The sequence below is a fragment of the Pollachius pollachius genome, assembly GCF_949987615.1.
Source record: "Pollachius pollachius genome assembly, chromosome: 20".
Lineage (NCBI taxonomy): Eukaryota > Metazoa > Chordata > Actinopteri > Gadiformes > Gadidae > Pollachius > Pollachius pollachius.
This window is the reverse complement of record NC_136953.1, coordinates 13095510-13166978: the sequence shown is the minus strand read 5'-3', so window position 1 is coordinate 13166978 and position 71469 is coordinate 13095510. Positions and strand designations below refer to the sequence as shown.

The 71469-nt window shown below is 45.3% G+C and overlaps 4 protein-coding genes and 2 long non-coding RNA genes across 9 annotated transcripts in view; 5 read left to right on the top strand and 1 right to left on the bottom strand.

Moving 5' to 3' along the window:
* hdlbpb (high density lipoprotein binding protein b) overlaps positions 1-3051 on the top strand; it is a 22630-nt gene extending 19579 nt beyond the window's left edge. The window contains exons 20-25 of the mRNA XM_079758296.1: positions 173-307; positions 729-872; positions 1463-1642; positions 2157-2273; positions 2460-2624; positions 2918-3051. Coding sequence (XP_079614422.1) covers positions 173-307; positions 729-872; positions 1463-1642; positions 2157-2273; positions 2460-2624; positions 2918-3010 — 834 coding nt within the window. The 3' untranslated portion in view covers positions 3011-3051. The remainder of the gene's footprint in view (positions 1-172; positions 308-728; positions 873-1462; positions 1643-2156; positions 2274-2459; positions 2625-2917) is intronic.
* A 9706-nt stretch (positions 3052-12757) lies between these two features.
* On the top strand, positions 12758-26794 carry LOC307091166 (protein O-GlcNAcase; the record flags this gene model as incomplete). Its single annotated transcript, XM_079758081.1, is given in 18 exon segments — positions 12758-12797; positions 14031-14082; positions 16491-16588; positions 17572-17636; positions 17638-17703; positions 18075-18246; positions 18607-18705; positions 19897-20172; positions 20653-20736; positions 21287-21657; positions 22299-22473; positions 23139-23195; positions 23566-23651; positions 23934-24038; positions 24258-24349; positions 25168-25366; positions 26037-26196; positions 26658-26794. Coding segments are annotated over 18 exon segments (2334 nt in total).
* Positions 26795-29232: 2438 nt separating this feature from the next.
* LOC307091351 (urea transporter 1) lies at positions 29233-41310 on the bottom strand (the record flags this gene model as incomplete). Its single annotated transcript, XM_079758295.1, has 8 exons — positions 29233-29615; positions 29811-29860; positions 30104-30238; positions 34440-34587; positions 35764-35953; positions 39005-39133; positions 40639-40828; positions 41130-41310. 8 exons carry the CDS (start codon positions 41308-41310, stop codon positions 29430-29432), a joined length of 1209 nt encoding a protein of 402 aa, XP_079614421.1. The 3' UTR covers positions 29233-29429.
* A 675-nt stretch (positions 41311-41985) lies between these two features.
* Positions 41986-44435, top strand: LOC307090901. Its single transcript, XR_013812692.1, has 4 exons — positions 41986-42251; positions 42429-42501; positions 43101-43154; positions 43867-44435. It is a non-coding gene; the product is annotated as an uncharacterized lncRNA (long non-coding RNA).
* A 4347-nt stretch (positions 44436-48782) lies between these two features.
* Positions 48783-56272, top strand: LOC307090900. 4 transcript variants are annotated; one of them, XR_013812690.1, is made up of 6 exons: positions 52825-53016; positions 53199-53277; positions 54340-54506; positions 54681-54753; positions 55363-55416; positions 55692-56272. It is a non-coding gene; the product is annotated as an uncharacterized lncRNA (long non-coding RNA). The 4 variants fall into 4 exon arrangements; XR_013812691.1 differs by having other exon boundaries at positions 52831-53016; positions 54378-54506; XR_013812688.1 differs by lacking the exons at positions 52825-53016; positions 53199-53277 and adding an exon at positions 48783-48828 and having other exon boundaries at positions 54378-54506.
* A 10692-nt stretch (positions 56273-66964) lies between these two features.
* LOC307091205 (uncharacterized protein) lies at positions 66965-71255 on the top strand. The gene is made up of 5 exons (XM_079758129.1): positions 66965-67065; positions 67365-67440; positions 69677-69730; positions 70206-70463; positions 70654-71255. The coding sequence occupies exons 2-5, from the start codon at positions 67366-67368 to the stop codon at positions 70930-70932; spliced, it is 666 nt and encodes a 221-aa protein (XP_079614255.1). The 5' UTR covers positions 66965-67065; position 67365; the 3' UTR covers positions 70933-71255.
* Positions 71256-71469: the final 214 nt, after the last annotated feature.

The following is a 71469-nucleotide window of genomic DNA, read 5'->3' as shown; positions in this document are numbered from 1 at the left end:
TGTGTATGAGAGAGATTTTACACTTCAACGTACTTTCCCCCCCAATTTCTTTGTGTGTATGTGTGTCTGTCTATGTGCGTGTGTGTGTGTGTGTGTGTGTGTGTGTGTGTGTGTGTGTGTGTGTGTGTGTGTGTGTGTGTGTGTGTGTGTGTGTGTGTGTGTGTGTGTGCAGGTGAACATCTGGGTTCCCCAGCCGGAGCAGCAGTGGGACGTGGTCCGGGTGACGGGTCAGCTGACCAACGTGGGGCGGGCCAGAGAGGGGCTGCTGCAGAGAGTCAGACAGCTGCAGGCGGAGCAGGAGGACCGGGTGAGACAGGCAGACAGACAGGCAGTCAGACAGACAGACAGTCAGGGAGCTGGATGCGGAGCCTGAGGACCGGGTGAGACAGACAGTCAGTCAGTCAGTCAGTCAGACAGACAGACAGACAGACAGACAGACAGACAGACAGACCCTCACATCCTTATTCCCTCCCGCCCTCACTCAGTCAGTCACTCATTCACACCCACACTCACACCCTCAGTCAGTCAGTCAGACCCTCACATGCTCACTCACTCACTCATTCAATTCCTCACTCACTCACCCACTGACACATTCACTCAATTACTCACTCACTCACTCACTCACTCACTCACTCACTCACTCACTCACTCACTCACTCACTCACTCACCCAGATCCAGCCCCACACACACGCCTAGCCGCTGGTTCAGTGAGCTTCTCCCCCCCCAGGCGCTGCGCAGCTTCAAGGTCACCATGTCGGTGGATCCCCGCTTCCACCCCAAGATCATCGGGAGGAAGGGCGCCGTCATCTCCCAGATCAGGAAGGACCACGACGTCAGCATCCAGTTCCCCGATAAGGGCGAAGAGAGGCAGGTGGGCCGCGCCTCCTTCAGCACACGGCCGCAGTATGGCGGAAATAGAACGCTGTTCGATTGTAAACAGGAGTGCGGCTCACAGTTAGACAAGGCGCCTTTATTGATACAGCTTGCTTTCATACACGAGGCAGACTCAAAACATCATCATCATAAAATAAAATAAAATGATAAAAAATAAAGTAGATGAGTAGGGGTGCATGTGGCTTGGTTGTCGCCATTTTTTAACTTTTTATCCAAGAGTTAATTTCCCCTTTATTTTCAATGACGTTCACAAAACTGGGCTCCGGTCCCGCAGACCCTAAAGGCTTAGTTATTGTTCCACGTCAACCCAGCGCTTACGGACCCCTTGCGTCCTCGCGGACCCTCCTTGCGTCCACCGCAAGGGCCCGGCGGGCGCCTCCCGAAAATGTTAACCTTGCGTCGAGGCGACGCGGCAGCGAGGGCTGTGATTGGTCCGCTCCCTCAAACCCCGGGCGCAGGACCAAAAGGGGTTCAGGGCCGCGCCGAAGCGTCCGCGGGGTCATTGCGTCGACGTGGAACCGTAAGCGGAGCCGTGGCTCATGAGTGAAGGCCCCGTTACGGTTCCAGGACGTGCTGGTGATCTCGGGCTACGAGGCCAACGTGGGGGGAGCCCAGGGGGCCCTGGAGCGGCTGGTGGCGGAGTTGCAGGAGATGGTGAGCCGGGACGTCCGGCTGGACCCCCGCACGCACGCCCGCATCATCGGGGCCCGCGGCAAGGCCATCCGCAAGCTGATGGAGGAGTTCAAGGTGGGGAGGGGTGGAGGTGTGTGTCTGTCTGTCTGTCTGTCTGTCTGTCTGTCTGTCTGTCTGTCTGTCTGTCTGGGTGCCTGTGTCTGTCTGTCTCTCGGTCTGTCTGTCTGTCTGTCTGTCTGTCTGTCTGTCTGTCTGTCTGTGTGTCTGGGTGCCTGTGTCTGTCTGTCTGTCTGTCTGTCTGTCTGTCTGTCTGTGTGTGTGTGTGTGTGTGTATGTCTGTGTGTGTGTGTATGTCTGTGTGTCTGTGTGTCTGTCTGTCTGTCTGTCTGTGTGTCTGGGTGCCTGTGTGTGTCTGTGTGTCTGTCTGTCTGTCTATGTGTGTGTGTGTGTGTGTGTGTGTGTGCGTGCTAAACTAAGGACGGCATTGAAAGTATCAGGAAGTTGCGTGGGTCTTAAAATGTCCCCCTCCTTCCATTGTTATTAAAAATGATGCCATCTCAGTGAAGTCAGATGACTTTGTGTGCGTTTGTGTGTGTGTGTGTGTCTGTGTGTGTGTGTATGATTGTAGGTGGACATTAAGTTCCCCCCTCCCGGGTCTGAGGAGCCGGACCGGGTCGCTGTAACGGGACTGCCCGAGACCGTGGACAACGCCATAGACCACCTCCTCAACCTGGAGGAGGAGTATGTGAGTAGACCACCTCCTCAACCTGGAGGAGGAGTATGTGAGTAGAGCACCTCCTCAACTAGAGGAGGAGTATGTGAGTAGAGCACCTCCTCAACTAGAGGAGGAGTATGTGAGTAGAGCACCTCCACCTCCCCCCCCCCTCCCATGACTGACCTGGGGTCTCCTGCCCTCTCCTCCACGGGCCAGATGCTGAGCGTGACGGAGACGGAGACCCTGGCGGCCTACATGAAGCCCCCCTCCCGCTACGGGGGAGGGGGCGTGGGCGGGGGAGGGGGGGAGGACAGCAACGGGGCCCCGGCCAAGGGCTACGTGGTGCGGGACGCCCCGTGGAACGCCCCAGGAGGGGACAGGGTGAGCTCTCTCTCTCTGTCTCTCTGTCTCTCTCTCTCTTTCTCTCTCGCTCTCGCTCTCGCTCTCGCTCTCTCTCTCTCTCTCTCTCTCTCTCTCTCTCTCTCTCTCTCTCTCTCTCTCGCTGTCCTCTCTCTCTCTCTCTCTCTCTGATGCTATGCTATTATATGTTATAACAGTACTGCTTCAGATGAAAACAATGAGCATCCGTCTCCCTTTCTAGTGAATGAGAGACGCATTGTGAAGGCAGCGTTAGCGCTGATCATTGTTGATACTATTGGGTATTGTGTGTCCAGGCTCCAGACATGAGCAGTGCAGAGGACTTCCCAACGTTCGGGGCCAGCGTGGCCCCCAAGCAGAGCTCCGCCTGGGGCCCCAAGAAGTTCTGAGGAGCCACTGGGACTGCTTCAACCACGGGCCTCTCCCCCTCCCCTTTCTTCCTGAGCCGCAACCACCAGCCATTTTGGAGGGTGTGAGAAAGAGAGCAGCCTTCTTCGCTGCTCTCCTCTCCACCTCCTTTTTAATCTGTCTCCCCCCCCCCCACACACACACACACACACACAGTATCCAAGAACCCAAAACAAACATGGACCACAATGTTAATATTTTTCTCTCAAACTTTCGAGCGCTCTCCTCTCTCTGCCGCTCTGTTATGTCGCCGCCGTACTCCAAAAACGCTTTTGAGATTCCGATAAACCTCCCCCCCCCTCCCCGCCCCCCTAAACCGACATTCAGCCTGACTGCAGCACTTCGTAGACGAAGGTTCGGGAACAGTCTTCGGAAGTGCCTGAGCGAGCGCAGAGCAGGGCGGCATCGGACAAGTCCGAATTTTAATCCGAAATTCGTAGATATTAGCGTTTTAGCTTTTTGATTATTTATTTTGTACGTGTAAAAGAATAGTGTCTGTGTCGCAGGGCCCAGGTTTTAATGCATTTCGTTTTTTTTCCCTGTCATTTGAACTGAAAAGATGTGAATGTCCATCTACTGTATTGTCTCTACTGTGAAGGCTGTTTATTTATCGGTTCGGAGCGGCTCCACCCTGAACCTCAGTGATCCTGCTCATTTATCTTTTTTGTAAAGCACTGACTGTAGCCTGATGCTTTTTAAGACCTTTTATTATTTTTTACGAAGTGTGTTCAAAGGCTTGGGTTGCGGAAAAATCTCACATTTGAAGTGAAACAAGTACTTGAACGCTGTTTTAATTTCTATGTTTTACGTTTAATTTGAAGGTGCGTGTGTGCGTGCGTGCCTGAGAGATTTGTATGTGTGCAAGGAAGGATTATTCTTGAATGAAGCTTGACCAAACTCAAAATGTGTCGTCAGTTTTATCTTCACACTTGCTGTCATTTTGTTTGTAACTTTATCATTATGTTTTCTCCCTATCTGTCATCGAGTCACTTTTAAGTTTCACGATCTTTGTCAAGATGTCGGACTACATGGGCAGCTCCCTCTAGGATTCATACAACTATTGTGTAACAATGTTTGACTTCAAGTCATTTTGGGTAGCACAAAACAGTACATTTTCCATCCATTATTAATCTTATTTATGTTCTTCGCTCAGATGATCAATCGTGTCGTGAGACAGAGATCAATCCTCCATCCAGAACCCAACCACTGCAACGTATGCTTCCACCCGTGGCTGCGTTCATAACGGTGACGAGTGGGGTCCCGGTCCTACTTTTTCCGGCATGTTCTATGACGGACTATGCAAACCAACCAGGATATTCCAATTAAAATTTGGCGCAATTCTTCGTTTTTTTATTTGTATTTCCGTGACTTTATGACTTTCTTCTTGTGTTTCTCTCAGCCCTAATTTCAGCCTTTTGACACAAGGGCGGCCATTTCGGACGAGGTGAGGCTTGCATGGCCTCTTGCTGTGGTCTCTGTGAATACGTTCATGAAATGGCTGCCCAAAAGCTGCTGTCTTTTATGTTTCCTGTCAAATCTTAAAGAAAACACACTATTGGCCTTAATGAGTAAAAAGTGTTCAACATTTTGATGAATAAAAAGGTGTGATTGAAGCGTGTGAGATTGCAATACCAGGGTCAGTGACTGGTTTTCCTACTCTTAATAAAATGTAATGACATGAACTTCAGCTGTGTTATTTTTTTCTTGATATACACACTACATGACTTGTTACTCTCAAACGCACATAGCCAAATGATGGAGATCTGGGTTTATATTTGTGTAGTGCAAGGATGCAAGATGCAGGTTAAAAAAGGAAGCTAAAGGAAAATATTAATGAAGAAAACCCTCACCAAATAAAATCACAACAGTCACAAAGACAATATTACCACCATACTCCAATAAGTAGATTTGCTGATTTTTTAAATTTATTATTTTGTTGATTTGGGAAAAAAGCGCATTGAATAAGGTTGTCCAATGTAAAATTACTTTTAATTGTAAGTTATGAACTATAGTCATACATTTAAAGAATACTTAAAGAAATACAAATTGTACCTTATCATTTGACACTTGGCAACTCGATTCTGTCGTAGACAAGAATCGACTAAGTAAGTAATCATTACCTTTATTCTATAAAGCACAGTTACGACACAGCATAACTGATCAAAGTGCTGTACAGTGGATGCTCAAATGTATATCGACCGGTTGATGTAATTTCTCGATTGTCCCGCAGAGGGCGGTGATACGCCTCAATGTATTTAAAACGACAACAAAACCCATAAGAGGAAGAAAAATGTTTCCGTCTCGTCCAATCAATGGCCTCGGTTCATCTCATGAACAATTATGCAGTGGTGGTTGCTATTGGTTACCATCAACATTTTGCTGCTGTGGAGGAATAATTGTTATGGTAAGGGTTTAACTGTAAAGGAGTAGGGTTGTATGGTAAACTAAAAAAAAAAATGCATATAGAGCTGATGACTGGCTGAATATTAACCTCATTAATTTTTTTCGGCATATTCACATTAAAATACACTCGCATGTGCGACGATGTAATTCCTTGATTATCCCACAGAGGGCAGTGACGAGTCTCAATGTGTTACGAACTATCACCACCTCAAAAGAAGAATGAACGCGCATTTTTAAAAGCACATTAAAATAATTTAGGTTTACTCATTATTTATGAAAATAAGCTCCATAGAAGTGGACAATGTAGCCTATGTTCTGAACAGTGGATGATGACATCAAAGAGAAAGACAAATAAACACGCATAGGAAAAGACAGCATTTCTTTATTCAGGTTAAATTATCAACACAACGATGATTACCTCTGTTGAAGCCAAAAGCGCCTCGGTTCAAAAACATCCTAGGTATCATGTAAATAGCGACACCATCTAGCGACTACATGCATGTGTTTGGAGTCGCTATCCGCGGTGCTTAAATGTAGGAATTGATCGAAGACATCTCAGTTAGTGTTGCCACCCGTCCCGTCTTTCCCAGAATTGTTCTCTTTTTTCACCAGCTGTCCCGGGAAAAAAGAAATCTCTCCCGGGACACAATTTGTCCCGATTTATTTGGGGAAAATTCCAAAACCTAATTTGATTACTTTCGTTCTGTAGTCGAATACGGTTCCTGTGCTTCTATGGCTCTTTAAATTGTCCCCGTGTTCTTCCCGTTTATCCGTAGTGACCGTGACATCCCAGGCACGCGTCCCCGTTCTTGCGCTCCTCCGACGGAATGGGAACACAAACATAAACATTTTAAAGTGGAGGAAAGTCACTCAGTGGGAGTGGAGCCGAGCGGTGCGTCTTCATTTGCAAAGGGAGGAGAGACTGACGAGGAAGGAGATGGAGCAAATCATACATGCAAGCCACCAGTACGAAAAAAACGGTGCGTTTTGTGTCCGGCGAAAATCTCCGTAAAATATGAAGGGAAAAACGCATTGGAAATTCACGCAAAAACAAAAAAAACATCAAGTTGTGCTATCAAACAAACAAAAACAGGCAGCCATTGCAACTTTTATGACCAAAAAAGGTTCACCAGAGGAAGACAAGACTGCAGCAATGTTTACCATGGAGTGGAACACGGCCACAGCTACTTATCAACGGATTGCAGGACGACAAATGGGTAAGCAAAGAAATAGGGAGCCTTCCAACTGTCAACCTGGTATATTTGCATGTCCAATCATGTTTTAATATGTATTTTTTTCCATGTATATTGAATGTAGAAGATGGCAGCAGCAGGCCAAGGAGTACATCCAGAATCAGTGACAACCTGTGTCACAACAAAGAGGTAAGAGGAGCTGTGGGAAGTCCTAACAGTTCATTTAGTATATCTGACCTGAACATCTTATCACTTATGATGTTTGAGTGCAACAGAGTCAAAAGCATCTTTGTCAGGGTCAAGAGCATCTCCATCAGGGAGAGAATCAGTGTCAGGACGACAAATGGGTAAGCAAAGAAACAGGGAGTCTTACAACTGTCAACCTAGTATATCTGCATGCCCAATCATGTTTTCATCTGTATTTTTTAATCTATTAATACAGAACAGAGTAGCAGCAGCCCATGGAGTCCATCCAGAATCAGTGCAACAGAGTCAAGAGACAACGTGTGTCAAGAATCAAACAAAGGTACAACAAGAGAGGCAACGGGGACTCCTATAACTTAGTATAGCCTAGACAACTTGGTAGTCAACGTATCTCGTATCTCGAGTCTCGTATAAACATAAACACATGCTAATCTAATCACATACGTATAATCAAACCCACACACTCACAACACCAAAACAAACAAGAAATACAAAAATATAAATGTTGAAATGATAACAATGTTGAAAGTTTGTGATCAAGTCTCATGTGACGTCTCTCTGCGTTCTTGTGTGTTTACATGGCTGCTGGACTGAAACTATCTGCTGGTGTACATCCACCCTGGTGACCCCGGAGTGAATACATTTATTTACATGGCTTTCTTTCTGTCTCCTTTGTCCGAATTGTATGTTCATCGGTCAGTCTGAACTGGTAATAGTGGCCGAGCCCTCCGCCCCAAACATTTGATCGAGTGTCCCTTTTTTTCCCAAATCCAAGGTGGCAACCCTAATCTCAGTCCATCAGCGTTTTATTCCATTTTTTCTCTACTTCCCCGTCCTCTGATACATTTTTCTGCTTCCTTATAAAAATTTGTAAACGTGATGAGTTAAGAGAATGAACTGGAATGTTTGAATGTGTTTTTTCATCGAAGAGTAGAAATGAGCGATAAGGCATCTACATCTAGTATACAATGAACATGAAAAACTCTCTCTATCCATTCTACTTCCTAATAGAAAAAACGTGAGGAATAACACCACTGTTCCGTCCCGGCGGTCTGCAGGTCAAAGGTCGCGTCGCCTCATCAGCGCGCAGCTGTACTCTCTCTCAAGGAGGAGGGGGTCTCTGGTGGTCCGGAGGTGACCCTGGATGGGGGGGGGGGGGTAGAGGTCAGAGGTCAGTAAGGGACTGGGTAGAGACCACTCCATTAAAGATGTTGAGGACATAGACGTCCAGTGTGGTGCAGGGAGGCACAGTAGAGAACAACGGGGTACGGTACGGTGAGGAGGAGTAGGCTAGGGTAGGGTAAGTAGGTAGGTTAGGGTAGACTAGAGAAGGTTAGGGTAGGGTACACTGCAGTAGGTTAGGTTAGGGTAGACTAGAGAAGGCTAGGGTAGGGTAAGTAGGTAGGTTAGGGTAGACTAGAGAAGGTTAGGGTAGGGTACACTGCAGTAGGTTAGGTTAGGGTAGACTAGAGAAGGCTAGGGTAGGGTAAGTAGGTAGGTTAGGGTAGACTAGAGAAGGTTAGGCTAGGGTAGGGTAAGTAAGTAGGTTAGGGTAGACTAGAGAAGGTTAGGGTAGGGTACACTGCAGTAGGTTAGGTTAAGGTAGGCTAGAGAAGGTTAGGCTACTCTAGGGTAGGGTAGGGTAGACCAGAATAAGTTAGGTTAGGGAACACTTGGTTAGGGTAGGGTAGAGTAGGTTAGGGTACACTAGGGTAGGTTTTGGTTAGGGTAGGGCAGGTCTGATTAGGGGAGACTAGAGTAGGTTAGACTAGGGCAGGGTATACTAAAGCAAGAGAGGATAGGCTAGGAGGGCTAGGGACCTGTCTGTCTCTCAGGAGTCGGGCCTTCTCAATGAGCTGTTGCAGCTCCGCTGTCAGCCTCTCGTTCTCCTCCAGAACCTGTTTGTTATGAGACTGCTGGGAGAGCAGCACCTCCTGGAGGGAGGGAGGGAGGGAGAGGGAGAGAGAGAGAGAGAGAGAGAGAGAATACAGGTGTGCATTAGCTTTATATTCGCCTCGTCCATCTCAATGATCTGTGTTGTTTGCAATGATTTTGCATTTACACAAAGATTTTTCGTTTGACTGTACTCCCATCAGGTACCCCAAATGACGGACAAAATCGTCTGAAAACCATCTTATGAATGCGGTCATGCCATTTACACTTCGGCATATTAGGTAGGACTCAAGCAACTAATTAGAAAAAAATGCTACAGTAAGAGAAGATGTAAATCGTCACAGATCTGCTTTGGGGGAATGACCATGAATGTGGTGGAGTTTGCTTGTAAATATTTGGTTCGTTTTTTCTAGGGAATTTGTTTAATCCGCCAATGAAGAACTGAATGCGATACTATGATTCAGGCATCTTATTTTGAATAAACGCTACAGTAAAATTATTTAAAAGTGCACTGAGAATAACATGTTGAACCAGAATATGGCTGAATAATTATTATCACAGATATCTTTGTTGTCTACGGGGAATGTAGGGTTAACCTTACATTTGTTGGTGCGTGGCACTTGGTTCTATGAACATCCTTACTGTACCGACGATGTGATATATTGTTGTTTCTCTTCTTCTGACAAATGTACTGATTGTAAGTTGCTTTGGATAAAAGCGTCTAAATGCCCTTCATGTAAATGTAATTTCTCTGAAAATAATATAATTTTGTTTATGGAATTTTAAAATGTGGCTACATAGCCGCGCCTCTCCAGAGTGGGGCGGGGCCTGGCCGCGGTCGTCGTGGTACCTCACCCTGCTGGCTGACAGCACGGCGGTGTGGAAGGCCTGCCTGGCCCGGCCCTCGGACCGCTCCCTCTCCGACAGCAGGTGGGCCTGCAGCCCGCGCAGGACGTCCCGGTGCTGGCGCTGCAGGCCCGGCCGCTCCGCCCTCAGCTCCCCCAGGCGGGACACAAGCTGCTGCTCCACCCCCTGGTGAGACACGCACGCACACAGCACGCACGCACGCACGCACGCACGCACGCACGCACGCACACACACAAAGTGTGCACACACACACACACAAGGGAAGGAGTATAAAAAAAAATGAAAAATACACACACAGCCACACACACCGGAAAAAGAAAATAAAACACAATGAGAAAATAATAACAGGAGTATATATAAAAACCAACATATACACAAACACACAGACGTCCAGATTACATCAGCATTAATGTGGGGCTCATCAAAAGCCTATCTGGCTTTGACCAAATGAACAAAAGTTGATAACTGTATGGGTTAAAAGTGCAGGACACATATGTATCATACTAATTGACCCATTAAAACCCACCAAGCACAGACTGCACAAGACTCAAACTGTTCTTGAGACGTAGGAGGGGTAGTTGCTGTACCTTGTACTGGCTGAGATCACTGAGCTCTGCATCGAGACGAGCCAGCTCTGTCTCCTTCTCCGTTAACTGCTTCATTAGCTCTACAACAGCAGAAGGCGAAAAACGAGGTACATGTACGTGATAATACATCGGGTTTTCCATTTTAATAGCATTATGTCATCAAATGAATGTACCCATCAATTATTCACAATTGATCATTGCTCATCTCATTAATGCGGTTTTGTTGTATGCATTCACATTACCTCTCCGATTGGCCCATTTGATTAGTTTTCCCTTACCATTGGTCCGTCCCTGGAGCTCCTCCCCCTGTCGCTTCAGGTCCATGTGACCCGGGTGGTCAGTGGAGCTGCCCATCAAACTCTGAAGCCTCTGGTGTCTCTTGGATTGGTAGGCAATGTACTCTTGCTGGTTGGGGAAGAGTGAGAGAGGTGAACGGATAGATGGGGAGAGAGAGGTTTAAGTCTTCAGTGTGTAACTTATTATTCAGTGTGTAACTTAGTCTTCAGTGTGTTAGTTAGTCTTCAGTGTGTAACTTATTCTTCATAATTTAAATTAGCCTCAGTGTGTAACTTAGACCTAAGTAAGTTACTTAGTCTTCAGTGTGTAACTAAGTCTTCAGTGTGTTACTAAGTCTTCAGTGTGTAATTAAGTCTTCAGTGTGTAACTAAGTCTTCAGTGTGTAAATAAGTCTTCAGTATTTAACTTAGTCTTCAGTAAGTTACTCAGTCTTCAGAGTGTAACTAAGTCTTCAGTGTGTAAATAAGTCTTCAGTATTTAACTTAGTCTTCAGTAAGTTACTCAGTCTTCAGAGTGTAACTAAGTCTTCAGTGTGTAACTAAGTCTTCAGTGTGTAACTAAGTCTTCAGTGTGTAATTGTTACTGACACTCTCCAGACGAGTCTGATCCACTTCTCTTTGTAAAGACTGATTTTCACAAATCCTGGAATTTAAGGTTAAGTTATCACTTATGAACGCATGTTGAATCAAATAATATCCCAGAATTCAAAAGCAATATATGATGTAAATAGTTATTAATATACACTGTGGTACACTATGGATCAGTCATCCATCAATGGCCTTGTATTTGTTATATTGTTATTTAGGTTGAATAATGAAGGATACAACCATTCTTTTCTGTTCTTCAAGTTGTTCCACATATCCCTCAGTTTTTCATACCTGTAGGTGATACACAAAAACTGAAAAGTGTTGCTTCAGCAAAGGAAAACACAATGGACACACAACGGATAATATAACACTATATTCATCATAGACAGATGGCTTACTCGATGTGCAGCAGAGCTTCTCTGGCACGGTCTTGTTCAGCGTTCTTTCCCTCTCCAAACTTTTTAGGGGGCGACTTTTTTCCAGACTTCTTTTTCTTAGGGGCCATCTGATACATATTTATACATACGCATGCGCACACACTGTTAAACTAAACTATGGGCTATGCAGTTTTGCTGACTGCTGCTGCGCTTTCAAATCAGTGCGTGTTACATGAAAATACACAACCACACCACACGTGAATGTACGCTGGACAAAAACACCTAGCCGTTGTAATGGTAATAATAATAGTAAAGATTTAATACAAAACAAGACCCATATCTCACCGTCGTTGGTGACCTCAGACTGAACAGAGGTGTTGCCAAGAGAACGCTAAACAACTAAACTCCCTCCGCGGAAGTACTGTGTTGTTTACGATAGATTATGTTAAGGTAAATCACTAGATATTCTTCGTCTATATCATCAATACGTGCAATAAATTGCATATATTGACGTGATGAGATGTGTTATTTCCACTGCAACTTAATACCTCCTATCAGTTCACGATCGGTTGAATCTAATCGGTCTTTTCAGCCGTCTTTCATTTGCTCTGCGCGTCTATGGGCGTAATTACGGCGCACTATTTGTAGAATCACAATGAACTCCCTGACCCCTGGATGCAGTCCTCAACTTCTCAATACATGGTCTTCAATCTAATCTTTACTGCAGTCTATTTAGGAACACTATAGATAAATAATGAACTATTTAAAAAATACTCAATCTAATAACATTGTCACTGGTATATATATCGTAGTCTCTTGTTGACAACTATCCGAAGGAATGTAAATGTATTCAATAGTTATATAATGGCAAAGTATATAAAGTAATAATATATATAGTCAGGTATAATTTGGATGTCGAGATGCCATGCTACCACGTAATAATGTACATTGCATTCATTTTGCTGCATTCCTACATCACTGTAGCCCTACTAGTGACACAAGTCTAACTTCAGGGTTTAATAACCGATTAAACCCGAGATAACCCTTCGTTTCTCCAGTGCGTCTTCCACACGCACCTTTGCATGTGGACATCGGAGCAAGCGTGGGACGCGGGTGCGCCTGCGCAGCCTCGACCACAGGGGAGAGAAGGACCACGTACGGCGGTGGAGGAGGAGGAGGAGGAGGAGAAGGAAAGAGGAGAGGATAGACCGACGAGGACCATGAACGCCGTGCCCGGCGTCATCTAGCGTGTTGTTATCTTGCCCTGCTCGTAAGGCGAAGCGTAAACGGAGCAAGTGGAGTCAGCTGTAATTAGCAGAGATGGAGGAGAGAAGCCAGTTTCTTTGTGGTGTGGTGGAAGGTAAGAGTGCCCGGGTACCTTCCCCCTGCCTCCGAGATCATGTGCTTTTTTCCTCCTCTTGGGGGAAGATGTTTTTTTTTATTAAGCCCGTAGACCGAACGTTTGACCCACATATTTGGCGAAAATTATTGCACTGGTTTCTGCAATGCAGGCGTCCGAGGAGACGTGTGTGTGTGTATGAGTGCGTATTTGAGATCGGATTTAATATTGAACATCTTTGAGACGATGTTGACGCGGGATCGGTCCGGTTTGTAACGTACAGTAGACCTGACGGAACGCACCCAGAACCATCTGATTCAGAAAAGGGGGCTTATTAAAACACTGCTTTGGTGACTGGTGTGTGGGTGTGTTGGTGATGGGGTTGATGAAGAATTTTTTTATTATAATGTATTGTTATCATATATGATGGGAACTATGGCCTAAGCATTGGTTGATTATTACAATTTATTTTTTTACAAAAATGTTGCAAGCTTTCTGCTTACAACATCATCTATTCTCTTTAATTAGCCATTCACTCTGTAAAGTGTTGCTAGTGGTTATCTACTAGTGGTACTGTTAGTTATCTGAGGATCTGGTTGGTGATGAAGGTAAACAACATGTTTTGATGTCTCATGAGGATGAATAAAATATGAATCACTACCAATAACAATTTGCTGTCACACACACACACACAAACAAACACGTTTGTATTTCTTTGTACCTGCATTGCTTTCAAGTTAAATCGTATTTGGGCAAACTGCAGGAAACACACACACACAAACACACACTATAACACAATACTGTCCAAATTAGCAGGCATGCCAACACACACTGCTGCAGGGCTCACGAGGGGATTACTCAATCGCTACTTGAAGCATATAAAGTATAAAACCCACTTTGCTTTGACCTAGTTACATATATATATATATCTATGCAGCAACAAACAGACACTCACACCCAGCTGCAGCCTTTATTTAAACCATATGCACACACATACACACACACACACACACATTCGGATGCATACTCTCACACCCTCTCACAAACACACACAAACAAACACACACACTATACTGCCGCTCTATTAAGAAAACAGTAAGAAGAAGGAGGGGCCCTGGAGATGTAGCTGAGTCTATAAATAGAAGATGCGATGGAAGTGAATAAAGTAGAGCTGCTTTCGTTCCAGCGCAGGACAGCTGAGTGTCTGTGTGGTGGACTGAGGGTGCTGACCATGTGTGTGTCTCTGTCCCACAGGGTTCTATGGGAGGCCGTGGTCTATGGACCAGAGGAGAGTTCTCTTCCAATGGTAAGCTTGGTCTCTAAAATCGATAAACCACCCGTCTAGGCAAGGGAGTCTTCTCTGCTGTGTGTTTGTGTGTGACCCACATGGTGTCTGACGCGACCTCCCTATGTCAGCGTTGTTGTCTCCCACCGGGAGTAATATGTCCAGCAGTATAGACTGTAGTCTCCCGATACGTCTGGGTCAGAGCCACTCCTTCACTGAGCTCCAGCCCCCAGCTGAATTCAAACCACCGCTCCTCTTCCTTGCTTCATGTTGCAGTGGTTTGAAAAGGATTCATCCTGCAAGGCATAGCCACACAGTCCCATGGGTGACAGCCAATCAATGGGCTGCCTCAGAAATTTCGAATTCTAATTATTACAAGTTTGGAATGAGATTAGACTGTATTCTCCAGAATATAGACTATTGGAGATGATTGTGATGATATGAATATGAATTATTGATACAGTATGGTATAATAAAGAGGTTCAGTTCTGCACTAGAGTTGACTGAGGCTGCACACGCATGCAATTTCGCTGCACCTGTCGTGTCTTATTATAGCTCTGCGTAACACACTTTACCGTTTCAAATCTTTGTGAACAAATTTATGTAATCCAGAAACTTTTATGGCGTGATCGGTCAATGGGGGCCGGCCTGTGGTTCTGGTTGGTTCCTGGTTGAGGTGTGATGTAACACCGGTCACAATCACCTCAGCTTAGTCACGGATGATGAGATGACTCTCACTAATTAGCAGCAGACGGATCCCCCCTGCTGGGACCCATGTCATTGATCATCACTTGTTTACCCAGAATGCACCCTGACTAATGTCTACCCAGGATGCCAGGGCTGTTTACCCTGGCTACATCCAACATTTAACATGGCTCGGCCAATGCTTGTTATAAATCAGCCGCGTTAACTTTACTTTGCCTTCACATCTGTGGAGGTAAGATGAAGTAAAAACAGCTTGAAGTGAGTGTGTAGGCTGAAGCTTGAATTAAATACGAGTTTAAGACCACTTTGGATCACAATGTGGAGGCAGCAGTTGGCATTTGTACAGTCATCGCATGACATGCTTTTGGGAACAGCATGCTGGTTGAAGTGTGTGTGTGTTTGTGTATTTGTATGATTTGTAATAGTTTGTGTGTGTGTGTGTGTGCGTGTTAGTACATGTTCATGATTGTGTGTGACTCTGGGTGCGTGTGATACTTTTTGTGTGTATGATAATTTTGTGTGTGATGGACGGTGTGTCTGTGTGACAGTGCGTGAGTGTTTGTGTGTATGATCGTGTGTTTGTATGATGTAAGTGCGATTGTGTGTGTGTGTGTGTGTGTGTATGATCGTGTGTGTGTGTGTGCGATCATGTGTGTGTGGGTGTATGATCGTGTGTGCATGTGTATATGATCATGTGTGCGTGTATGATCGTGTGTGTGTATGACTGTGTGTGATCGTGAGTCTGTGTGTGTTGGTGTGTGTGTGTGTGTGTGTGTGTGTGTGTGTGTGCAATTGTTGTTGTGTTGGCGAGAGGTAGGTGGCAAGCAGCTTTGTGGGGGCGACCTCAAACCATCTGTCCAGGATATGTAGGAGGAGGCACACGGGAGACCACGACGTCAAGCACTCATCCATTTCACAACACAGAGGAACCTGTGTGTGTGTGTGTGTTTAGGTTTACATATGCTTACATGTTGTTCATATTGTGTATTTATAATGTGCATGAGTGCGCCTGAATCATGTTTCACTGTTAGTGCTGTGTTGTGTTTCTATTATGGATGAGGTCATTTCCTGTAACAGAGGCGGCCGTTGAAGTTCAGGGATCAATACAGTGGGATTCATTTTTTACTTCTTCCGTCCATCTGTCGTTCACTTCCCTTCCTCTGGCCATCTCCTCTACTGTTTGTTTTCTTTACTTGTCTATATTAGGACTGGCTATTTGTAGATGAGAAAACGCTCAAACTGCATGCAAAGTGTGTGCAGTGTTGAAACAGCGCCCCCTAGTGCCAACTAAGAACAGAGCAGCGGAAAATGTAAAAGGAAAGGAAAAATGGAACAAAAAATGCTTGATCAAACTACGATGGAATACAAAAAATAAAACAATTTATTTTAAACTACAAACCACACATATAGTACTGAAATGAACGATAAATAAATCGAACTCAAAAATGTCCTTTGGTTAATCAACCTTACAAGACAAACATAAATACATAGTACACTGAAGCTCCACAGTGAAGTCGTTAAGGCTGTCTGGATAACTGACACATCCAGTCAGTTGCACTGCAAAGCTGGCTCTGCATAGAAACACTACAGTAGACTCACATGCAGGCAGAATATCCCATCCTCAAGAGTGTCCCTTGAGGATGGGGATTTCAAATGAAAATTCCTCCCTTCCTCTCTCCACTTCTCTCTCCCTCTCTCTATCCGTCTCCCCCTCTCTCTGGTAGGATGCAGCACTGGGGTTTGAACACCTACTTGTACGGCCCTAAAGACGACCTCAAACACAGACTGTTATGGAGGGAGGTGTACTCCCCAGAGGAAGAGGGTAAAGTTGTATCTATCTGTCCGTCCACCTCTCTGCCCGTCTATCTGCCCAGCTCCTCTCCTCACCCTGCCCTCGATCTCTCTCCCTCCCTCTCCATGTCCTCCCCACCCCACCTCCTCGCTCCTCTCTCCCCTCCTCTTCCCTCTCTCTCTTCCTCGACTCACCCCCTCCTCCACCCCTCCCCTCCTATCTCCTCCCCTCTCCACTCCCACCTCCTCCTCCTCCCCTCACCCTCGCCCCACCTACACTCCCGTCTTCTGTCCTTTCCACTCCTCACCTCCTCTCTCCCCTCTCCCATCCCCCCATCCCCTCCTCCCCCCACCTCCTCCTCACCTCTCTCCTCTCCCCTCCCTCCTCCTCCTCACCTCCTCTCTCCTCTCCCCTCCCTCCTCCTCCTCACCTCCTCTCTCCTCTCCCCTCCCTCCTCCTCCTCACCTCCTCTCTCCTCCTCACCTCCTCTCTCCCTCCCTCCCACCCCTCCCTCCTCCTCCTCACCTCCTCTCTCCTCTCTCACCTCCTCTCTCCTCCTCTCTCCCTCCCTCCCACCCCTCCCTCCTCCTCCTCACCTCCTCTCTCCTCTCTCACCTTCTCTCTCCTCCTCACCTCCTCTCTCCTCTCCCCTCCCTCCTCCTCACCTCCTCCTCTCCTCTCTCCTCTCCCCTCCCTCCTCCTCCTCACCTCCTCCTCTCCTCTCCCCTCCCTCCTCCTCCTCACCTCCTCTCTCCTCTCTCACCTCCTCTCTCCTCTCTCACCTCCTCTCTCCCTCCCTCCCACCCCCTCCTCCCCCCACCTCCTCCTCTCCTCTCTCCTCTCCCCTCCCTCCTCCTCCTCACCTCCTCTCTCTTCTCCCCTCCCTCCTCCTCCTCACCTCTTCTCTCCTCTCTCCTCTCCCCTCCCTCCTCCTCCTCACCTCTTCTCTCCTCTCTCCTCTCCCCTCCCTCCTCCTCCTCACCTCCTCTCTTCCCCCCCCCCCCCCCCTCCAGGCCAGCTGAGGACTCTGGTGAGTGAGGCGCGGTCGCGGGGTGTGACCTTCGTCTACGCCCTGTCCCCCCGGCCAGGACATCGTCTTCTCCTCCGCCTGCGACCTCACCCTGCTGAAGCGCAAGCTCAAGCAGGTGGAGCACACACACACACACACACACACACACACACACACACACACACACACACACACACACACACACACACACGCGCATGCACACGCACACACTTAAGCATACAAAGAAACAAACACAAAGGGCACGAACATTTACACATTGACTGACACCCACACATGCACACAAAAACACACACATACAAGCATGCACAGAAACACACACAAATGCACAACATGTACACATTCACTGACACACACTCCATAGTGCCCTTTTACTCTCTTTCCCTTTCCCTTTCCCGTCTCTCTCTCTCTCTCTCTCTCTCTCTCTCTCTCTCACTCACGCCCTCTCCCTCTGTGTCTCTCCCTCTCCTTCCCCCCCCCTCCCTCCAGGTGTCAGACCTGGGGTGCGAGGCGTTTGCCATCCTGTTCGACGACATCGACCACTCCATGTGTCAGGCCGACAGCGAGGCCTTCTCCTCGTTCGCCCACGCTCAGGTGTCCGTAGCCAACGAGATCTACCGCTTCCTGGGGGAGCCGTCCGTCTTCCTGTTCTGCCCCACAGGTAGGAATCTCAAACAGAAACAAAGTACGAGGCAACAAATAATAAAAGTAGTTATATCATTTTCGGATATTCATGCACGTGAATGCATGATAGCCTTCTACATTTAATGTAGATTCAAAGTCTGGATAACAACGAACGCTTAACAAATCATGCTCCATAAATGTTGCTGTAATGTAAGTGTAGTATTATGTAATAATATAATATATTATTACGTAATATTACACTATATCATATATCATAAATACGCTCCATAAATATGAGTTAAACCAGGGGCTGTGTATTTAATTTCTAATTTCTACATAATCTTGTCAGCTAGCCTCTTTTAACTCCTCTCTCCTCCTCCTCGCCTCCCACCCCCAGAGTACTGCGGGTCCCTCTGCTCCCCCTGTGTGTCCAAGTCCTCCTACCTGCAGACCCTGGGGGCCGACCTGCAGCCCAACGTCTCAGTCATATGGACCGGTGAGAGACACAGCCACCGACGCGCACACACACACACACACGTGATCACACAATCACACTCATACGCATAGTGTGCACACAACAATCATAAATCACCATCACACATACGCACACACACACGCGATCACTGACACACACACACACACACACACACACACATACACACGAACATACACACACACACATACACACACACACACACACACATACACACACACACACGTACACACACATACGCACAAACCAATTATGCTGACTGATTGTATACCGTTAATATTGCTCCATAACAGGATGCAATCGTAAATAGTCCTATGACACGCAAGCACGGACACACACACACACACACACACACATACAACCCGTTACGATGACTAATTGCGTACCACGGTTTTGTGTTACATAACGAGACACAATGAAATATGTAGAAGCACACATCATGAATTATTTAACAAGTCACGAAGAGATCGTAGAATCTTCCAGATCGTGGAACGTAGCTCTGCCAGATAGTGTTAGATAGATAGATAGATATATTAACGTATATAATACATAGAGTAAGGGGAAATCTAGGTGCCTGCTATATGTAGTAATAGTATTGTTTATGAATGTATGTTAACATCATAAATACAGGCAGTGAGATTATGCCCAGGTGTTTACTATATATAGTAATATTAATGTCTATATGAATGTATATTAACATGATCCATCCAGGCATTAAGGTGATCTCCAGGTGTATGTGTAGTAATATTTATGTATATATTAATGTATATGAACATCCAGGCAGTAAGGTGATCTCCAGGTGTATGTGTAGTAATATTAATGTATATATTAATGCATATGAACATCCAGGCAGTAAGGTGATCTCCAGGTGTATGTGTAGTAATATTTATGTATATATTAATGCATATGAACATCCAGGCAGTAAGGTGATCTCCAGGTGTATGTGTACTAATATTAATGTATATATTAATGCATATGAACATCCAGGCAGTAAGGTGATCTCCAGGTGTATGTGTAGTAATATTAATGTATATATTAATGTATATGAACATCCAGGCAGTAAGGTGATCTCCAGGTGTATGTGTAGTAATATTAATGTATATATTAATGCATATGAACATCCAGGCAGTAAGGTGATCTCCAGGTGTATGTGTAGTAATATTAATGTATATATTAATGCATATGAACATCCAGGCAGTAAGGTGATCTCCAGGACCCTGTCTGTGGACTGTCTGGAGGAGGTGGGCTCGGTTCTGCAGCGGCCCCCCCTCATCTGGGACAACCTGCACGCCAACGACTACGACTCGCGGCGCCTGTTCCTGGGGCCCTTCAAGGGCCGGGAGCCGCAGCTCCGCAACCACCTCAGGGGCCTCCTGCTGAACCCCAACTGCGAGTTCGAGGCCAACTACATCCCCCTGCACACCCTGGGGACCTGGCACCGGACCTCCCCCGGGGGAGAGGGGGGAGACGGTACGGGGGGGGGGGGGGGGGGGAGAGGGGAGGGGGGAGACGGTAGGGGGGGGGGGGGGGGGGGGGAGAAAGATGTAGAAAAAAAAGGGTGAGAGAGAGATTGAGAAGCTAAGGGTTAGGGAGAAACAGGGGGAGGGAGAGAGGAAACAGGTCGAGGATGTGGATGAGAGGATGTGTGAAAGGCTGAACAGGTGAGGTTTTAATTTGGAAAGGAAACGGCACGATTCTCTCAGCCCGCAGGGACCACTTCTCGGTCGATTATTTAACAGACAGCGTTGCTTAGCAACAGCTCTGCCACTTTCGTGTGTGGGAGGTCATTTAAAGCTCTCACATGCCAAATATATCTTTCACAAAAAAAATTAAATTAATATTTATGTGTGTGTGTATGGGTGCGTGTGTGTGTGCATGTGTGTATGCGCGTGCACGTATGTGTGTGTGTGTGTGTGTGTGTGTGTGTGTGTGTGTGGGTGTGCCCTCCAGACGAGCCTGACTACTGTCCTGACAGAGCTCTGTCCGAGGCGCTCCGTGATTGGATGGAAGAGCTCAACCAGCCCCTGCAGCCAGGTGAGGTCACCGCCGACGTCACCGCCGACGTCAAACGCTTAACGACGGCTTCAGTACAAATTCAATTAGAACCAAATGGTTGTACTTTTAATTCACGGAGTAGCAGCTTTGAGCATTACTGACCCGACGTTCGCCCTGAGTATAACCGAGGGGGCACGTTCACGGGCAAAACGCTTGGCCGTAGATTCAAGGTTCAAGACTCCGCACTCTATTGCCGTACAACTCTGTACAAGTTGCGAGGGATTTGCTTCGGTGTGCTCACGACAGTGCATAGGCAACAAAGACCCACAAAACAAGACGCAGAACACAGAACACGATGATGATTCACCCATGCACTCATAGGAACACGTTGTTTTACACGCGCTGATTTTACCAACCCGTCGATTCAAGTGGGATCCCTGGCGCCAGGGATCCCACTTGAATCGACGGGTTGGTAAAATCAGCGCGTGTAAAACAATGTGTTCCTATAAATCGGCGAAGCGGAGACACCACAGCTCCCGGTGAAAGGTGTAGCCCCTCCCCCAACCCCCGTTCGTCTCCCCCCTCACAGGCCGTCAGAGCACCACCCCCACCTCCCGCGCCAAGACCCCCGACCGGGCCAAGCCCCAGGCCAAGCCCCTCCCCATGTTCCCGCTGAGCTCCGGCTCCCCCCCCACCTCCCCCGCCAAGGGGGGAGAGAGCGGGAGCGAGGGCGAGGCGAAGAGGCCCCCGGGGGAAGGCCTCAAGCACAAGGCCCAGGGCCGGGTGCCCTGCGGCGGGAAGGGCCTGCTAAGCGAGGCCCAGGTCCGGCTCCTGGTGGGCCTCCACTACCTGCCCCACGAGCACGGGCCGGCCGCCCAGCGGCTGTTGCAGGACCTCACCTGGCTCAAGTCCAACTGCCACCTGGTCAGCCTCAACGGGAAGAAGACCGCCCAGCAGAAGGTAGGGGGGGGGGGGGGGGGCTAGAGGGGATTATAGTAGGTTACATAACATTAAATGTTAAACCCATTTTTTGGTGTTGTTTATGTTAAATGATGTTGTATAATATTAGGTTATTCGAATTGTTAATTAGAGGTGATTATGTTAGATTAGTTTATATATTAGATTAGATATGGTTAGTCTACAATCTCACAATATAATCTCACTAGCTCAGTGTAATCTACTGGATTGAATTATATTAGAATATAGTAGTTTAGATCTGATTAATATAATTTAGTATCGTCAAAAAGCCTCACCTACTCATTCATGACCTGCATCTGAATTCACTGCAAATTGCTTTGGAGTAGTATCTGTCAAATGACGTTGAAAATGTAGAGAGTACTTCAGAGAGATAAGCTCTGAAGTCTCTTTGAAGGTCGCTTCGGATAAAGCCGTCCTCTAGATGAATGAATCATCATCCGTTATAAAGATCAAAGCAAGTAGTACATTTAGCAGACATTTTTTATCCAAAGCTTAATACACACATTCACACACCAAGGGGAAACCCTGACGTCTGGCCCCCGGACCCCTCGACACTCAGCTAGGAGGAGCCGGGGATCGAACTAGCAACCTTCCGGTTACGAATCAACCTGCTCTACCTCCAGGTGGAGGAGTGGCGTGGCCGGGCGTCCCGGCTGATGGCGCTCTGCGAGGACATCGCCGAGCTCCACTGCAGCGTGGTGGGTGGGGTCAACCGCGCCGTGCTGTACGACCTCTACCCCTACGTCTGGGACCTGAGGAACACCGCGCTGGTGGCCAAGGCCTTCGTCTGCTGGCTGGGTGAGGGGCGGGACAGGATGTGATGCGTGAGGCGGGACAGGATGTGATGCGTGTTGTGTGTGGTGAGGGGCGGGACAGGATGTGATGCGTGTTGTGTGTGGTGAGACAGAATGTGATGCGTGTTGTGTGTGGTGAGACAGGATGTGATGCGTGTTGTGTGTGGTGAGACAGGATGTGATGCGTGTTGTGTGTGGTGAGACAGAATGTGATGCGTGTTGTGTGTGGTGAGACAGGATGTGATGCGTTTTGTGTGTGGTGAGACAGGATGTGATGCGTGTTGTGTATGGTTAGACAGAATGTGATGCGTGTTGTGTGTGGTTTGATCCAGCGAGGACCTCAGGCTGCATGGAAGGATGGATGGACAGGTAGATGGACGGACAGACGGATGGATAGATGGATGGATTGTTAGACAGGATGGAAAGATGAGAAGAGGGATGTACATATGTATAATAGGATTAAACACATCCCTGCCTGTATTTTAATAAACATCCATTTATACATATATTTATATTTGTATATTGTGGGGCTCTTTCATTGTACTTGCAATCTTACTTTTGAACTATTCTATATATTAAACATTGCTACAGACAGACAGATAGCCGTCTATCTTCAGACATTGAGAGGTTTGTTAAAGGCGATCTGACGATGACCTGGTCTCCCTCCAGACGGCCGGGTTCTGGGAGACAGCTCCACTCTGGGCTCCTGGAAGAACTGCTTCCACTGTGAGTAGACATGAGGCTCAGATTCAGGAAAGTCTGTCGTAACAGAAAATCATCTTTGACGTGGCTCGACATACAAACAGGACAATGCACTGATAAGCAGTCATACAACATTGATTTCAGAGAGCACACATAGTGTGTATAGATCTTAAAACATGTATAAATGTTAAAAACTGTAAAAATAAACAAGATGAAAGCTGTGGATATGTGTAAAGTGTAAAGTGACTGTTTTGTTCATCGTTTATTTAAGCTGTTTATGACAATGGGTATGAATGAGTTTTTGCGTATGTTTTTCTTAGATAGGGGTACTCTATAAGGCTCCGCCTCTCCCCTGTAGAGCCATGTCACCTGACCTGTCTCTCGTCTCTGATAGGGTGTGGGACGACGACAGGGGCGGAGCTACTTGGAGTAGATTCGGAACCGTGGGTGTTCAAGGGCGGGGTCTCGGGGGAAGTGCAGGTTTGTGTGTGTGTGTGTGTGTGTGTGTGTTTGTGTGTGGTTCCCCTTAATCTATTCTAATTTTCCCGCTCCAACTTCAAACAGAACTGTGACAACCGTTGACTGTGTGTGTGTGTGTGTGTGTGTGTGTGTGTGTGTGCGTGTGTGTGCCTGTATCTGTGTGTGTGTGTGTGTGTGCTTGCCTGTATCTGTGTGTGTGTGTGTGTGTGTGTGCGTGCCTGTATCTGTGTGTGTGTGTGTGTGTGTGTGTGTGTGCGTGCCTGTATCTGTGTGTGTGTGTAGATGCTCCTTCCAATAGGGAGCAGCACTGAGCTGTTCACTCACCCTCCTCCTCTCTTCCCCACCTCCCGCCTCTACAACGTCAGGCCCTACCACAGCAAGGACAAGGTCTCTCGCCCCCTCTCTCTCTCTCTCTCTCTCTCTGCACAAACTCATACACACACATTCACATTCACGCTTGTAATTATCGTTCTTACCCATAATGCACTATGACTTTGATTGTTTGGGTCGATCTGTTCCTCGACTGCAGTTTAACGTCATACTTCAATGTGTGTGTGTGTGTGTGTGTGTGTGTGTGTGTGTGTGTGTGTGCCGTGTGTGTGTTAGGTGGAGTTATACCGTATGGTGCGACAGCTGCACCTCAGAACCCAGGGGGGTAAGGACTCCAACTCGACCCATCCTGATGTCACCGGCGACAGGTGTGTGTGTGTGTGTGTGTGGTTGAAAGTAAATAAACCTTAATATACCGTAAACTAGTCACAAAAGATTGTGATTATACTGTCACGACGCGCATGTGAAACACTGTCAAAACAACAACGCCAAATTAATTACTAAACAATGACCAAAATACCACCGACTACCAAACCAATTACTGACATTCCAACGCTCCTATGCTTCCAAAATGGCGGCAGTCACGGCGAGGTGACCTCGCGATGTGACCTACAGCCCAACCCCTTACATAAAACAGTGTACCAGAAGTCGGCGAGAACTCATTTAAAAAAATGTGATAGTGGGCGGGGACCAGCTCAAGCAGGGGGGGGTGTGGCTTACCTTGAAATAGACTGTGGAGGGAATTTTGGATCACGTCAATCGTTTCTGTCTAAACTGTTTAAGAATAAAGAGTCATCCAAACTCATAACAATCAGGGTAATTCGCCCTGCGTCTCTTTATTTGCTTGGCAAGGAGACGTCCAAAGCATGGGCAAAAGCAAGGGCTTGTTATACAGTGTTGTGAGGATGCTGAGAACATCTCTGCTCCCCAATAGAACGATAGCGTTGGTTAACCATATGTTGGTCAATCATAGATGGAAACCCTCATGTCTGTATCAGAGGGAGGAGTAGCCATGCCTTCACAGTTGGAGCCTTTGACCCTTGACCATCCCCATGGGGGTCCAGGAAAAGGCATATGCCGACAATTGCCACGGAGGGGCAGTTAGGGAGACAGTGGGAAAATGGAATTTTTCCCTTTACAAGACTCAACTAGCCTACGGGGCACCTCCCTCTCCCCAACCCCCCAGGTGCCTGGGCGCCTGCCTGGCCCTGTGCCCGGAGTACAGCTTCGTGCTGGAGGACGAGCTGGGCGTGTGCGGCTGCGTGATGGGCGTGCAGGACGTCCGCGCCTTCATCAAGCGCTGCCACGCAACCTGGATGCCCGCCATGAGGGACAAGTACCCGGGCCCCCGGACCGGGCCCTCGGCGGTGCCCGCGCACACACAGGTGAGTGGAGGGGTGGGGGGGGGGTGGGGGGGAATGGAGGAATATACTGTAGATAATGACACACTGATTGATGATGGAAAACATAATGTTATAGATATAAATTATTGAGCATTGGAAATGGGGGTAGGATTAAATATGTTTTATACTTCTTCCTACTCCTTTTCAGGCATCAATTGAATTATGTAATAGGCTTTTTTTATTTTTCTTATTGATGTGTCTGAAATAAATTGTATTAGTTCAATTAAATTAAAAAATATGATGGATGAATCCTTATCAATCCTCATTCTGATCGATAATCTGTAACTGTAAAGATGTCCGGATGTCTCTGAACTCTGACCCACACTCACCTGACCTCTTAATCCCCCCCCCCTCCCCCTCTCCATCCCTCACCCCCCAATCTTATTTCCCCTCTTCCCCTTCCTCTCAATCCTTCCTTCTCCCCCCTTCTCTCCCATCCCTTCCTCCCTCCCTTCCTCTCTCCCCCCCCCCCTTCTCTCCCCCCCTCCTCCCTCCCTCCTTCTCCCCCAATCCTTCCCTCCCTCCCTCCCTCTCTCCTCCCCCCTTCTCTCCCTCCACTCCCCCTCCCTCCCTCCTCCCCCCTCCTCTCCCCTTCTCTCCCCCCTCCCCCTCCCTCCCTCCTTCTCTCCCCCCCCCCCCCCCCCTCCCCCAGGACCTGCTCCTGCTGATGGAGGAGGACCAGGGGGAGTACCCGGACTCCCTGCTCCACCACTTCCCCTCCCAGCTGCGTCTGGACGCCCTGCCCCAGCTGGTGGACGCCAGCGTGAGCCGCACCCTGCTCACCGCCCTGCTGGCCGCACTCAAGGCCAACGGTGAGACCCCCAACGTGTGTCAGGTGTGTCAGGTGTGTGTGCCAGGTGTGTGTGTCGGGTGAGTGTTAGGTGTGTGTGTCGGGTGTGTTTGTCAGGTGTGTGTGTGTCAGGTGTGTGTGCGCGTCAGGTGTGTGTGTGTCAGGTGTGTGTTAAGTGTGTGTGTGTCAGGTGTGTGTGTGTGTGTCAGGTGTGTGTGTGTCAGGTGTGTGTGTGTCAGTTGTGTGTGTCAGGTGTGTGTATTTTCTTAACAGTATGACTTGAGTAACCTCAGCCCTGAGATGAGGAGACACTAAACTTCCCTCAGACAATTTTATTAACTCTGTTTGTTTTGGTGTGTGTCTGTGTTTGTTTTGGTGTGAGTTTTGGTATGCATCTGTGTGTGTGTGTGTGTGTTTGTTTTGATGTGTGTGTTTTGATGTGTGTGTGTGTGTGTGTGTTTTGGTGTGTGTGTGTGCGTGTAGGTTCCCAGGGGGTGTTCTGTGAGGTCCAGCCCACCGACCGCCAGCGGATGGAGTTCCTCACCAAGCTGGGCTTCCTGGAGATCCTCCGCGGAGAGGCCCGCAGCCGAGAGGGCGTGGTCCTAGGAAGGCTCCTGTAACGCACGCACACACGCACAGTAACACGCACACACACTGCCACACACACACACACACACACACACACACACACACACACACAAATCGCACTGAAAACTGACATTGAAATAAGGACACACTCAAGTACAAGTATGCATGAATACAGAAATGTCTCACACACATTCCCACACACACACTCTAAGGGATACTCTTTGTGGGGACTGTGCTAATCATCATGCAGTATTTGAGTGAGCTAAACTTGAGTTGTTGAGACATCGATTACTGCATGAGTTGTGGTTGGCTCAGACGTTGTAGTGCTAGACAGTATTTCGGTGTTTACGTTCGGTTACCTTTGAACCACCAGTTTACATGCATGGCCGACAAGAAAAGGGGCGTGTCCCAAGTGGCTGGCCTGTCCTGCATTCGGGTTCAAAATTTCGGTTGACCGCGATATTTGATGCAGTGCCCCACGTTTGTGACATTCAAGTTTTGCATTCATTGCAGGGCCCTCAATATCCTGTGTACACGCTGTTGTCGTCAGGTAGGCAACCGGTGCGTTTCACCATCACGGTCAAATAGGCCATCATGCTTTGGCGAGAGATAGGACAAATGAAGGCCAATGCTAAACAAAGAAAGCAAAAGAAACGATATTAGAAATGTTATTTGTCATTCATATTAAACTATTCCCATTTATTATTTATATGCGCACCACCGCAAGAGCAATGAGGGCTTAGGTATGTGCATTACTTCAGACACACCAAAGGGACTAGTAAGTCACATCGTGGGGCCCTTTCTCCATGATGGATGCCAAGTATGCAATTTGATTCGTTGACACGTATTTTCAGTCCACCAAAAATGTTAAGCTTCATGACCAAGTGAGGACAGATCGACTCGCCGTGTCGACTATAAAATAAAGTGTAGGGGAGATGGCCATCAGAGGCTTACTGGTGTGATTCGATGGACTAAAGAAGAGCCAAAATATGTACTTAAGATTGTTATGACATGCGGGCAATCATGAGACATGAGCCATGTACACACATAACTTAAAAACAGCGTTTTATAAAGATGCCTTTGCAACACACGCAGTGTGTAGGCCAACAGCACTAAAGCCTTGTCTGTGTGTCTGTCACACACACACACACACACACAAAGACGCACATATACACACATACACAAACACACTTGATAAAAAATAAGCACAAGCTGTCATTGATCAGATGAGCTGAACTGAAAGTGAAACTAAACTAAAGAATGTTAATTTTTTGTAATTCACCAATGAAAAAAAACGATTAATTGTGTAATTGATTGTATTTGTACTGATTTCCTTTGAAGAATTGCCATTGCTAGATCAATCTTGGACAGAAAGCCACTTAATTAATAGTTAATAGTTAATCACAAATATGTCCCTTCTGGCCGCTGTCTGTCTTGTCTGTTGATGTTGTTGTTGTTAGGAAAAAACCAAACACAACCCTAGAGGCAAATGCATGTTCTAGTCTTTGTTACAAAACCAGGATGTTTGTCCACCCATTGATATGTAGACAGTGATTATGGCAGTAGATTTGTTTTATATATGACGTAGTTATTTTAGGAATAGGGGAAATGTGCTAAAAAATGAATTCAAACAAAAATGACGGTAACAAAATGGGAAACAGAAAGCACTGTGGAAGAAAAAAAGTCACAGCAATATACATTTTATGTGAATATTCATAAGAAGACATGAATATTCATAAGAATATCTGAATATTGTGAAATGAAACGAGAAACGGAACTGAAGATGTCTGTGTTGTGTATCCAAAACGTTTAGAAAAAACTACACACATTGTAATAAATATTAATGACAAGACATGTCATTACTATAAAATAATCTCACACACCCATGATCCATCCAAACAGACTCCATGACACCAGCTTAACCACTTTAAACGATTTATGTTATCAGAAAGATATCTTGTCAGTTCTCCCACATACACACACACAGACACGCACACACACAGACACACACTCTGCTTGACGTTATCGTGTGTTTTGAGTTGTGGTCGAGCTCTAGCTATAGAACGTTATGCAGGGTAGGTCAACTGAGGTGAGGCAATCGATGTACTGCTGGATTTAAGCTGTGTTTACATTTAAAATGTTGGGGAAACGTTTTACCATTAAAACATTTTATGGAACTGGTTTTACTTTGGGGTGATTCTCTTTCGCCTTTGTATGACCACATTGCACTGCTTGCCTTTACAAATACAAAAACTATCTGGAAAAAGTAATTTGTAAATATTTTAATTTGTTGAATTTTAGTGTCATTTTTCCGAACAATTATGAACGATCAACAGTCAATTTAATATGTGTATGTTTCAGAGGGCATTGAAATTTGAATCATATGATAATTAGATGGCAATATTATATTAGCATACTGCAAAGGGAATAGCTTAGCCCTGACCCACAAACCCTTACTAATTTGTAAGTGTTTTCTGTCTTTCCTGAGATAACTGCCAAGCTGAGGGCAAATTTTGGATTTTGTAGAAAAAAAACTCACTACTAACACTTTAATTGTCAAAGCACATATATGATAGGGCTGTGTTGTATTTAGTCCATTCCAATGAGACACAAACAAACACACACACACACACACACACACATATGCGATGAGTGTGTGTCTGGACACTACACAACGGTGCTATCCGGGTCCAACGTGTTGCCGGCTTTCCATTGGCTGCGTGAGCTCAGGTTGTGTTCGGGGCTCCTGACCTGGCCAATGGGGATGCGGTAGGCGGCTAAGCCCCGGCCTGTGAGCAACAGCATCAGTGAGACTACCAGAGTCGCTGCCCAACTGCATGCTGGGAGACCAATCTGAGGCACAACAACGGGGGGGGGGGGGGGGATGGGAAAATAAATGAATAATGATAATTTTTTAACATTTCCAATTAATAATAGAAAAAAGGCCTGAAATGTAACTTGAATCCTACTATTTGACAAAAAAAGGCAGGTCTTGTGACAAAACAGCAGGTGGATATGGAGAGAAAGAGTTTCCCTGAGTCTACGTACCGTCCCCAGGAGATTGCTGAAGGCGATGTTAACGTATGAACAGAGGAAGGCTGGGGAAAAGAGATGGGAGACATGAGCTAAACAAACTCTCCCCCCACCAACACTATGGCTGAAGGAGACGATGCAAAACAACCACTGTGAGTCACCAGCAGCAATTAATGAGTCCGTCTGTGTATCTCTGTGTATGGATGCGTGTCCGTGTGTATGTGTGTGTGTGTGTTTGTATTTCTGTGTCCGTATCCGTGTGTGTGTATGTGTTTGCGTGCGTGCGTGCGAGCGTGCGTGTCTCTCACCAGTGGCAATTGCGAACAGGTGGCTCCTCCAGCTGAAAGTGAAGAAGAGGCCCCCCACACACATGCAGCCCAGGGCCCCGTTGAAACCAGAGAGACCGGAGTACAGGCTGCCATGACGCAACGCCACCGAGAGACCTGGGACCACATACGCACACAGCACTGAAGCAATAACACTGCAGTACTGCACTCGTCCAGTAGGGGGTGCCATGGACATGCGTTTGGTCACGGTTGAAATAGTCACTTCAATAAGGAACAGCCATCTGTTAGAATTGTCTCTGAAATGGATTAATCCATAAGGAAATACACGTGATTATTATGCATTCTTATGAATTGCTTTTGGATTTTACCAATTATTTGAGGTTCAATATAGTCACCTGTGAAGCAACAATTATACATTTATTCAGGGTTAATTTTGTTTAAAAATGTATAAATATTATTCAGACCAATTGTAAAGGCATAACGTAAATAATGTATTAACACTGCATAAATTAGCATTACTTTAAGAATCCTAAAAACAATTAAGATAGTGACAAACACATGACAATGCATTATAATTGAATTGAGTAGAAAATGTACATTTGTTATGTTGCACACACACACATAAGCAGACGCGCACACACACACACACACACACACACACACACATTTCATTCCATTGCGGCCCTTAATGCACATTCTTGGGTTACAGCAGGGAACCCGACCCACAGTTTGAGAACTGCAGCAAATCAATAGCGAGGGCGATCGTGATGGGAACCCTGAAGCAGGTCGGGGTCTCGACCTTGACCCAGGAAGGACATGTGATCTCTTGGGAAGGAGTGGAGGGTCTGAGGTACAGAAACAAAGTCACATGGCTTCAGGATTGGTGCCAGGCATTCCAAGTCCCTCCATTCAGTGAGTAAGGGCCGTGCAGCGGTGAATGGAGTATTAACGGTTCCAGGCACGTTCTCTACTGTTTCAAGTTCCCTCACAAACTTGTAAGTGAATCAGTGAATTACAGGAAGTATTGTAATGGATTCTCGGTTTCCATGAGGCCGGTGAGCAGGCAGAAAGCCAGAGCCCCATGACTTCCTGTGTCTGGTACGTCATTATCCTCTAACCGCTCTTCTCTGTTTCCCTGCCTCACCCTGTCTGCCTTCTGTCCCTTCTCCTCCACCAGGAGTGCAGTACACCTCCCTCTATCCTGCTCTCGGCCACTCCTATCCTCCTGTCACTCTCCCCCTTCTATCCTCTCCTTCCCTTTTCTGTCTCGGGTGTGGCTCACTTTTTGTTTCTTTATGCAAAGGAAACCAGGACCGACATGTCTGTGGATCAGAACAGTGCAGCCGACCACTCCCTCTGCCTTCCCCTTCAGTCTGGGAGGTGGTTAACATTGACAAAAAACGGATAAAACCGAACCCTAGTAAATCCGAATGAACAAGCAAAGCGCAGATCACCGGGAGTTTGTCAGATGAGAAACATCCAGAAGGGGATATATTTGTTCTCCTCCCGCTTTGATGGATCTCTCTCCTCCACTCGTCTCTCCATTCCCCCTCTCGGCTCTCTCCCCTCCTTCCATCCTCCCCCTCTCCATCCTCTAATCTCAACCTCCTTTTCCTCTCCTCTCCATCTCCCCCACCCTCCCCCCCACGCTGTCCTCTCCTCACCCACCCACTCTCCTCTCTCTCTCTATCACCTCCTCCCTCCCTCTCGTCTCCTCGTCTCCTCCCCCGCCAGAGGAGTGTCATTACAGACTAATGGTATCACATCCCCAAGACTCAAGAGAGCACTAAGGGTTTTACCGGATTGTTCTCGGTGTATGTGTGTATGCGTTTGCGCGAGCGTGTGCGTGTGTGTGTGTGCGCCTGTGTGTCGTGTGTGTGTGTGTGTGTGTGTGTGCGTGTCAGTGCGCCTGTGTGTGTGTGTCTCTCTGGATGCGTGTTTGTGTTGTGCACGTGTCTCCAAACAGGATTTGGAACGCTAAGCGTTTCTAAGATGTGTGTGTTTGTGTGTGCATGCCTGTGTTGGTGTGTGTTTGTGTGTGCGTGCCTGTGTTGGTGTGTGTGTGTGTGTGTGCACGTCAGTGCGCCTGTGTGTGTGTGTCTGGGTGCGTGTTTGGGTTGTGCACGTGTCTCCAAACAGGATTCGGTACACTAAGCGTTTCTCAGAAGTGTGTGTTTGTGTGTTGGTGTGTGTTTGTGTGTGCGTGCCTGTGTTGGTGTGTGTTTGTGTGTGCGTGCCTGTGTCGGTGTATGTTTGTGCCTGTGAACTTGTCTGAGAGTGTGAGTGTGTCTGAGCTCGTTCAGATAATTGTCACTGCACAGGATTTGGTATCCTAAGCTTTCCTCAACTGCAGAGATAAAGTGTTCCCATGTGTGTGTGTGTGTCTGTGTGTGTGTGCCTATGCATGCTTCATGCTGTTTGTGTGTGTGGGGGTGAGTGAATGAGTGGTGAGGGAGTTCATGTGTGTGTCTGTGTGTGGGTGAGTGTGCGTGCCTGTGTGTGTGTGTGTGTCTCACACAAAGTGAGATGCTGTCAACACTAATAGAATTTGTCAGACAGCTTTCCCCATCCAAGCACAAGATGGCCTCTTAAGTTTTCCTCTTTGCCCTTCACTTTCACAAAATGAAAGCTGTTATCATCATTAGTGCTCTCTTGTGTGTCTGCATGTCCGTCCATACGTCTGCATGTCTTGCCATCTGACTGGACATCAAATATGGAGTGAACTGAGCTGAAACGTTTAACATTCCATACAGCCAAGGCATTAATACAGAGTCTTTAAACTGACGCACTATTACCAGTCTGACGACAAACGGATGCACTATTGTTAAGTCACGATAACAGTACAGTACAAACTCACAGATAGACTGCTGATGTGAGTATGGCTGCCATCCAGTTCTGATTCACCGGTTATGATTCGGCCTGTCTTGGCCAGTACAGCCTGTGCAGAATACGTCGTACCAATGTACACCGCACTCTGCCATTGTCATGAGTCAGGCCAGATTCACCAGGGGGTCCACAGTGGACGAAGCTCGCTGCTCGGGTTTCAACCCAACGGAGGAGAGGTGAGGAGGTGCACTAGTCCTCCTCACAGCCCCCAGCAGCACGTCCTCGCTAGGGAACACCCTGCTCATTTAACGCAGAGCTTGAATATCTTCACTTTAGTGGGTTTTCATCTTCATCGGAGAGAAGGAAACGTTTGGCGGCGGGCATACGGCCTCTCTTCAGAAGAAGCATGTGATGGAGACGAAATCATCAGGGAGAGAGACGGAGCACGCGTTCTACTGACGTTCCCCGACTCACATCTGCCTATTGCCCTCCCTGGTGATGCGCTTCCTGCACACAGTCTCCGCCCACTTGCATCTCTTTGATGTCGGCACTTCCTCGCCTCACAATTCTTTCAAAGAACTCTGCGTGTGTGTGTGTGTGTGTGTGTGTGTGTGTGTGTGTGTGTGTGTGTGTGTGTGTGTGTGTCCGCGTGTGTGTTTATACAATCCATCATTTGTGCAGGTGTCTATCCATGATTTGCAAGCATGTGTTTGTCCAGGTGCAATGTGTTGGTGCACGTGTTTGTGTGTGTGTGTGTGTGTGTGTGTGTGTGTGTGCAAGTGTCTATGTATGTGTGTCAAAGGATGTTTGTGTGTGTGAGAGAGAGTATGCGTGGAGTTTGTTGTCAATTTCTAGGAGCTTTCTAAATTCACTCCTACGCCTCTGCTTTCCCCCATCGTATGAGTCATAACAGCAACACACACACACACACACACACACATACACACACACACACACACACACACACACACACGTCATCTATTAGCAGAATGCAATAGAGACTTGCTTTCTCTCCTTTCACTCAATCCATATTTAACTCATTGCATTCACCCACTTCTTTTGTACTTTATACTCCCGCTTCTCACAAAATCCTCCCATACTCAAGTCAATATATTTATAGAGCGCAGTTAAAAACAACCAAGTTGCTGGGTACAGCTTGGGGAATTAAAGACGGAACGAGAGAAACTAAGTAATGCATGTTCACAACTACAAGCTAATTCTAGCAAGCTAGTACTAGTGTGACGTTGGATACAGAGTACATGGCTGAGCCCTGCATGTACGTAAACCATGCTAGGCTACTACTAGCCAGCTAACACTAGCATGCTGTTGCATACAGAGTACTTGGCTGAGCCCTGCATGTCAACCACGCTAAGCTACCACTAGCGTGCTAGTACTATCGTGCTGGTGCATACAGAGTACTTGCCTGAGCCCTGCATGTACGTAAACCACGCTAAGCTACCACTAGCGAGCTTGTCCTAGCGTGCTGGTGCATACAGAGTACTTGACGTGTGTCCCAATGGCTCAGACTGACCAGCCAGCGTCCCCGCTGCGGAGCCCAGGATGGCGTGCAGGGCCAGGAGGGGGGAGTAGAGCAGCGTGGCCCCCAGGATGAGCAGGGAGGGCCCGAGGGAGTCGCAGGCGAAGATCTGCCCCACGCCCAGGAAGATTCCCTGGAGCAACTTGGGGGCAGACACACACACGCAAACACACACGCAGACGTAGACGCACATGCACACGTGCACACACACACAGACACACACGCAGGCGCACGTGCACACGCGCACAAACAGACACACATACACAGAAACACACACACACACACAAAAGAGACGAAAAAACACAAACAAGTCTCAAAAAAAACTAATAGTCACAACTCAAAACAACGTTCTGGCAAAATACAACACAAACAAACATTTGTGACGATGCAGCAGGGAGTCAGAGGAGCAGAGCGAATAAATAGGCATGGCAACCTAAGCACAGGTGACGATTATTAATTTGTGATAGTACGCTGTCAGGAAAGGACAGCGTCGTGGGTGGCCGAAGAAGAGTGTCTAGAAGTGTCTGCCGCCCCACTGCGTGACAAAGAAGCAAGAAACACGACACCAACAAACGTGCTAAACTCATATCCTCAGAGAAAGGTCACGATCACCATCAATACTCATAATTGATAAATAACAACATGGATAATAATTGATTGAGCCTTCGTGAAAGCATTAACCAGGGAAGGCAAGAGTGCACTATCACTATACCAGTCAGGTGTTTCCATGACGACATGAGGAGTGCAGTGGCCTGGCGGAGATATTCACGAGTCATGCGGGGCCTATCCTATGAAATATGTGGCTGGGTGTGTGTGATAGGTGGAGGGGCCGCGGTGTGAACACGATTAACACACGACGTTACCGTGCCGGGGAAGTGGCAGGGCAGCCCGTGAGCTCTCCGCAACAGAGTGAAGACATGACATATAAATAGGCCACACGTCAACCCTCGTCTCCGGAGGGAGGGCGAGGGGGAGAGAGGGAGGGGGGTAGGGGGAGACAGATGTGTGTTGGCCTGTTAATGGGCTGCTCCGTGTTGGTTGGGAGGGTTAGGCTGGATTGAAGGCTGCTAAGAACTGGCCCAACCGTTGGCCATCTGAAACGTTTGGGGAGACGAGTTGGGGAACAAATCTGTTCAGTGTGTTCAGCTGTGTCGGAGGCATTTGGAACCGCGCAGACGGTGTCTGGTCCGATTCAACATGCAAAGTCTGAGAGCGTTGGCGGTCTGAGGATTTGAGCCAGCGGATACTCTCGATTGGTTGTGTGCTGCTAGCACACTGACGCTGATTCGCTCCCACTCATGAAACTAGTCATCCTCACCTGCGCTGTGTTGAGCTCTGTGGCGTTGGGCTGCAGCGCCCCCACTGGCAGGGAAGGGTAGTGCGGGAAGTAAGGGTTGTCCGGCCTGGTAACCAGCAGGTAGAGGACGATGACGATGTTGAACGGGAACACGGCCACGGGCAGGTCCCAGCGGTCCAACACCGGGGACAGACCGCTGTACAGGAAGGTGCTACAAGGACAGAAGGACCAATAAGAGCAGTGTTATCAGAGCTAAAACATGCAAGATTTCCTATTTCCAGTTACCCTCCTCCCTCTCCCTGATCTCTCTGAAGCCCTGCAAAGCATGTTTCCGATTGGCCACGAGGTAGAACTCCTAGAAGGGGATTTCTCTGATTCTAAAATAGGAATTATCTGATTCTAGAATAGGAATTATCAGATTCTAGACTAGGATTGATCAGATACTAGAATAGGATTTCTCTGATTTCTGTACAGAAACAGGGAATTAACTTGGGTCAATGTCAAGTCTTCTAATAAGGGTTTAAACAGAACTACTTGTATAAGGTCAAATTTCAAACCCAAAAAGATCTTGCATATCTCAGCTCTTATTAAGGAGAAAGGAAGAGAGGGGGTAGGAAGGTTACGGTAGGAGAATAAGAAGTAAGGGAGAGTGTGTGTATGTGTGTGTGTGTGTGTGTGTGTGTGTGTGTATCTAACACTTTTTCACAATTAAGTGAATGGGAGTGGGAGTACATACAAATAATCAAACTGCTTCAAGTGCTACACTTTTAGAAACACGAGATAGAAAATTCAATTTTTGTCTTAATTTTCACTGGCGAGGCCGCAGTCTGAACGGATGAGTTGTCAGCCTGCGGTGAAAGATGCGTGTACATTCAGCTGTCCTGACGTCAGTGGGGAGTTTGCCCCACCATGGTGGAGCCAGGAGAGAAAACAATCAAGATTGTGCGGGACCGCTGCACAACGAAACCTGCGACTCCATCACTACTGCAGCCTGGTAGTGAGGGAGAAGCAGTCGGTTTGAGCGTGGAGTGTAGAGGACGGATGGACTGCCTTCCTCTTGATCTCCAAGAAAGCACCAGCTATCTATCTGTAGCGCCCATCCAATTTGATAAAATTGGGTTTTCCTACATGCACAATTTATGCTAAATTGTCACTAATGTGGGCCTGAAGTTGTGCTGATACTGTTGACATGTATCTGGTTAATTTGGGGAAGTTTGTGTTAAATATAAAAAACGTCCTATGTTTTAAAGAGCCCTTGAACCCCTTAGTTTATTTTTATGGGTTTGGAATTTTTTTGGCAGGTCTCAATCATCTTAACCTGTCTGATTGTCGGAGGGCCGGGTTATAACAAAAAAATTCGGGGAATGAGAGAAAAAGAAGCTGTGAGGAGAAGCTGAAGAGACTATGTTATGTCGGGGAAAGCTCAAAGTTAACTTGAAGAACAGTTATACTATTTACCGTTTGCAACCGGGTGTTTGCGTGAGTGTTTGTTTATTTTGTTAAAAGTATAAACGAGGCTTTTTGCTAAGGGGCTGACGCAGGACGGGACTGTTGCACCAACTGCGTTCACGGGAGAGGCCAGGACAAGGACGGACTTCGCCACGCTCTGCTGCCGAGGAGTTGGTGTTGGACCGAGCATCGAGACGGGTTCCTGATCGTGTTGCTGCCTCTTGGAAGAGGTTGTTTTTCAAGGAGTGTACCGTGTCTTTTTGTCCTCATTCGGGTGTGAGTATAGACTTTTCTTTTGAAGAGGATTTCTGTATGAGCTCCATCAAGCGCGCCAACACTGGTATCAGTAACTGAGCCTTTCAAAAACCCCGGGGTATTAGTATTTAGGGTTATCAGTTGTGTTATTCATGTGTTCATGAGTCAATCTAAAAGAGCGGGGAAAAGAGAGCTGAGTTATATTGTTTAGAAATAAAACGGTCTAATATTGCTCTCAAATCTTGTCTTTCCAGTGTTTTTTTTCATGTTGATTGTATTGTTTCATCTTGAATAAGGGCTATAGTTACAGTTGAAATACACTGCATGGGAAATTAAAGGGACATTCTATAAAAGTAATTTAGTCAAAACAGAATTGAGTGAGAGGGCTACATATCATTTAAAACTTAAAAGAAAGATAAGTAAAAGATTAACATTTCAGTTCAGGAAAATTTTAGTTAGCCATTTATTTGTTTAAATTGTGTTATGTTGCAAATCTGATAAGCTGTTGTGTTTTATTAAACATATGCTTAAAGGCATTTAAATGACGTTAAGTGTTGGAGTTTGTATTATTCAAAGGTTTGACGCCAATCTTTTCCCTTATTCTGTAAATTAATATCGGCTCCAAATATCGGTTATCGGCCCCCTTGACTACTAATAATCGGTATCGTATCGGCCCTGAAAAAAACATATCGGTCTATCTCTACTAGAAATAGCTCATTATAGGTTAAGGTATCGAGACAGAAGGACATGTTGGACGGCATTCCGGTTGGTTCTCACTTCTGCCCGAGACCAACTGTGTCTGTAGAAAATGTGTGCGGCGGATTTCGATTTTGGTGAAGGATGACGTACAGTCTTTTAAGGAGGCGGTAGGAAGGAGCTCTGTTGATCAAACCTGCGTCAGGTAAACACACAAGCTGAAATTGGGTTGAAGATGAATAATAATCCCTATAATAAACACACGTATTTCCCCTCAGCAGACACCAGAGTTAGTGATGCCTTCATTCTCAGGCATGGCTTTGATTCCTGGACACTGCTGGGAAAACAAGTGACCAGTCAGAGGAAGACAGCAGGGAGGGAGAGAGAAGTACAAGAGCAACAGAAGGCAAAGGGCCTGTGTGTGTGTGTGTGTGTGGGTCTGTGTGTGTGTGTGTGTGTGTGTGTGTGTCTGATTCCGTGCGTGTCTCTATGCATTTGTGTGTGCGTGCGTGTGTCTCTATGCGTGTGTGTTTGTTTGTGTGTGCATGCGTGCGTGCCTGTCTGTGCGTGTGTGTGTGTCTTTCTCTATGCGTGTGTGTGTGTGTGTTTCCGTGTGTGTGTGTCTATGCGTGTGTTCATTTGTGTGTGTGTGTGTGTGTGTGTGTGTTTCCGTGCGTGTGTGTCTCTATGCGTGTGTGTGTGTGTGTGTGTGTGTGTTTCCGTGCGTGTGTGTCTCTATGCGTGTGTGTGTGTGTGTGTTTCTGTGCGTGTGTGTCTATATGCGTGTGTGTTTATTTGTGTGTGCGTGACTCTATGCATGTGTGTGTGTGTGTGTGTGTGTGTGTGTGTGTGTGTGTCTCACCATGCTGCTGCTCCAAGACATGCAGGCAGGAGCAGCCACCAGTACCAGTCCCCGGCCGAGCTGAACACGCCCATCAACAGGGACACCAGCATGCCGTTATAACCATGGAGACCAGCGGTCACCTCCGCGCTACACACACACACACACACACACACACACACACACACACACACACACACACACACACACACACACACCAGATAAAGACACACAATTAAGAAATACACTTTTTTTTAAAGCCTTGCATTATCCATCCCCTGGAAATGCAAACTCACAGCTGCACACAAGCGTGCACGCACACTAGCCCAGCCATGCATGGCTGACAAGTTAAACAAACGCGAGAGAGCGTTCGGTGACCTATCACTTTGTCTATGGAGTCACATCTGCATATCGTAAATGGTCATTCCGAGATTTTAGATACAAGTCTGATCAAAGGATGAGCCTCTGCCGAGAGTGAATCATGTACATTGTGAGCTGGTGTGTGAGGCGCCGTCCACTGGGACAGTTTGTAGGAACCATGAAAGAAAGCACAGAGTGCAAAAATCGATCTGGAGACCTGTGGGTGTGGTTGATGGCTGGTTTAAGCAGCCTCACCTGGCACCAGTCAGACTGATGGTGAGGAAGTGCACCTGTTGTGCAATGCACACAGGTTATATGGCAGCATGGATCCACTGCTCTGTGTGGCATAGTGCTCCAAACTCTGCAAAACCAACGGTTTAAACCCCCTCCCCCAGAGTCCTGGGCGTTGGAGGAGACCAGCAGAGCCACCTAGGTGGTGTGTAGCAGGGACACTGCTGAAAGGTCTTTCTCTGTGTCATTTTTCTGGGGCAGGAAAAGGTTTGGCTGCCTAAAATACATCAGACTCTCAAATATCAGGCCACATGCCACCCTGGCGTTTTTGTTGCACACTGTGAACGTGTTACAAAAACGACACACCACCATACAAAGTGTTAAGGTAGTTTGATACTGTGTGCTAAGGATGACGTTTGCCTCTCTTGTGAGCCCAAGGACTCCAAGATATCACCAGCCTGGGTATTGGGGACGGTTTCTAACACGTTCTGTCAGACAGGACTACTGACAGAGGGCCACCATGATAGATACACACACACTTAGATCAAAGACACATATAGGCATAAGCAAACAACACGTATATCTGACACCCTAAACTCAAATCAACCGGTTTCAAAATACCAATATATGTTTACGACGCAACTGAACTTTGTAGCGCGACGGCTAGTGTATGTTCAACGTCTCTGGGAGCGTTAATGATCGTCCGTATGCACAATCGTTCCTTCTTTGACCTCGGAGGAGAATTGGTAGTTACGATTTTACCTAAAGTTAAACAGTCTAAGCCAAGACCAACAAACTGGTCTATCTTCTGCTCAAACGCCAGACTTTGTCACATGGAGGACACATGGCAGGCCATGTGGTTTCCTATGAATTGGTTCCTAAACTGCTGGTGCAATGCATGGCCGACCCATTTCAACTTTCGGGCATGAAAATGAACAAAAACGATTTCCTAGGGTTGCTTGATTCCTCATAATTTCTCGTATGGGATTCAGAGATGAAACGCCTTATTTTAAGCTTTTAATGAAAACAATGTCATCTGTGTGTGTGTGTTTGTGCGTGCTCACCCGTCTTGTCCTATGAGGACAGCTGTGAGCATGGAAGCCAGCACGCCCACCGTTCCCAGGAGGCCCTGCCAGGGGGAAGCCCAGAGGAGCGCGGCCAGGATGAGAGCGCCGCTCAGCGGGTTGTTGGCCAGGATGACCCTGGACACCCCCCGCAGGAACCACACCACCAGCTGCAGGGCAAACGGCCGCTCTGGCTCGGGGGAACCGAAAAATACACAAACTGAGAACCACAAATCCACGTAGTTCACTCAAAAGTAACACGAGACATGCAGGCAAACTGTCGGTAGCCAAGTCACTTTTCCTTATTATGCTTTTATTTTGGACTGCAAACAAACACTGACAACGCACCGCGACTTTCTACAGAGCTTTGAATGGCAAGGTGACAACCCGCCAAACACCAAAGAAACACAAACAATATCGTCAGACTTGTTCAAGAGAGAGAAACACCTCAGGGAGGGTCAACGCTACGCTACAGCCGGGGGGGTCCACACCTTGTACGTACGTGTCCAGGCCCACCATGTCTCCGCTGCAGTCCAGCAGACGCCACAGCGCGTGGGGCCGCTGCCCGGCCCGCGGGCCCCCGGCCGGGCCCTTCTCCTTCTCCCCCTGGCCCTCAGTCCACAGCACGGTGCACTGGGCGCTCCCCTCTCCGGCCCTATGGTCCCCCTTCATTGAGTCCGATACTAGTCCCCCCACCTTTCACTGGTTCTCTGGTCCCACTGTGATGGTCTCGTCGTCCCAGTTCACAGCTCCGATAGTCCCCTCCTTCATGGAGTTGTTGCCGTCGGCTTCGACTGACGCCCCCACAGAAACAGCCGGGTCCAACGTCTCAGTTCGGTCCCCTCCCCTCATTGATGATGCTGCTCTAGGTTCTTTGTTTGTTTTTTGACATTAACTAACTTCCTTCTCTCTCTCTGTATTTACCTTTTGTCCGTCCCCTTCTCTCTACTCCACCCTGTTCCCGGCCGTCTCGTTACTCTCAGCGTGGAGAGAGAGAGGGAATGACTTATGAACCGGAAGACCCGGTAATGTATTCACTCAGCGCCACGGTAACGGAACAAAGTCCAACATTAATTGGTGAGAGGAGAGGAGAGGAGAGGGGAGGAGAGGAGAGGGGAGGAGAGGAGAGGGGAGGACAGGAGGAGAGAAATGAGAGGAGGGAGATGGTGTGGGGGGGGGGGAGAGTGGGTAAAGGAGAGAAAAGGTGGACGATTACAGGGCCGCTCACAGGCCCTGGTAGGTCCTGCTGTTCTCTCCCATCTGTGTTTGATGCTTTTTACATTGCCTCTCTCGTACTCTCTCTATGTCATGGCTCAAAGATGCTCAACAGCTTTGGTTGAACGCTCCCTCCGCCTTCGGCTGGGCGTTAGGGTTCCTTAGGGTTCGTCAATCCGGTCCGTCGGGAATTACGCAGAAGGAATTGAATGGTTCGTTTTTGTGATGAAGTGTTCACCAGTGAGAATGGGGATGTGTCCAAAACAAAGGGCTGGGCTAGGACGACACCTGCTCCTCTACACACCTGCCAACCTTCTGGCCATCGAGACTTTATTGCAGTTCCAGCAGGTCGATTGTGAATCCTCTCTCACGGACATCTGAGCATCTCCAGCCAACAGGTGAGGGCGGACTGACCCTGTGTCTGTTGGTTACCACTCGTACCATAATTTCAATATCAGTCTTATCGTTGTTATTATTATTTATATTCATCTTTATATTTGAACACCCACCGGACAGGGAAAGCTACAATGTTATTCCTCTCTGGGAAGAACTTATCTTTCTCCTGGTCTCTTTAGGATGACCCGCTCTGTCTTGTCCATCCTGGTGATGTTTGTGTGTCTTGCACATACGCTGGACGTCAAAACTCGGGTAAATATGTCTGGTCTTTTTCTACTCTGCAAAGAGCTGCAGTTCTTCTGGATGAAAAGCACTATAACAGTTACATTTCTTAACCGACAATAATGAGTCATTTTATTCATGTAATTATTATCTACGTGTAGATAAATGCCAAAGTGTATGCAATAATGTGAATTCATATGATTTTAAAACACCTCTGGGAAAAGTTTATCAGCCCTTCCCAGTTCCAGAGCAATCAGCCCGACATGTCCACAAAAGAATTCTGCAACATTGAAATACAGCATTCCAGAAAACACAAAAAATATATCAAAACATATTCTGACGTAGATGAAGAAAGCATAACGACATTGCAAGACATGTAGCAAGGGGTCGTTTACATATGTGTGCAATGCGCATGAAAGGGATCTTTTTATTGCTCTTTAATTCAATTACATGTTTCCCCAAAATTATTTTCTATGCCTCACTACCACCTCTCTGTACCGCTGTTATGCTTCTTAAGGGGTCATAGCCGACTCATACCAGTTGGACCACTGGTCAAGGGAACAAATGCTTTTAAAACTGCAAATAGACAAAGCAGTTGTCTAACTTCTGACTTCTCCTCCACCTCTCAGGCTAACCTCATGAAGGGCTTCAAAGCTTTGGAAATGGATGTCAATTCCCTGAAGGTGGGTCTTGGCTCGCACGGTGCTGTCCGATCTACGTCAAAGTCTGTGTCGGGAATTACACAGATTTAATTTAATGATGTTTGCCAGTGAGAATGGGGATGTGCCCAAAACAAAGGGCTGGGCTTAAATGACACCTGCTCCTCTACACACCTGCCAACCTTCTGGCAATCAAAACTCTATTGCAGTTTCAAGCAGGTTGATTGGAATTCTCTCTCATGGACATCCGAGCATCTTGTCTAACTAATTTGACAAAGCAGTTGTCTAACTTTGCAATTGAACGCCCTGCATCCCTGGAAGGTTTGTCACTTCTCGCACGGTGCTCTAAGACCTATGGCACAAATTAGTCAGGGTCAGACTCAGTTGAATAATAAACTGTGACTGGTCCGACTGAAAATGAAGAAGCTAAAATTAAGATTATTATGATTTAATTTATTCAGGTCACATAAAACAATTTACCCTTTTACTCTACTTAACGTCCATTTACCTCACATTAATGTCCCTTACATTGTGCAGAAATAACTGATACCAAAAAACAACTAAACCTGTAAAACTTTGGAAATCAAAAAATATCAAAACATTAAACCAAAAATAAAATATATAATAAAAATATGACATGGCAATACGCAGCACAATAAAGTAACATCATAGCTCATGCTGCTATAGAATACAAACTGTAAATATAAATCTAACCTGTTGTTCTCTGCACTTACAGGAATGTTACAGGAACACTCTTAATGGACCAGCGGTTGATTGTTTGGCCTGCTTACCAGACGATCAGCAGCTTAACCCTGATTCTAACTTTGGACTAAAAAATGAATTGGGCCTGTTATCTAGAGACATCGAGCTCAGATGGGAGCTCATTGAGAAGAAAATCAAGGGAATCAAAGACTTAGTCCCTGAAACCAAGGTTATCAAAAAAAGAATTATAACACACCTTATTAACATTAGCATTAGTTAATGGAGTAATTTTGCATTATTATACAGCATTAGCATAGGGGTCAGAGTGAGTGGGTTCATCATTGTTGATGCATCACTGCGTCACAGTGTGTCAGATAGTTCAGGTTTCTGGCTGCTTTATTCATTTCTTTGCGGCTGTATTCAGATTTAACTGAGTGCACATCTGTACAAATGTCATGATGTTTTTGGTTTAAGTCTTTTCACAATATCTGTTCTGCCTGCGTTTTGTACAGATCTTGTAAACTCTCCTTAATTACAGGTTGTATTTAAAAGGCTAGTTAAAACATTTTTATAAATAAAAGTTTTGGTCATATCTTGGTATTGTCTTATTTGATGGACTATTCCCTCAATACGGATCCATCTTTCTGTGGGGGGGGGGTATTTTTTTGTATTTTTCGGATTAAATCATCAAATTAAATAAACATGTGGTTTGTTTCTCCATTTTTACAAAATCATTATAAAGTCTTCACCCTATTATCACCCCTCTCATTTGTTTTATTTGGTACAGCCCAAGTCTTACGCTACTGCAGAACGAAGTATCAGCGAGGCAGATCATGGAGAAGCAAGTGCAGACTGCCGAAAGTCAGTCAGTTTGTGTGTATGCCGGTCGGTGAAATGAAGAAGTCAGGTCGTCAGGGCAGGAAAGAGAGGAAAGAGCGGAAAGAGCTCAAAGGGGTCGACAGTCGGTCACCCAGTTTTTTACCAAGAAAGGTATATTCCCTCCCTCTACACTTTCCCAACAACCTGATAACAAGCCTAGCCTAGCAGCTAGCACTACTGTAGCTAAAATAATTAGCCTGCACTGGATGATAAAACTGAAAAGGTCGTTTTCATTACCATTGACATGATATCCAATAGCCTACCTATCTACAAATAGCCTACATTGCTACTGAAAATTAAATGTCAGGTGTAATGTGTAATGTTGACATATGTAAGTGATAATGCCCCACGAGGTGTCCATTAACAGAAATTAATTGACGACGTGGAGGCGTGAACCGTCCTCCGCGGTTGCTTCCGCGAAGTCCATTCATTTCTGTTAATGGACACCTCGAAGGGCATTATCCCGCTTTATACCATGGTCACTTACGAAAGAAAAGAAACGTGGCCATAGCGTCTTCATAGCCTCAACGTCTTTCCTAGGTGTCACTTTTTAACCTACACCCTTCAGCCAATCAGAATCGAGTATTCACCCAGACCATGGAACAAATGGAGATATTGCAATGATTAACATTCCATACTGCTTGCCAGCCATAGCATGATAGCTGTTGACATTAGCTAATGAAAACTTCCCTCATGCACAGATGCAGCCCCAGGATTATCCCCCCCAGTTGAAAGGCAAGAAGGTGAGCCTATGTGTTATCCATGAACCAAAGTCTTTGGGGTTAACATTTATGTAAGCTGATTTTGAATATTTTGATTGGCTGCATTACACTATTAGCAGACATTAAACTCAGGATACTTGTACATTTTAGCTGGCTTTTAAGTTTTAAGTCAGCTAAAATTACAAGTAGTCTACCCTTAGATAGTAATGCGCGATATAAACGATATACGATATAAACGATAAAAAATGGCCTACGATAGAGATTTTAATTCTATCGCGATAATGCATGTTGATGACGCAAAATACAATGTTTAATTTTTGGTTTGATGCAACTCCTTTTCACATTGCAATTTTCGCAACAGTGCCAGAATTCGTCAACAAACCTGCATGTGTGCAAAGAACGTTAAATCATTGGACAAAAAGTTCTGGGGGCGTTGTAAAGCGTTAAAGAAAAAGGGGGGGGGGGGGGGGAAGCACCGGTGAGAGTAAACAATCATGGATATCCAGCGTGATATACATTGATCTGCGGACTGGTCCAACTCCTTCTCCCTCATCCTGACTCGGAATGTGTTAAATGCCTCGGCATTTTTAAGTTATGTTTTCCAGCATACTTTTACTTTCTTTTGTCGGACCGTCGGGTGGTGGCTCAACATGGAGCAAAGAGGAGACGGAATGTCTTTTGGATATCAGACCCAAATATCCAAAAGACGTTCCATCTCCTCTTTGCTTCCTGTTGAGCAACGTCTCCGAGACCACCTCTCCGGCTGGGTCAACCTCCTTTTGATGGTTAAAAATATCACGTAATCGACAAAAATCTTAACAATCAATGATCGATCATCAATTAATCATGCCCATCCCTAATTGTCAGTACAGTTTCTGTTCCTTATCTAGAAAGACACCCGTTTTTCCTGTTCTCTGCATCTTGGGTGGCATTTAAGAACCAAGGACTTAAACTAAGTGTAGTGCCTTTTAGAATGGTTTGCACTAAAGGAAAGAAACCCAATACTAATTTTATTTATCTGCAGCATTATGTTGCATTATGTTGACAGAGACTGGTTGGGTGAGGCACGCATCTCCCAACACCATCGTCTCCATCCGTCCCAGAAAGAGGTGTTTTTTGGACGGCTAAAGTAACGTTGTTGTAGACAATCGGATTCAGTTGCTTTAAAGAGTTTGCAGTGTTGTGTTGATCCATTGATCCATCTTTCTATCCACATATTATCTATTATCTATACTTAACATTGAAACATAAACCCACATACAGACACAGACTCACACACAGAAGCACACAAACAACCCATGCAAACTTGCTTGAATGTCATCACCCAGCATGCGTTGATGGAATAGCAAAGCACCGGATTCAAATTATATCGTCAACTTTCCAAAATGAATGCAAAAATGCTGCCAGCAGGCCCGAGAACCTCGACTGAAACAATGCAGGACGTTGTTTTGTGAGCTGCCCTGACATGGCAAGTTCTGCATCAGATGCCCTTATAATTTTACTGCCATTTGAATATATTGTAGAGATCTGTAACCAGTTTGGAGATATCTGATGTCTTTTTCTGTTAATGCCATCAATGGTCCAGTCAGATGAACGTTATGTTATTCCATTCCCTGTATAATCAGAGCAGTTCTATTTACTTTTGCTATTATATTTGTAAGGAAGTGAGCACACATTTCTGGATTCCCAGATGAAATTGGCACCATTCCTATCTTTCTTTAAGTATTTGACTCTTTATTTTCCCATACTTAATCCACTTTGCAGTGTGTTCATCCATCGATCCATATTTCTATCCATATATTATCTATTATCTATGTTTAACATAGAAACATAAACCCAAGTACAGACAGACACAGACTCACACAATTAACAGATTTTATAGCAATTCATGCCTATGCAGATTTCCCTGTCCAGTCTTGAAGGTTACATCATATGACGTGGTTTGTCTTTGCGTGTGTTTGTGTGTGTGTGTGTGTGTGTGTGTGTGTGTGTGTGTCTGTGTGTGTGTGTGTGTGTGTGTGTGTCTGTGTGTGTGTGTGTGTTGCTCAATGCGTAGTATTGTATATGTTTTCAATGTTTCCACATTTTTACCATGTTTGGCATTTAATTTGAGATGTTCCCAGGTTCAGGAAGAGACTATAGTATATTATTAAATATAAAGATGACATGTTACTTTCAATAACAGCTTTGGTTAAACGCTCCACCGGCTGCCCCGGCACCAGGGAGCGCTGGGCGGGGTGCAGAACCACGGGGCGCCCCAGTCCTTCAGGGGATTACACAGAATGAATGATTGATGATAAGTGATTGCCAGGAAGAATGGGAATGTGCCCAGAAAAAAAGGAATGGGGTAAGACGATTCCTGCTCCCCTATATAATGTACCTGGCAACCTTCTGGCAATCGAGACTTTATTGAAGTTCCAGCAGGTTGATTGGATTTCTCTCTCACGGATATCCGAGCATCTCCAGACAACAGGTGAGGGCGGACTGACCCTGTGTCTCATGGTTACCACTTGTACCATACTTTTAATATCATTCTTATTATTATTATATATTTTTGATTATTGTTATTATTATTCATATTCATCTTTATATTTGAACACCCACCGGACAGGGAAAACTACAATGGCATTCCTCTCCGGGCTCGGAAGAACTGATCTTTCGCCTGGTCTCTTTAGGATGACCCGCGCTGTCTTGTCCATCCTGGTGATGTTTGTGTGTCTTGCACATACGCTGGACGTCAAAACTCAAATGAAGCAGTTACTGGTAAATATGTCTGGTCTTTTTCTACTCTGCAAAGAGCTGCAATTTTTCTGGATAAAAAGCACTATAACGTTTACATTACTCAACCGATAATAATGTGTCATTTTATTCATGTTATTATGTTTTTTTGTGTGGTTAAATGCAAAAGTATATGCAATAATATGATTTCATTGGATTTTAAAACAACTTGGTGAAAAGGTTATCAGCCCTGCCCAGTTCCAGAGCAATCAGCCAGATAAGTCTGCAAAATAATTCTGCAACATTGAAATTAAGCATTCCAGCCAAAAACACAAAAAATGTGTCAACATATTCTGACGTAGATGAAGAAAGCATAACAACACTGCAAGACATGTTGAAAGGGGTCGTTTAACAAATGCATGCAATGCCCATGAAAGGGATCTTTTTATGCACCTTTCATTTAATTAGATTTAATTTAATTATTTCCCATGCCTCAATTCCACCTCTTTGAGCCGATGTTATGCTTCTTAAGGGGTATAGCCGACTCATACCAGTTGGACCACTGGTCAAGGGAACAAATGTCTTTAGAACTGCAAATAGACTTATTACTTGTCAACTCTCAGGATGACTACAGGAAGGTGATTGAAGCTGGCGAATTCTACATCAATTCCTTGAAGGTGGGTCACGTCTCGCACGGTGCTGTCAGAACTACGGCACAAATTGGTCACGGTCAGACTCAGTTCACTTAAAATTTAGAAGCTAAAATTATGATTATTATGATTTAATTTATTAAGGTCACAAAACCATTTAGTTCACGTCAGTTTATCTCACATTAATGTCTGGCTCACTGAACATTATCACTTACATAATGAAGAAATAACTGATAACAAAAAACAACACAAACTGTAAAACCTGAAGTAAAAGAATATCTAAACATAAATAAAAAATATGACATGGCAATAAGCAGCACAATAAAGTAACAACATAGCTTATGCCACTATAAAATACAAACTTGTTGCTTGTTGTAACTTGTTGTTCTCTGCACTTCCAGGAAGTCTCCGATGATGAGATGGTTGCTGACAGCTTAATAGACGAGCAAATTCGTCAATGGGACTATGTGTTGCACGTCCTACAAAACAGTGAGCCTGAGTATGCGGCAGCCAAGAAGCTTTTTGAGGCAGTGAAGGAGACTCTCCATGAACTAAAAGCTAAACGGCTCCTGTCCACTAAAGACAATAAGCTCCTTTGGAAGTACTTCCAGAAGGCAATCGAGAGCCTCAAAGTCTTACATGAAACCTTGGTGATCAAAAATGAATTATAGTCACACCTCATTAAGATTAGCATTAGTTAATGCAGTAATGAGCATTTTTATACGGCATTAGCATAGGCGTTAGAGTTGGTGGGTTCCTTATCTTTGATGCTTCACTGTGTCGCACATAGGATGATGGAGGCTGGAACCTGTTGGCCCGTGTCAGGGTCAGATAGTTCAGGTTTCTGACTGCTTTATTTGTTGTTTTTGTGGTTGTATCAAGGTTTAACTGAGTTAACATCTGTACAAATGTCATGATGTTTTGGGTCTTTCTTTTCACAATATCTGTTCGGTCTGCGTTTGTATACAGATCTTGCAATCTCTCCCTAATTACTGGTAAATATACGAATAGATAAATGTTTTTGTCACTTCTTGGTATTCTTATTTTGGTTTGTTTTTGTTTTTTGGTCTTTCTTTCCACATTATCTGTTCTGTCTGCCTTTGTATACAGCTCTTGTAAACCTTCCTTTATTACAGGTTGCATTTAAAAGACTGATTAAAACATTTTTTTAAACAAATGTTTTTGTCATATCTTGGTATTCTTATTTGATTGGATTATTTCCCTCTAAACTCAACCAACTTTCTGTGGTGTTTTTTTTTTTTGCCTTGTGAAAAAGTATAGAAGAGAAGCCATTATTTATTTGGCAACAGACTTTGAATAACCAAATGCAGGTCTCTGAACACGTTCTGGTCTGCAGATTCCTGTACAAACACAACAAACGCTCAGGCAAAGAACATGGGAACAAAACAAGTGGAAATCTAGTTGAATGTTCACTGATTTGATTATTGTTACTTTATTATGGTATTTACCATTTTAGAAGCATATATATATATTAAGCGCCTCGCATTTTGGTGGAGCGCATTCGATGTCCCATTTTGGACAAATGTAAACACAAGAACGTCTTTAAAGGTTAGAAGAACCAACCGGCCTGTGTTCTAGTTTGCAACCAATCTTCTGTACATACTTATGTGGACATTCAAATCAGACACAGTCCTGTGTGCACAGTGGTAATGTAATGTACTGAAAGAGACTGGTTGGGTGAGGCACACATCTCCCAACACCATCGTCTCCTTCCGTCCCAGAAAGAGGTGTTTTTTGGACGGCTAAAGTAACGTTGTTGTAGACAATTGGAGTAAATTGCTTTAAAGAGTTTGCAGTGTTGTTGATCCATTGATCCATCTTTCTATCCACATATTATCTATTATCTATACTCAACTTTGAAACATAAACCCACATACAGACACAGACTCACACACAGAAGCACACAAACAACCCATGCAAACTTGCTTGAATGTCATCACCCAGCATGCGTTGATAGAATAGCAAAGCACCGGATTCAAATTATATCGTCAACGTTTCAAAACGAATGCAAAAATGCTGCCAGCAGGCCCGAGAACGCCGACTGAAACAATGCAGGACGTTGTTTCTTGACCTGCCCTGACATGGCATGTTCTGCATCAGATGCCCTGATAATTTTACTGCCATTTGAATATATTGTAGAGATCTGTAACCAGTTTGGAGATATCTGATGTCTTTTTCTGTTAATGCCATCCATGGTCCAGTCAGATGAACGTTATGTTATTCCATTCCCTGTATAATCAGAGCAGTTCTATTTACTTTTGCTATTTTATTTGTAACAAAGTGTGCACACATTTCTGGATTCCCAGATGAGATTGGCACCATTCCTATCTTTAAGTATTTGACTCTTTATTTTCCCATACTTAATCCACTTTGAGGAAGGTTTTCTGTGGCCAAACCTCACAGTTGAAGGTTCAACCGTTTTCCAAGACCCGTTGTTTAACCTCAACATCCATGTGACCCCAACGGCTGTTGCTAAATAAGTGACTACGATTGTTCTTAATTTTGTATGTTGGAATCACATCCATGAACGATGAATTGCGATATAGTTGCACATAAAAACAAACAAAAGCATAATTCTCATTTTATAGCATTACGCTCAATTCATGCCCATACAGATTTCCCTGTCCAGCACTTTATGAGGGATCTCTACAGTGTGGTGTGCCTTGAACAATTTTCTCACTATCCTCACCACATATGTTTCAATGTTCAATTTACAAGGGCGTAGATTTGGGGGGGACCAGGGGACGTGTCCCCACCAATGTCAAATGACGACTGAAACGTCCCCACAAATATTCAGGTTGAAACGAAAAAAAAGCGCCTCATGCTGTACACAAAGGGTTAAATTCCCACTTCGGTACCGCCTCCCAACATACGTCTTCCTTTTTACACTGCCCAGCCGGTTCGGTCGCGGCTTTTCGTAAGGAAAGTACCTCTGCGTATTTCTCGTATGTCGCATCAATTCTCCCCATCTTCGTTTAATGTGCCTGCATCACCTTCTCTCCCATGATTGTCAGCAGCTTGCGGTTTTCACTGTCTTATCTGTTTATCACTGGCTATCACTTGCTTGTTACATCCTATATAATCCAGATAACCCAACAGATACACGCACGCATGCACGTGTAACCAGGACACTATTCAGCGAATGAATTTGAGGAAAATAGTGAAATGGCAATTATAAAAACAACAATAGTAGGCTACACAATAGTATTGCGTAGACTTCAATAGAATGAACCCATGCCCTTCTCCAGCTAGAATTACTCATGTTGATAGCAACACCTCTACCCAAGCCCCCCCCTACACCCCACCGCGGAGCTTCTAATCGCATTTTCATTAAAATGAAACCGCCAATGTGTGTAGGGTCCGGGAGGGTAAATTTGGGTGCTAGCTCAAGCCAGCAATTTACCTCGGGCAGTGTAAACGCACAGACCATGCCGGGAAAAAGGCGCGCATAAGACGTGCATATTTGGCAGTGTAAAAACGTCTTTTGAGACAGATCTATTTTATAATTTAATAGGTGGACGGAATCTTTGTCTTTGCTTACAAAGCATGTGTGTACAATGGTGCTACACTCAATGTTTTACTGCATATGTATCACCAGATAATGCATCAAACAAAGTTAAAGTCAGGCGTGCATCATACGTTATTTCATTTAGTGGGGGGGTCTGGGTAGTGTCCCCACCAAAACTCAGAATAAGCCTACCCCCATGGTTCAATACCAATCATTACATCAATTCATATCAAAAAATTCTATGGATCCTATGAACTCTGCTGTGAAAGGGTGAATGTATAGAAATGTGGGATCTTATATTTGATTGTCTGCAGGACCAGCAGAACCAACCGGTGTAGTGTTGATCCATCTTACTATCCATATATTATCTATTATCTATACTTAACATAGAAACATATACCCAAGTACAGACACACACAGACGCAGACTCACACACAGACGCACACAAATAATGTCGGGAATTAAAATGAAGGGATTGAATGTTGTGCGTTCACCAGTGAGAATGGGGATGTGCCCAAAACAAAGAGCTGGGCCTAGATGACACCTGCTCCTCTACACACCTGCTCCTCTACACACCTGCTCCTCTACACACCTGCCAACCTTCTGGCCATTGAGACTTTATTGCAGTTCCAGCAAGTTGATTGTGAATCCTCTCTCACGGACATCCGAGTATCTCCAGCCAACAGGTGAGGGCGGACTGACCCTGTTTCTGATGGTTACCACTCGTACCATCTTTTTTATATTATTCTTATCGTTGTTATTATTATTTATATTCATCTTTATAATTGAACACCCACTGGACAGGGACAACTGCATTGGCATTCCTTTCCATGTCAGGAAGAACTGATCTTTCTCCTGGTCTCTTTAGGTTGACCCGCGCAGTCTTGTCCATCCTGGTGATGTTTGTGTGTCTTGCACATACGCTGGCCATCAGCCCTAAATTACTGGTAAATATGTCCAGTCTTTTTCTACTCTGCGAAGAGCTGCAGTTCTTCTGGATAAAAAGCACTATAACGTTCCCATATCTCAACCGATAATAATGAGTCATTTTATTGATGTTATTAGGATTTACGTGTGGTTAAATGCAAAAGTATATGCAATAGTAAGATTTAATTTGATTTTAAAACAACTCTGTGAAAAGGTTATCATCCCTGCCCAGTTCCAGAGCAATCAGCCCGATAAGTCCACAAAAAATAGGCGGGTTTCAGATCGTCTGCATTTGCGTGCATGCATGCACGAGACTTGAGAGCATCCTCCGGAACTAGTCAGAAATACGTCAGGTTCCCGCCACGTCAAGTCGGACACAGGTGCACTTCTCGTGGTTTGAACAAGCATAGTGTGGGAGAGGGCATGCCTCTTTGAAAGGAGATATGTCATTTCATTTAACTTAAAGCTAAATGGCTCCTGTCCGCTAAAGACCATAAGCTTTTTTGGGAGTATGTCCGGAAGGGAATTGAGGGACTCAAAGACTTCCATGAAACCATGGTGATCAAAAATGAATTATAATCACACCTTCTTATCCTTAGCAAAAGTTAATGCAGTAATGAGCATGCTTTATTTGTTGTTTTTGTGGTTGTATTCAGGTTTAACTGAGCTAACATCTGTACAAATGTCATGATGTTATTGGTTTACGTCTTTCTTTTCACTATATCTGTTCTGTCTGCCTTTGTATAAGATATGTTAACTCATAAATAAATGTTTAGTCATATCTTGGTATTCTTATTTGATTGAACTATTTCCCTCTAAACTCAACCACCTTTCTGTGGTTTTTTTTTTGTTGTTTTTTTTATAGAAGAGAAGCCGTTATTTATTTGGCAACAGACTTTGACAAACAGAATGCAGATCTCTGTGAACATGTCCTGGTCTGCAGATTGGCTCAAACATGCTCAACAGTTTTGGTTGAACGCTCCCTCCGCCTTCGGCTGGGCGTTAGGGTTCCTTAGGGTTCGTCAATCCGGTCCGTCGGGAATTACGCAGAAGGAATTGAATGGTTCGTTTTTGTGATGAAGTGTTCACCAGTGAGAATGGGGATGTGTCCAAAACAAAGGGCTGGGCTAGGACGAGACCTGCTCCTCTACACACCTGCCAACCTTCTGGCCATCGAGACTTTATTGTAGTTCCAGCAGGTCGATTGTGAATCCTCTCTCACGGACATCTGAGCATCTCCAGCCAACAGGTGAGGGCGGACTGACCCTGTGTCTGTTGGTTACCACTCGTACCATATTTTTAATATCAGTCTTATCGTTATTATTATTTATATTCATCTTTATATTTGAACACCCACCGGACAGGGAAAACTACAATGTTATTCCTTTCTGGGAAGAACTTATCTTTCTCCTGGTCTCTTTAGGATGACCTGCACTGTCTTGTCCATCCTGGTGATGTTTGTGTGTCTTGCACATACGCTGGACGTCAAAACTTGGGTAAATATGTTTTTCTACTCTGCAAAGAGCTGCAGTTTTTCTGTATATAAAGCACTATAACTTTTACATATACATGTAATTTTTACATATATTTCTTTTACATATATTTCTCATCCGATAATGAGTCATTTTATTCAGGTTATTATGATTTACGTGTGGATAAATTCAGAAGTATATGGAACATTAAGATTTAATTAGATTTTAAAACAACTCTGTGAAAAAGTTATCATACCTGCAGTTCCAGAATAATAAGCCTGATAAGGCTGCAAGATAATTCTCGACATTGAAATAAAGCATTCCAGCAAAAAAAAACAAAAAATATGACAAAACATATTCTGTCGTAGATGAAGAAAGCATAACGACATTGCAAGACATGTAGCAAGGGGTCGTTTAACAAATGCATGCAATGCGCATGAAGGGAACTTTTCATGCACCTTTAATTTAATTAGATTTAATTTAATTATTTCCCATGCATCAGTTCCACCTCTTTGAGCTGCTGTTATGCTTCTTAAGGGGTCATATCCGACTCATACCAGTTGGACCACTGGTCAAGGGAACAAATGTCTTTAAAACTGCAAATTGACTAACTTATGACTTCTCAACTCTCAGGATGACTACAAGAATGCAATTGATGATTTCGAATTGTACATCAATTCCTTGAAGGTGGGTCACGTCTCGCAAGGTGCTGTCAGAATTACAGCACAAATTGGTCACGGCAGACTCAGTTCACTTAAAATGAAGAAGCTAAAATTATGATTATTATGAATTAATTTATTACTGATCACAAAAAACAACACAAACTGTAAAACTTGAAGTAATAAAATATCTAAAGAATAAATAAAAACAATGACATGGCAATATGCAGCACAATAAGGTAACAACATAGCTTATGGCGCTATAAAATACAAACTTCAACCTGTTTTTCTCTGGACTTCCAGAAAGAAGATTTCGAGATGGCTGCTAACAGCTTCATAGACGAGCAAATTCGTACAATGGACATTGTGTTTAACATCATGCAATACATTGGGCCTGAGCATGCGGCAGCCAAGAAGCTATTTGAGGCAGTGAAGGAGCTTATCCCTCAACTTAAAGCTAAACGGCTCCTGTCCGCTAAAGACCTTAAGCTTTTTTGGGAGTACGTCCGGAAGGGAATCGAGGGACTGAAAGACTTAGATAAAGCCATGGTGATCAAAAATGAATTATAATCACAACTTCTTAACCTTAGCATTAGTTAATGCAGTAATGAGCATTATTATATGTCATTAGCATGTGGGTTGTAGTGAGTGTTTAGGTTTCTGGCTGCTTTACTTGTTGTTTTTGTGGTTGTATCAAGGTTTAACTGAGTGAACATCTGTACAAATGTCATGATGTTTTAGGTTTTGGGTCTTTCTTTTCACAATATCTGTTCTGTCTGCCTTTGTACAAGATATTGTAAACTCTTAAATGCAACCTTAATTACAGGTTGCATTTAAAAGGTTGGTTCAAAAATAAATTTGTATAAATAAATGTTTTAGTCACATCTTGGTATTCTTATTTGATTGGACTATTTCCCTCTAAACTCATCCACCTTTCTGTGTTGTTGTTTTTTCTTGCCTTGTGAAAAAGTATAGAAGAGAAGCTGTTATTTATTTGGCAACAGACTGTCTCTACAGCATTCAGAGCTTGTTCAGCTGCATTCTGTCTGGCTATTATTTTGGATCTCCCGACTCCCATTTAATAAAACCCTCAAAATAAATCTGAGGAACACACAGACACTAAGGTAGTCTAGTAGGTCCAGTTTAGTAGGATCCAATGGCGGCCCTCAGCTGTCAAAACTTTGAAAACCCCTGGCGTAGAGAGTGTAGGGATTTTTAATCTCAATGTCACCCGCGAAGTAGGCCCGGACCTGGACTGCACCGGCGGACCGTTAGTAATGCGCGATATAAACGATATACAATATAAACGATAAAAAAAAGGCCTACGTGCGCATGTTGATGACGCAAAATGCAATGTTTAATTTTTGGTTTGGTGCAATTCCTTTTAACATTGCAATTTTCGCAACAGTGCCAGAATTCGTCAACAAACCTGCATGTGTGCAAAGAACGTTAACCCATTTGTACCGGCTGCTGTGCATTGTATCTAGTAGATACAATGTTGCTCCGCGCAGCCGGTAGAGGCAGAGGTGGACGAGGGCATTAGTAATGTTAATTACTTGTAGTCTGGGATCTGTGGGATCTGTGGCTATCTATATTGTTCTCAAATAAGTGAACGTTTTAACTACTTACCCTTTTGTTGGTTGGCTTACTAAATACGTGTAGTGTGCAGGGGCGTAGGAATGAGTTTAACATTGGGGGGGAAACATATCGGAAACCTGACAGATCCGGTATAATTGACAAATGCGCCTGTCTCCGATATTGGAGGGGACACGTCCCCTCCGTCCCCCCCGGTTCCTACGCCCTTGGTAGTGTGGATATTGTGTGTGTTTAGTGGTTAATATTTAATAAGGGTGCTGGTGTTATATGGTTAGCATAATATAGGAAACCAAAACGAATAATTTAAAATTGATTGAAGAACCTCTTTATTATAGGGGTAAAAGGGCTACATAAAATGGAGGCCCCGCTATGTTTAGTTTGGGTTTCAAGATGACCAGTACCAGTTAATTAGTGAAATTAAAGCTGCAGTATAGGGCTGCACGATTCAGGGAAAAATGTGAATCACGATTCTTTTGCTTCGAATCGATATCACGATTTTCTGCCACGATTTTTTTCTCACAAATAAAAAAAACATTTTTTGATACTGAACCAACTGTGCCAAGGATCTGTTCCTTGGCACAGCCGCTGGGTGACGGTGGTTTTCGAGCAGTGAGGTCGTTCACTGTTCGGGGGACTCCGGATCCCCACGAACATTCTCCTCTGTGTAGCAATAAACTGGTTAATTGCTACCAATCTCGTCCTGTTGTCATTTGTGCCGTGCGTTTGGGTTCACCCCGTCTTGGCCCGTAACAGTTATATGGTTAGCATAATATAAGAAATGTAATGTAATATAAGATTGATTGAAGAACCTCTTTATTATAGGGGTAAAAGGGCTACATGTTGTTTTGTTTGTTCGAGCAGTTCGCCGCGGGACGCCACCCGCCACCCGAGGACAGGATAATAACAGAGGACCGCTGGCGGGTTCAACGCCGGCTATTTTTCTTCGGTTATTTTCATTCGAGAGCCAACAGCACTTATTTCCCCCCACCCCCACCCCCACTTCCCCCCACACCCACTCCCCCCCACCCTCCCCTGTCGGCAGCCTAGCACACACACGATCAGCCCTGGACAAGTAGAAGCTGTCTTCCATCTGGTTTACCCCCCCCCCCCCCCACGGAGACCTCCCCCATGGTCCAGCAGCAGATCCTGGTCCTGGCACAGGTGAGCTGTTTACAGGTTATCAGCCAGAGAGGAGCAGGTTCCAGTCCCTACGATGTCGGTCGTCGGCTGGAAGTCGGTGGCAGAACCGTTTGTGTCCATTGATTGAAGTGCTGGAGACGGGGGTGCAGTGGTGCAGTGGCATAGTGATTCAAGTGCCTGATACCAGGGCGTCTATGGCACAGTGGAGAGACTCAAACCTGAGTCTACAGAGTGTTAACCAACAGCCCTTAACCGCTGGATGTTCAAAGGGCTGGGTTGCACTTTTCACTGATAAGAGAGGAGGAGTAGGAGTTATAGAGAGAATAAGAGATGGGGGTTCAAGTTATACATGTTGTTGGCTTTTTTTGCAGTGGCAAGACATAATAATTCAACTACCTGATACTAGGTATCAAATCACTATTTTGTCTAAGGGTTTTCAAGCTGAAAGTCATGGTGTGAATATGATATCAAATATTACTTTGGACTGTTTCAATATCTATGGCATATGGTAGAAAGATGTGTTCAAGTTCCACTGATATTCTTCATTAAGAAAAATGAAATGTTTAATACACAAAATAACTTTCTTTGAATTTCAAATCCACCCTTAAATATCAATGATCACAATGTCATACATTGTGATCAAGCCAGCAGTACAATCAGTTATCACCACCAGAGCTCATAGTTGAATTCCATGCATGTTATACTTCTTAAGTGAGTTTAAAACAGAGGGGTAGCATTAATTTCAAATAGTCAAACTTTTTTAGTAAACGTTCAAAAAAGTTGCAAGACCCTCTTAGTTGTAACACCCCCCCCAGCCCCCCGGAAGGGGGGGGATGGAGGGGTTCTGCAGACACGTTGGGGGCCCTTTTGGGGGTACCCCCTTCTTGGTGGCCGTGTGAGCGGGGACTCGAACCTGAGTCTACAGAGTGTTAACCAACAGCCCTTAACCGCTGCACCACCAAGACGCCGACTAGGATGTTCAAAGGGCTGGGTTGCACTTTTTACTGATTTACTGATCTTGTCACCTCGTGCACCTGGTGTGACCAGGTGTTTAGCCTTCATCTCCTCTATTAACCACAAGGCCCTGTTGGGGAACCCTGAAGAGCCCGGGGTTAGTTTAGTCTATCGCCCCCTCAGTTGCTAGGACCAGGGCGGGAGCCATGCTAGATCATGGCTAGTTTTTTTTTTCTGCAAATATATGTGTGTGTATCTGTCAGTGAGAGAGTGTACATACCCTACTCCTACTTTAATGGATGACCTGTAGAATATTAGCAGCTGTTATGGAAGCAGCAGATGTCTACACACACACACACACCTGTAGGGAGGCACCAGCAACACTGTTGAATCTGTTGTCATGGAAACCTCTTTTTCATCTGACATGTATATTGGAGCTTTTCTGTGTAATCCTAAGGTTATGTAATGTCCTATGTAACCTCTGATCATGCCATCACCTATGTCTCTCTGTGGTGCACATGAGAAAGTTGTTTATAGGTTACCAGTCAGAGTGAAGCAAGTTCCAGTCCCTATGATGTTGATCATCCCATTTGTGTCAGAACCATTTGTTTTCATGGGAGAAATCACCACTTATCACCAAAAGAATTTTAACCAAGAATAAGAAGCAGCAGTCATCAACTTCAAAAAAGTATTTCCAACATAGTTTTGTTACTATGTAAGTGATATGATGTACTTGCTATTGTGCTCAAGACCATGATTCAAATCTTGCTTATGTTGGTTGTTTCTCAAGGACAAAGACATTATGTGACTACAATATGAAAGATAAAATCTTACTATCATTACACAAGTATGTTAGTGCAGAGTGGTAAAACCTACTAATGGCAGTGCAAGTCCTATACATTTTGTTGGCTTTTTTTTTTTATGCCATTATGTGAATATAATCACGAACATAAACTCTGCCCATGAATTGCATGAGTGTTGCAGTGGCAAGATATAATGATTCAAGAACCTGATATGATATCAAGCATTATTTTAGACTGTTTCAATATGTACATCTATGGCACATGGAAAAACTCTCAGTTATCAGCATTGACTTTGTGTGTTTAACTTACACTGAGTGTAAGTTCTTCATGGGTGGATATCTTCAACATAACTTTCATTGATTCATAAGATTGTGCAAAAAAGTTGCATAACCCTCTTAGTTGTAACACCCCCCCCAGCCCCCTGGAAGGGGGGGGTGGAGGGGTTCTGCAGACATATTGGGGGCCCTTTTGGGGGTACCCCCTTCTTGGTGGCCGTGTGAGCGGGGACTCGAACCTGAGTCCACAGAGTGTTAACCAACAACCCTTAACCGCTGCACCACCAAGAACGCCGACTAGGATGTGCTCGGAAGTTGTACTTGGCTTTGCAATTCACATGATGCAGAAGTAAGAGTTCATCTCTTGGACACCACTGAGACTGATCAATCATCAATCAATGCCCTTCTTGGTGGCCGTGTGAGCGGGGACTCGAACCTGAGTCCACAGAGTGTTAACCAACAGCCCTTAACCGCTGCACCACCAAGAACGCCGACTAGGATGTGCTCGGAAGTTGTACTTGGCTTTGCAATTCACATGATGCAGAAGTAAGAGTTCATCTCTTGGACACCACTGAGACTGATCAATCATCAATCAATGCCCTTCTTGGTGGCCGTGTGAGCGGGGACTCGAACCTGAGTCTACAGAGTGTTAACCAACAGCCCTTAACCGCTGCACCACCAAGAACACCGACAAGGAATTGCTCGGAAGTTTTACTTGGCTTTGCAATTCACATGATGCAGAAGTAAGAGTTCATCACTTGGACACCACTGAGACTGATCAATCATCAATCAACACCCTTCTTGGTGGCCGTGTGAGCGGGGACACGAACCTGAATCCACAGAGTGTTAACCAACAACCCTTAACCGCTGCACCACCAAGAACGCCGACTAGGATGTGCTCGGAAGTTGTACTTGGCTTTGCAATTCACATGATGCAGAAGTAAGAGTACATCAGTTGGACACCACTGAGACTGATCTATCATCAATCAAACCCCTTCTTGGTGGCCGTGTGAGCGGGGACTCGAAGCTGAGACCAGAGTGTTTACCAACAGCCCTTAACCGCTGCACCACCAAGCCCTCCGACTATGAATTGCTCGGAAGTTGTACTTGTCTTTGCAATTCACATGATGCAGAAGTAAGAGTTCATCACTTGGACACCACTGAGACTGATCAATCAATGCCCTTCTTGGTGGCCGTGTGAGCGGGGACTCGAACCTGAGTCCACAGAGTGTTAACCAACAACCCTTAACCGCTGCACCACCAAGAACGCCGACTAGGATGTGCTCGGAAGTTGTACTTGGCTTTGCAATTCACATGATGCAGAAGTAAGAGTTCATCACTTGGACACCACTGAGACTGATCAATCATCAATCAATCCCCTTCTTGGTGGCCGTGTGAGCGGGGACTCGAACCTGAGACCAGAGTGTTAACCAACAGCCCTTAACCACTGCACCACCAAGAACGCCGACTAGGATGTGCTCGGAAGTTGTACTTGGCTTTGCAATTCACATGATGCAGAAGTAAGAGTTCAGGAGTTGGACACCACTGATCAATCATCAATCCCCTTCTTGATGGCCGTGTGAGCGGGGACTCAAACCTGAGTCTACAGAGTGTTAACCAACAGCCCTTAACCGCTGCACCACCAAGAACACCGACCAGGAATTGCTCGGAAGTTGTACTTGGCTTTGCAATTCACATGATGCAGAAGTAAGAGTTCATCAGTTGGACACCACTGAGACTGATCAATCGACACCCTTCTTGGTGGCCGTGTGAGCAGGGACTTGAACCTGAGACTACAGAGTGTTCACCAACAGACCTTAACCGCTGCACCACCAAGACGCCGACTAGGATTTGCTCGGAAGTTGTACCTGACCCTCCAGTTCACACGATGCAGAAGTATGATCTACAGAGGTTATCCAACAGTACTCTCCACCACACCACTGAGACGATCAATCATCAATCATCTAATAAATAAAGAGGTCACACATGACATTACAATGTATAAGGTGTATTTCTTCCTTCATTGGTTACCTCAAGGCAGACAATGAGAAGGGGTGCTATGTTAATTTTAATTTCAATAATGATCTCCTTCGCCCTAGGAGACCGTCTATATGGTCTAGTATGCCTTTATCTCTGATCAGGGTCTTGTCAACAATATTCCGAGAAGGAACCCATGAACGTTCTTCAGGGCCGTAGCCTTCCCAATCCACCAAGTACTGGACAGACCTCTGGACCCGACGGGAGTCCAGCAGCCGATTCACATGAAAAGTGGGGTGGACTTTCATGGACCGGGGCAGTTGGAGTCTGTAGGCGACTGGATTAACCCGGTGGGTAATCTTGAAAGGGCCAATGTAGCGTGGGGCAGCTTACGGGACTCAACCCGTAACGGTAGATCCTTCTGTCCCGGGCGGAAGATAGGAGCCGGTGTCCGGTGACGGTTGGCTTGCACCTGGTTCCGTTTGGCAGTGCGAAGCAGTGCCTGACGAACCCTTTTCCAGGTTTGTCTGCACGGCCTCACAAAATGCAGAGCAGACGGCACCCCTGCTTCATTCTCCTGCTCTGGGAACAAGGGTGGTTGGAACCCAAACTGGCACTGAAATGGGGATAGTCCAGTGGAGGAGGACTGGAGGGTTTTATGAGCATATTCCGCCCACGGCAACTTGGCGCTCCAAGATGAGGGGTTGTCAGCAACCAGGGTGGCCTCCATCTCCTGGTTTACCCTTTCTGTCAGGCCATTGGACTGCGGATGGAACCCCGAGGACAGGCTGGTAGTGGCCCCTATGAGTCGGCAGATGGCTTGCCATATACAGGAGGAAAACTGGGGGCCTCTGTCCGAGACGATGTCCTGCGGCAGACCAAAAACTCGGAACACATGGAGAAAAACAAGCTTAGCGGTCTCAAGTGCAGATGGCAACTTAGGTAAAGAAATTAGTCTGCAGGCCTTAGAGAACCTGTCAACAATAACTAAAATGACACTGTTACCTTCTGAGACGGGTAGGCCAGTCACAAAATCCATGGACAGGTGCGACCAGGGCCGACTGGGAGTTGGGAGTGGTAAGAGCAACCCTTGAGGATGCTGACGAAGGTCTTTGCTTCGGACACAGGTAGCACAGGCGGCAACAAAGTCCTTAACCTCCTTCTCCATCTCCGGCCACCAGAAGCGTCGCTTGAGGAACTCCAGAGTTCTTTGGGCACCTGGATGTGCTGTGAGATGCGAGGAATGGCCCCACTGGAGAACTTCAGACCCTGCTCTTCTGGGAACAAACAGTTTACCATCTGGTGCAGGTCCCGGATCAGGATCCTGCTGAAGAGCAGGATCTGCGTCTGCGTCTGCGTCCGGAGTCCATCCAAAAGGTGCTGCTTCCTTCTTGGTGAGAGCAGAGATAGGAGCAGCCACAGAACTAAAACCTCTGATGAACCTCCTGTAGAAGTTTGCAAACCCAAGGAATTGCTGGACCTCTTTCACAGTCTTAGGAACGGGCCAGTCTCGCACCGATTGAGTCTTTCTTGAGTCCATCAGAACCTGACCTTGTTTGATGATGAACCCAAGGAAAGCCACCTCGGTGACGTGAAACTCGCACTTCTCAAGTTTTACATACAAGTGGTTGTCTCTGGAGGACCTGACGCACATGTTGGCAGTGCTCGTGACGAGACTTGGAAAAAAATCAAAATGTCAGCCAAATAAACAAACACAAAAAGGTTAATCATGTCACGCAAAACATCATTTATCAGGACTTGGAAAACAGCTGGGGCATTAGTGAGTCCAAAGGGCATCACTTGATATTCATAGTGTCCAGAGGGGGTGTTAAAAGCTGTCTTCCACTCATCACCTTGTCTGATGCGAACGAGGTGATAAGCATTGCGAAGGTCCAACTTAGAAAAAATGGTGGCCCCTTGAAGAAGATCAAAAGCTGTGGAGATCAACGGAAGGGGGTATCGGTTGCGTATGGTGATCTTGTTCAGACTCCTGTAGTCTATACAAGGGCGCAAACCACCATCTTTCTTCCCCACAAAGAAAAACCCTGCACCAGCAGGGGACGTGGAGGGGCGTATAAAACCAGTGGAGAGGGCATCCTTGATGTAGTCATCCATGGTCCTCCTTTCCGGCAAGGAGAGCGAGAAGATCCGACCACGTGAAGGACTGGATCCTGGCAAGAGTTCTATGGAACAGTCATAGGACCGATGGGGTGGAAGTTTGCAGGCCCTTTGTTTGCGAAGTGGAGTGGTGGCTGAAGTAACCTTTCCATCACCAATAGGTTGGCCATCTAAAGCGGAAACAGAAAGCGGAGTCTCCAAGGCCTCTTGGGGAATCTGCAATCTTCGGACAAGGGCAGTGTCCATAAAATTTCCAGCAGCACCAGAGTCTAATAATGCCCGACAGGAGTGGCTTAGCTCTCCCCAGGCCAAGGTTACTGAAAGGTAGACTCCTGTGCATGGGAGCTCGGGAGAACGAGTGACCCCCGTCACGGCCCTCCCAAGGCTGGACGGGGCTGGTCTTTTCCCAGGAGGTCGGGACAAAAGAAATGAATGAACTGAAATGTCCTGATTGGCCACAATAGATGCACAATCTCTCCCTTCGTCTCCGATCCTTTTCCTCCTGAGAGAGGTGTGCTCGTCCAATCTGCATAGGCTCTGTGGTGTCCATGGGAGCAGGTTGGTTCCACAGGGGAGTTATAGGTGTGGGTCGGCTCTGGAAGCTTGGCTGCTGGCCGCTGGTCTGGTCCCGTCTACGCTCTCGGAGACGATTGCCCAGACGTATGGCCTGGGAGATGATGGACTCAAGATCCTTAGGACACTCAGTTGCAGCTAAACAGTCTTTCAGTGATTCAGACAAGCCATTTAAGAAAGTGGTAACAAGGGCCGTCTCATTCCAGCCACTCTCCGCGACCAAAGTACGAAAAGAGATGGCGTAATCCGAAACCCGGTCTCTCCCTTGACGAAGGAGCAAGAGTTTCTTAGCCGCCTTTTGTCCTGAGGCAGACTGGTCAAAAATTCGCAGCATCTCATTACTGAAAAGAATAATATCCGAACATTCTGGACCCTGTAACTGCCAGATTGCAGTGGCCCAGGCTAACGCCTTGTCAGTCAATAAAGTTATAATATAAGCTATCCTGGATCTAGCAGCAGGGAACGAAGTAGGTTGCAGCTCAAAAGTCAACTGGCATTGTGTTAAGAAACCAAAACAAGCACCTGGGTTACCATTGTATCGTTGAGGAGTAGGTAGCCGAGGTTCTGCACTAGGAGGTGGAGCTACCGGTTGAGGTGGAGCCGGCGGATCGGCGGGATAAGGCTGCCCACCTGGGTCTGGTGGATCCTGGCCACCAAGTAGAGTGGGGCTAGGACTCCCCGCTGACTGGACGAGTTGCTGAAGAAGGTGGTCATGTTTGGCAAGAGTCTGTTGTTGGAGAGCCAGCGCCTGTCCATGAGTATCCATAGTGGAACCAAAGCTATTGAGAGCTGCCATGATTTTTTCAAAGTCAGAGGCAGCAATAAACATAGTATCAGGGGCTCCTGCCGATGCTGTCGCTGGGTCAGTCATGGTTGAGTCTTCTGTCACGGCTTGGTACACAGGAAACTAGGGTGACTCAAGTGCGAAGCAAAAACAGGATTAGTGTAAGGTATTTATTCCTCATTAATAAAGTTCCAAAAGCTCAGAAGATCCAAAACACAAAACACAAAGTCCAAGTAATCCAAAAGGCAAAAACACAAAAAACTCAGTCCAACAATCCAAAAGGGCAAAAACACAATCAAAGTAAATCCAAAAGGTAATCCAAAACTCAGATTATGGGAACAGTCCAGGGTCAAACAACAAGAAATCCAAAACGTAGAGTTCAAGACCAAGGTCTACTCACATGGGTTCAGTGAAGACTCAACAGAGACAGAGTGAAAGAACCAGGCTTAAGTACTGTGAGACAAACACGGCGGAACCAATCACATAACTAATTAACAGGGCCAGGTGAGTCTGCTTAACAATCGACATAAGGTGGAAACAACACAGAGAACAGAAAGACAGAATTGGCGCCATCTAGTGGTCTAAGACACAATAGTCCAACATTATGACAAAAACGTCAAGTTGTGTTACTTTGGTCTAAGCATGTGTCTATAGTGTTCAAGCAATGGGCAAAAACTGTAAATGGACTATATCCTGGAACTTTGCATTACACACACTGAAATGACTGAGATTTTCTACAAGAATCAGACAATTTCTAAACAACCTACTCTTCTTTTTCTATTTTTCATTGCCTTATATTGTGGTTGTTGCCTGAGTGAATGTGAAGCAATAAACTGGTAATTTGTTCAACTTGTTCTTTTTTCTTAGGCTACCTCTCCTTTCAAATCTAGGTAGATATTTAGTGCTTTTCCTAGTACTGGCGCCAGACAAGCGCTACACTTGGGTAAACGTTAGCTGATTTGATTAATGACATCTGCAACTGTGAAACTGAAACTGTATGAATAACTCTGTCAAAGTGTATTCTGGACTCACTCTGCTAGAGAGGAGTCTAATGTATGCATGCATTAAACCTAGGTTATATATGTTCTACAAGTGTTGTTTGCTTTTTGCATTAAGAAATCTCATCTTTCCTAGACGCAATATCTGTTAAAGGAAATTGCCACGACTATATTAAATATAAATATGACATGTTACTTAAAAAATATCATTGGTTAAACGCTCCACTGGCCCCACCTGCAACACGAAGCGCCCCGGTCCGTCAGTGGATAACACAGAATGAAAGGGATGGTGATGTGCCTTCTGTGTGAACAGAGGGCTGGGCTAAAACGAGAGCTACTCCTCTAACCCTAACCCTAACCCACACCGCCAACCTTCTGGCCATCGAGATTTTATTGCAGCTTCAAGCAGGTCGATTGTGAATTCACTCTCACGGACATCCGAGCATCTCCAGCCAACAGGTGAGGACAGATACTGACCCTGTGTCTGATGGTTACCACGCGTACCAAACATTACAATTGTTGTTTTATTTCCTCTTGTCCTTTAAACTTAAGCATGACAGAGGCTCAATGAAATTGTTATTTTTTTGGGTTAGGGTTAGGGTCTTTAGGTCTTTTTAAAATTGTTCTTATCGTTATTAATATTAAATATTTATTATTTATATACATTTTTATATTTGAACTCCCACCAGACAGGAAAATAGTACTATGGAATTGCTGTCTGTGCCAGAAAGAACTTCTTGTTCTTCTGTGCTCTTTAGGATGACCCGCACTGTCTTATCCATCCTGGTGATGTTTATGTGTCTTGCACCGATACTGGAGGTCAACAGCACACTGGTAAATATGTCCGGTCTTTTTTTACTCTGCGAAGAGCTGCAGTTCTTCTGGATAAAAAGCACTATACAGTAGGGCTGGACGATTCAGGGAAAAATGTGAATCACGATTTTTTTGCTTAGAATCGATATCACGATTTTCTGCCACGATTTTTTTCTCACAAATAAAAAAAACATTTATTTATTTATTGCACACATGAACCATGACAACAAAAAGGTGCAGTATCAAAAACGAGTATACTGAACCAACTTTAACATAATTAAGCATAAATAAAACACAAATCTTTTCGTTGGAACATAGGCCTCTCATATGACCCTATATGTGACCCTGAATATGGCACTTAAAAATTCCTGGCCAGAAACACAAGTCTGTCCACATGCTCTGGCTTTAGTGATGCACGGTGGCATGTCACAATGTCGCCCGCTGTACTGAACAGCCGCTCAGAAGGTGAGCTGGTAGCTGGAATGCATAGGTATTTCTTCACCAACACAGACAACGGTAGATATACAGATCTATTTTGCCCCCACCAGATTAAGATTAATCTTCACCATAAACATAACCATATCCTTTGCTAGATGGAAAGCAGTTGCGTCCGTTATTTCCTTACTCCTACTGGAATTATGTGGGTATGGGGTTGCCTTGTGCAAGGTGTCAGTAATGGATGCCTGTGTTGTTAATGTTGGACGACTTTCAGACTTCTTCTTGCCTTGTACAGCTTCATCATATTGCACTTTGTGGTGACGATTGAGGTGCTGGTATAGTTTTGTAGTGTTACTTTGCAGTGCTGCAACGATCGCAAAGCATGCCTTGCAAATCCCTTTAGACTGACCCTCGTTGTTTTGCTTAAAGCCGAAATACTTCCACACCACCGAATGCGAGCCTTTTTTTGGAACGAGTTCCGTTTGTGTCTGAGGGGTTGGCTGATTCTCGCCACTAGTAGCTGGGTCCTCATCATCAAAATCCATTTTGTCTTCACTGTTTATCTCTTGTCGCACTCGCAGTCGCACTATCTTTCCGAACTATTGCGCTCTCTGCTGCTCCATGAGTGAAACATTTGACTAAAAGGCGCTTCGTCGTTGGCTGAGGGTGAAGCCCTTCTCAGAACCTAGAAGGGAGAGAGCGCTTGGGAGTGCTTTTAAACCATGGACCTATGTCGCCCGAAAGTCGCGTTTGTCAGTTGGACTCGGCTCATAAAAAAAAGAATCGAATTCTTCGAAGGCGTGTTCATGGTCCAGGTGATAACGTGACGCCTCGTCAGTGATGACGCTTACGCGTGTTCCCGACAGTGACCGTTCATGTGCACTGCGTTCGGAATCTAAAAGTTCTTCACAGCAGGGTTTTTTTATGCGATAAAAAACTGTCAGAACTAAACAGAACTTAGTAGGATCAGTTTCAAATTCGAATGCCTTTATTTCCTCGTAGCCTATCACTTACTATCATTTTGCTTTATTTTATGAGAAGCACATTGTATTGCCACTGGCTACACTTTCCCTTATCTAGAGCTGGTTTACCAGTGCACAACGTTTAAAACTGAGCAAAGTCGAAGCCAACAGACGGTTACAACTTCAATCAATAGTAAAGTATGTGATATGATGGTTGATTCTTCTATATTCTTATCAGCTTCCACGTGTGAAGAAAACAAAAATCACAATTTCTTGATCCCAATCTTAAAGGGGACATATTATACCACCAGGTGTGTGATTAGCCATTACAAGCTGTTTTCAAAATGTGCCGCTTCTGACATCACAGCTGGGCGTTTCCACCTAGATGTATGACGGATAGATGAAGTTTGCTACAGTCCACTGGGTAGGCTGGTAGACTGATCTATCCAGTACACACCTAGGTGGACACGCCCAGCTGTGATGTCAGAAGCGGCACATTTTCAAAACGGCTTGTAATGGCTCATCACACTAGCACCTTGTAGTATAATATGTCCCTTTTAATCTGAATCCCAATTTGGGGCCAAATTCATCATTCAAATAAAGAATTTAAGTCGAAAACAAGAAAAGAAGAAAGTATAAGGACACTGGAAGACATGTAGAGCAAGGGGTCATTTAACAAATGCATGCAATGCGCATGAAAATTATTTCCAATGCCTCAATTCCACCTCTCTGTACCGCTGTTATGCTTCTTAAGGGGTCATAGCAGTTGGACCACTCGGTCAAGGGAACAAATGTCATTTGAAACTGCAGAAAGACAAAGCAGTTATCTAACTTTTGACTTCTGCTCCACCTCTCAGGATGACCGAAAGAAGAAGGTTCAAGCTGTGGAATTGGAGTTCAATTCCCTGAAGGTGAGTCACATCTCGCACGGCGCTCTAAGACCTACGGCACAAATTGGGCACGGTCACTCAGTTGCAAAATAAACTGACATTGGCCAGACTTAAAATGAAGAAGCTAATCTTATGATTTAATTTATTCAGGTCACAAACATCTTTTACCCCTTTATTCTGTGTCTGGGTCTTGCATCACCCTGTCAGAGTTGATCGCACATTAATGTCTGGCTCACTGAACGGTGGGCCCAAGTCCCTTACATGGTGTAGAAATAACTGATACCAAAAAACAACACAAACTGTAAAACTTTGGAAATAAAAGAATATCCAAATATAATTAAAAAATATGACCTATGTTGTCTGTGTTGGTGAAGAAATACCTATGCATTCCAGCTACCTATGACCTTATATGACAATACGCAGCACAATAAAGTAACAACTTAGCTTAAGCCGCTATAAAATACGAACTGTAACCTGTTGTTCTCGCCGCATCCAGGACTACTACAATACTCGGAAGGACGCCGTCGCTGAAGAGTTCAAAGAGATTGAAAGTGAAATGGACGCTATATCGGCCATATTACAACAAGGCATTGGGCCCAAGTTTGCGGCAATCAAGAAGAACTCTGAGACACTGAGGGAGTGGTACACTGAAACTAAACATCAATTTCTCCTGTTCACTGAAGTCTTTGACAAGGCGTATGAGTTTATCCAGAAGGGAATCGAGGGAGTCAAAGACCATGTCCATGAAAACGAGGTGAACAAAGATGAATTATAATCACACCTTATTAACATTAGCATAAGTTGATGCATTAGTAAGCATTATTATATGGCATTAGCATAGGGGTTAGAGTGAGTGGGTTCATCAATGCTGATGCGATGATGAACTATAAAATACAAACTGCCATAAAATACAAACTGTAACCTGTTGTTCTCTGCGCTTCCAGGACTACTACAATGCCGGGATGGACGCCCTCGTTGAAGAGTTCAAAGAGTTTGAACGTGAAATGGACGCTGTATTGGCCATAATAAAACAAGGCAGTGGGCCCAAGTTTGCGGCAAGCAAGAATTACCTTGAGACACTGAAGGAGTGGTACTCTGAAACTAAAGATAAATTTCTCCTGTTCATTGAAGTCTTTGACAACGCGTATGAGTTCATCCATGAGGGAATCAAGGAAGTTAAAGACTTTGTCCATGAAACCGAGGTGAACAAAGATGAATTATAATCACACCTTATTAACATGAGCATTAGTTAATGCAGTAATGAGATTTATTATATAGCATTAGCATAGGCGTTTGAGTGAGGGAGTTCTTCATCGCTGATGCGTCACTGCGTCACAAACAGGATGATGGAGGGTGGAACCTGTTAGCCCGTGTCAGAAAGTGTCAGTCAGGGTCATATAGTTTAGGTTTCTGACTGCTTTATTTGTTGTTTTTGTGGTCGTATTCAGGATTAACTGAGTGAACATCTGTACAAATGTCATGATGTTTTGGGTTTGGGTCTTTCTTTTCACAATATCTGTTCGGCCTGCGTTTGTATAAAGATCTTGCAAACTCTCCCTAATTACTGGTAAATATACGTATAAATAAATGTTTTTGTCATATCTTGGTATTCTTATTTGTTTGGACTATATTTTTTTTCGTGCCTTGTGAAAAAGTATAGAAGAGAAGCTGATATTTATTTGGCAACAGACTTTGACAAACCGAATGCAGGTCTCTGTGAACACGCCCTAGCCTTAAAAGAACTGCAGATTCCCATACAA

What these genes read in the sequence shown, in the direction of transcription:
- LOC307091205 (XM_079758129.1), top strand. Translation starts at nt 67,366, where the DNA reads ATGACCCGCACTGTCTTATCCATCCTGGTGATGTTTATGTGTCTTGCA. An exon ending in TGGAGTTCAATTCCCTGAAG is followed by an intron (nt 69,731 to 70,205) that starts GTGAGTCACATC and finishes CGCCGCATCCAG; the next exon opens with GACTACTACAATACTCGGAA. An exon ending in ACCATGTCCATGAAAACGAG is followed by an intron (nt 70,464 to 70,653) that starts GTGAACAAAGAT and finishes CTGCGCTTCCAG; the next exon opens with GACTACTACAATGCCGGGAT.